Genomic DNA, 72,089 nt, shown 5'->3' on the forward strand with positions numbered 1-72,089 from the left:
TTTACTATGTCTTATCGCTCAGCAAACATATTTTCTAAAAAGAGCAAATAGAAGTGTAAGTGCTCCCACCCGCTAAGTTATAGCACACCCTCTTCCTGCACCCACCCTGGAGGCTGTCTGTGTTCCTATGTTCACCTCCTGACCTTTGCACTGGCCGTACCCTTCCTCTGGGTTGCTCTCTCCACAAACGCATGCATCCAGGAAGTGACAAACCCAATGCTTTCCCCAGATTTTCCTTGAAGCACATCTGTCACAGGTGCTTTAAAGGATGAAACCCTGATGGTGCAGTGGTTAAGAGTTCAACTGCTAACCAAAAGGTCAGCAGTTCAAATCTACCAGGTGCTCTTTGGAAACCCTATGGGCCAGTTCTACTCTGTCCTGTAGGGTTGCTAGGAGTCAGAATAGACTCAATGGCAACGGATTTGTTTTTTTTTTGTACTCTGGAATACATGGGGTCACCACAAGTTAGAATCAACTTGATGGCAGTGGGGTTTTTGGTTTTGCTCTCCTTGATGCTTTTTCCAGCCACTGGAGGCCATTGACTCCACATTCTTCAGGGAGAGGCTGTCTGGGCAGCCTGGAAGGGAGCCCTAAGCACCAAGAATTATAGAGTCAATGCCAGGACCAGCCTCTAGGCCCCAACTCAGCTACCTTCTCCACAAGAGCAGAAGAGCAGAAAGCCAGGAACCAGGCACGGGAAGCGTGGAGGGAGACTGACAGCCTCTCAGGTAAATAACCATCCCACATAAGAAAATTCACTTCCATGACAGGCTTTGCTTCCCAGTTAATTGCACTTGACCTGAGAGCTCTGAAATGTCCCTCCAAGGACAAACGCAAGGGCTCAGACAAAGAACTCAGCTCACATTCTTTAAATACCCCCACCTTCCAGCAGCAACATTTGCACAGCCTTGCAAAAAGGCAATCCTTGAAAACTTAATCACTAGGGCAAACACTTTTCTTCTCCCTTTAAAAGAAATTGTGAATTATGAAAAGACAGCATGCTGTGCTTTAATTTTAAATGGAGCCATCCTGTGGTGGAAACGCAACCAGCTTTAACTTGCTGTTTCGTTTTGGGGCCGGGAGGTCTGGGGCTGTGAGAGTGGGCACGTTGCCATCGCCCTGGCAAAACCTCGCAGTCTTTGAGTGGAGAGAAGTGGGAAGCTGAAGAGCTCTGAGAACAGCGGGCAGATTCCCAGTGCAGGCAGAACTGTTGGGGCTCAGCCCCCAGCCCACCCCACATACCCTCCAAGGAGGTAGAAGAGAAATCTCAGCATTTTCACAGGAAGATATGGGAGCAGTGAGTGGAAAGCGCTCTTAGCGTTTTCTGGCTCCAGGACGGAAATGTGTGCCCTGGCATCAGGTCTTATCTTTGAATGCCTTTGGGCAAGATGCTGAGCTCTGCTTTCCTCATCTGCAAATCAAGAATAATACTAATAATAAGGGTTTCATTCACCCTACAGTGTGCTAACTGAAATGTTGGCGGTTTGAACTTACCAGCAGCTCCCTCCCGTAAAGATTACAGCCTAGAAAACTCTATGGCGCAGTTCTACTCTGCCACACAGGGTAGCTATGAATCAACTCAAAGGCACCCAACAACAATGGAGGCAGTGGTGGGTGAGTGGTAGAACTCCCGCCTTCCGTGCCGAGACCTGTCCTCAATTGCTGGCTAATGCAACCTCATGCGCAGCCACCACCAGGCTGTCAGCAGAAGCTTGTGTGTTGCTATGGTGCTTAACAGGTTTCAGAGGAGCTTCCAGACTGCGACAGACTAGGAGGAAAGGCCTGGTGATCTACTTCCAAAAGCCAGCCAATGAAAAACCTATGGATCACAGCCTATGGATCGATCCCCACCGGTCTTGGGGATGGCTCAGGACCAGACAGTAAGCGTTTATTCCGTTGTGGATGTGGTTGCCAATGAGTCAGGGCTGACTCCACAGCAGCTAACCTGTACAGTATTTTGCAAACAGAAAGTGATATTAAAAAAAAAAAAAAGAAAGAAAGCAGTTGTGGTTGAGTCAACTCCCACTCATTTTGTAGTAGATGCATCACAAAGTTTAGTAAAGCAAAAAGAAAGTTTTATTCAGTACATATTCAAAAAGACAAAAGCTGAGAAGCAGACAAGCATGCTGCCATAGCTAACGTCTGCCCAAGTCCAAGGAAATATCATGGAATAAGCAAGAATGGGAAAATGGACAAGCATGCTGCCACAGCCATGTCTGCCCGAGTCCAGAGAATATTACAGAACAGACAGAAGTGGGAAAACAGACAACCATGCTGCCACAGCCATGTCTGCCCGAGTCCAGAGAATATTACAGAACAGACAGAAGTGGGAAAACAGACAACCATGCTGCCACAGCCATGTCTCCCCGAGTGCAGAGAATATTAGAGAGTCATCAGTACATATTAACATTACAAATGGGCAAAACCATTGAAAGTTCACCTTTTCACAGATTGGCTAGAAACTGTGATCCTACATTTTGAGTTGCCTTTCTTAACAATCATTGCTACAGGTTTCAGTAACGACAGTCAGGAGAGTCTTCATTGGTCCAACAAATTTTAACAGAAAAAGAGTGGAAAGTCTTTTGTGTTCTGGCTTATATGAAAAGTTCCCTGAAAGATATTTTCCGAGATTATTCTATTGTCTTTTTACCTCAGGGCCCAGTTGATGTGTCCTTGTGTGTCCTTGTGAGCCCAGCTCCAGCTGGGTCACATTCTGTAGGCTCAAGGACAGGGAACAATGATTCCAATATTATTTCCTAAATCAACTTACTGAATTACAGTTTTTCCTCTATTTTATGTTTCCTCTGTTCTGTATATAGGGCTTATTTCTTAAGTTATAAACATAGCCTTTGTAAAATTTAGTAAGCAAGATTCCATGTTACTAGGGTACTTAGAAAATATCCCTCAGGTATCTTTTAGAAGCTGCATCCCTCCTTCCCACTAGCCCTTTCTATGACTAGAACATGGCAGCAAATATGGAGATGTGTCTTAGAAAGGAGGGCAAAGGGCCTAGGGCAAAAAGCAGAGTGACCTCATGTGGAACACTGCCCTTGATTATCCCTGTCTTAATCTCCTACTGCTGCCATAACACAAATACCACAAGCAGGTGACTTTAAAGAACAGAACTTAAATTTTCTCACTGTTCAAAAGGCTAGAAGTCTGAATTCACAGAATGGATCGTAGGTGTATCTGTCTCCATTGCCTGTCTTCCTCTTTTCCTCTGTGTGTGTGTGTGCATTCTGCTCCTTTTATAACTCAGAAGTGACTAGATTTAGAGTCCATCCTATTAGGGTACAACTTAATCAGCATAACAAAGAAAAACCTATTTCCAACAGGATCACATCCATAACTATAAAAAATTAAAAAAAATAACTATAGGGACCAAGATTTCAATACATATTTTGGGGGGCTGCAATTTAATCCATATTATAGTCCCTATCTCCCTCTCTGTTTTCCTCATGACCCACCCACCTGGAACTTCACACGAGGCCAGAAAGATAATAATTTTGGTGTGTGATAAAAGACATAGGGTGTAACCAAACGAGGGTTCTTGTCCTGTCCTATTAGCCGATTGAAATAAGATGGACATCACACCACCAGTTGTAAGGGAAACAGAAAGTGGAAATTTATTGTCTATGCAGACAAGGAGCAATGCGGGGTCTAGCGACCATTAGGCCACGTGCTCGCTGTCTGAGGGGGTTGCAGAGCTTTTTATTTCCAATGGCATCTGCGGGTTGGGTTTGATGCCCGGAACTCTCCTCTCTTAGCCCTCCCATGTCCACAATTGGAGGTTTGGATAATGAATCATGTCAGTGATATTCAGGTCCAAGGACAGACTGAGGTCACAGCTCTTCAGGTCCTGTGCATGCACCAAAATCTTGATTTGCGCATGCGCAGGATTCTGGCACCAAATTCAGACTATGGTTATGGCCTCAGCGTGGTCGGGCCAAACCGCAGTTAGAAGTCGTGGCTTGGCGGGCTGTGAGGGGGCAGGGAACCACAGCGGAGCGGGGAGAAGTCTCAGCAGAGGCTTCAAGGGGAGATGCCCCCACACAGGGGACCATGTTGGGAGGAGGAGACGTATGAACCCTTCACCTTAGACCTGAATTTAGAGTCCGGTTCTGTCGCTTTCTGGCTGCAAGGCCTTAGGCAAGCTACTGAATCTTTTTGTGCATATTTTTTCATCTTTAAAAAAGCTGTTAGAAGGAATAAATTAGGTCATATATGCCAACAGTCAATAAATGGAGGTTGAGTGGAAATGAGATCCCTGGAAAATCTCCAACTTCTCTTATTGCCAAACTGGTTCCTCTTGCTGCCATTATGACCCCAGGAAGGGAGCCAGACATGGTTTAGCACCAAATAATACTTCGCTGTTGTTCTTTGAAGATTGCGACATTTGTAATCAATATCTTTGTCGTTGCCACAGATGAACTGAGGGTTGGAGACACCCACTAACCAAAAACAGCAATGCAGTGGGCGGGCCAGAGGAGAGTGAGGCTGATAAGAAACCAGAGAAAGGGTCTTGCTGGCCGTTGCAGGAAGCTGGTGAGTGGCAAACACACTCCAGGACGCGGGTGAGCAGCAGCCTTGGCCTTCCAGGCTTCACAACCTTCAGGCAGCCCGGAGCTGGGAAGGGTGCAGATCTCCAAGGAAGGGAGGGACCACTTGTGCAGAGGGGGCTGAAAAGCAGCCATGGAGACTCTGGGAGAGCCAGATGGCATGGGTAGGGCAGGGTGGCCTAGGGCAGGGTGGCCTGGGTCAGGGAGAGGAGCCCTTCAAGGTCAGAGGGGGATGTGCCCCCTCCACTCAGGAGCCAGAGGATACCTGAAGGCCAGGAGGGGGACAGAGGATAGGTTGAGCTGTTGGAGCATCTGAAGGTCCCAGCAGGCCTTAACACTGCCAACGCAATTCTATCTCAGAGTGCTTATCTCTCATCTGGTCCTGGAGAGGCTGAGGGAGATGGCCAAGGCCCAAAAGCTGGAATCCCCAGGGGCCATGCCAAGCAAGCTGCTCTGAGACCGTTGGAGTTAGTACTAGAAAGTGACCTCTCCCAGTAGAGCCTTTTATATGCTTCGCGCTATTTGTTTTGCTTAGTGTTGTTTTTCCTCAATTTCCTAATAAAAATGGTTTCTTCTTAAGCATCCAATCTTGTCTCAACTAGGAGAAAGGAAACTTTCCTTAAGATGGGCTGTGGTTGTTGTGGGGAGGGGATCGATGCCCCTTTGGTGGCTCTGTGAGGTAAGATCCCAGGCACCCAATTAGCTCCTGAGCAGAGAGGGGCAAGTTGTAAGACATGAGTGTGGGTTGGCCAGGCTGCTCATGAAGTCTGCCAGGTAGTGTGATATTTGTATGGTTGGCTGGGTTGCTTCAAGGGCCTGTTCAGCACTTCTTAAAGGTATCAATCGGAATGCTTTTGACTGTCATTGATAGACATCTGATTCAACTCGTTTAACCGGAAGAATAGTCTTTGTCCCCTGTAACTGGGAAGCCAAAGACAAGGTGCTCTCCAGACACAGCGTGATCAAGGACGGTGCATCAAGGGCTTTGTATTTGTTTGCCTTGTCATCCTGAGTGTTGACTGGATGCTTTGGCTGAGAGTAAGATGGCAGCAGCAACGTCTGGCGTCACTTCCAGACACAGCCATGTTATTGGCATGACTGCTGAGTTGTAGCGGAAGAATAAGACCAAGGTGTAAGAGCTATTCAGGAGCCCACGACACCCACCTGTTTTTGGAATTATGGCCAGTGAAGGTCATGAAAAGAATTGAGTCAGGGAGTAAACATTTGTTAGAGAAAGTTATCTGACATATGTATTGACATATGAAGAATAACAATAAAAGTAAACGGGGCAACCATGTAAAAATTTACTTTGAAATTGGTGAATATAAGTAAAACCTGAGAAAGTCAGAACCAGTGTAAGGCAGAAACCTGTCAGAGAAGGAAAACTCAAATATTTTTCACTACCTGTAACAGAGAGTGATAGAAAAGTGGTAAGCCACTCACCACTTCGACAGGCAGAGCAGGAGAAAAATGTAGAACAAAATGTAAAACAAAAAAGACCAGACTTACTGGTCTGACGGTGACTGAAGGAACTCCCAAGATTATGGCGTCTGCTAACTTAGAATTGAAGCCACTCCTGAAGTCTACCTTCCAGCCAAAGATCAGATAGACCTACAAAACAAACAATAACACACGTGAGTAATGTGCTTCTCAGCTCAATCAAGTATATGAGACTAAATGGGCAACACCTGCCCAAAAGCAAAGATGAGAAGAGGAAAACTGGATGAATGGACACTGAGAACCCAGGGTAGAAAGGGAAAGGGGGAGAGTGCTGACACGTTGCAGGGATTGCAATAAATGTCATTAAAAAAAAAATTGTGTATAAAATTTCTGAATGAAAAGTAATTTGTTATAGACTTTCACCTAAAATATTATAAAATATAAAAAAGAAAAGTGGTAAGGCTGCACTTTGTCAAAGGCAGAAAACTTGTAAGACCGGGAAAAACAAGGCAGTCTCATCGAATAGTAAGTAATCAGTTGTTAAACGAGCTGTCCGGACTAAAATCTTTACTGTATTTTTATGCAGATAACCTGCACCTTCTACATATGTTTGCCAACTGCACCTTCCCCTTGCCAGGTATTTTTGTAATCACCCTATGCTAAATTTTCTTACAGCAATATGTTAAAAAAAATTGGCATAGCAGTACTTACGAAAATACTTTGGGGCGGGAGAGGGCATGGTTGGCAAACAACTGCAGAAGGCACAAATTATTTATGTAAAAATACGGTACATTGCTTTCTAAAATGTAGTATGACTCCTGAATACAGTACTGAAAAATTTGGTTTGCTTATTTAGCCTTTGGGAAATTACCTGTTGCTGATGAATACACCACGTGCAAAACTGAAAAGCGGCTTTCTCAGTAGCTTACAAAGGAAAAAGCTTTGGTTGATTTACGGAAATGTTCCCCTGCTGGGTCATTTTGGCAAATGGGACACCACTTGAACTTGATCCTCATTCTCTCTTTTATCAGAGTCACTTCCATAAGTCACTTCCATGAAGCATTTATCCAGGAACAGAACTACATGAACAGTTTAGATGCTTTTCAAATGTCATTTAAAAGCAGTTCATTGAGAAATATTGCCAACAGGCACATAGTTTAACACAGTGGAAGAACATAGAAAACACACACTGGCAGTAGTACCCCTGGCCTCTTCTTGGCTTTCCTCAACATAAAAGCGTATGGAAAGCCGTGTTAAAGTTTGCAAGTCCCAAATCAGATTTATCAGATTTGATGTCCAACTGTCTATGAAACATGAGGGGAGGGTTAACACAGATAATGAAAATCTAAAAAACTCTCCTAGTATTTTATCTCCTCCCCTCTGGTAAGCTCACATTGAGACTATAGACTATAAATGAACTCTCACTTTTCCTAAATGTCTTCACACTGCCCTTTCTTTTATGTTTGTTATGGATTGAATTATGTCCCTCAAAATGTGTTTAATCTGTGACCCTTGTGAGTGTGGATGTGATCCTGTTTGGAAACAGGGCTTCTCTTTTTTATGCTAATGAGGTCATAGCAGTGTAGGATGGGTCCTAAACCTAATCACTTCTGAGTTACAAAAAGAGCAAAATAGATGCAGAGAGACACACACACAGAGGGAAGACAGATGCCATGTGAGGATCCTCTACAAGCCAAGGAACAAAGCAATGCCCAGGACTACCAGCAAGGAAGGAATTGACACAACTGAGACCCTGATTTGGACTTTTAGCCTCCAGAACTGTGAGAAAATAATTTTCTGTTCTTTAAAGCCTTGTGGAATTTATGTTACAGCAGCACTAGGTAACTAAGACAATGTTCAATAAGATATTCATCAAGTCTCTTTCAAAGATATTTGGAAATGCATTTAATCTCAATGTGATTTTGAGGGCTCTTTGGACCTAAAATTGGTGATATGGAAAGATGTGGTTGGGGAAATCAGAGGGTTCATTTAAGTAGGTCTGGATCCTGGTCTTATTTCTGGAACATACTTTCATTATGATCTCAGGCAAGATAAAATTTACCGGCTTCAAGATCCTTGCATCAGTTAAGGATTGCACTCGGTTGCATGTAACAAAAAATCCAATCACAGTGGCGTATTCACAGGAGCATAATTGTCTCAAATATGCACCTCATCCTGGACTGAGGCAGCAGCCACATGAGCATCCCAGGTCCTCCTTCCTTCACTCTCTGCCATCTTTAACCAACCAGTTGCCATCGAGTCAACTGCAAGTCATGGCAACCCCGTATGTGTCACAGTAGAACTGTGCTCCATAGGGTTTTCAATGGCTCATTTTTTTGGAAGTAGATCACCAGGTCTTTCTTCCAAGGCACCTCTGGGTAGACTCAAACCACCAACTTTTTGGTTAGCAGCCAAGGGCTTAAGCATTTGCACCACCCAGGGACTCCCTTCCATCCTTAACTTGTGACTTTCATCTGCATATTTGTCATCTCTTGGTGGCAAGATGGCTGCTCTACCTCTAGACTCACAGAAAGAAAAAGGAGGAAAGAAGAAAATCGGTAAGGCTTCCTCAGAAGCTCTAAAATGATGAGATGACATTTCCACAACTAGTGACCTCAACTGGGTCATAATCACCCTCTGGCTTCAAGGGAGTCTGGGGGAATGAGTTCTTCACCAGACACATTACAGCACCCAGTAAAACAAGAGTTCAGTTGGTAAGGAAGAAGAGGGAAACACATATTGGGTTGGCAAACAGCAGTGTCTGCCACATGCTTCCTCTGAGATAAGGCCTTTCTAGGCCCCACTGTGCTATCTATTCACTCTTGGATTCAACAAGTCCATATCGAGTGTCTATCTCTAGGCAGTCTTCTAGCTACTACGGATGCAGTAGTATCTACATAGTTGGTAGAACAATACATATTAATTGCCCTGGACCACTAGACAAATAAAGTGGTCCTGGCTAAATTTAAGGTTTCACCTGCTAACTCAGTGGACTAAGCAAGAGAAAGCAGAGCTGTCTCTAGAGTCAATTGCAACCCAAATTGTAACTTCTACCTGTTAGTTTCCCATGCCTTCTCTGGCTGAGTGCTTTCAAATGCCTCAATTCTGCTCTGGTCCAGAAGCAAGGGGACTCCCTCCTGGAGGAAAGAAAGTGATATCACTATCCCAGGTCCTTTGGCGACCCAGGAGGTAGTCCTGCTTCCTCCTATCTGTTCCTATAGCAGTCTTAGGGGCAATGGCCATCAGGATACCCTTCCAAGCTGTTTGTTTCCCTACTACCATTTAAATAAAAACTCAACGGAGAGCCCTGGAATATTTAAATACTCCTGCTGCCAGTGTAAGCTGGTATAGCCCTTTCGGAAAGCAATTGGAAAGTACATATCAAGAGCATCCCGGCCTTAACATTGACCCAAGGCTCTGCTTTTACTTCTGTGAATCAAGCTTACGAAACTTACTGAAACTCTAGAAAATCTTGTGAACAAAGATGTCCACTGTGGCCTTTGATATAATAGCACACCAGGGAAACAATCTAAATATTCATCACAGGAGAATATATGAGTAATTTACAATACATACGTGGGGGCAGTGGTGGTTCAATGGTAGAATTCTTGCCTTCTGTGCCAGAGACAGGTTTGATTCCCAGACAAGGCATGTCATGCACAGCTACTGCCCCTTCTTACTGGAGCCTTGGTGTGGCTATGACACTCAGTAGGTTTTAGCAGAGCTTCCAGACTAAGACAGATTAGGAAGAAAGGCTTGACAATCTACTTCTGAAAATTAGCCAATGAAAATCCTATGATCACAGCAGGGGGTTGCCATGAGTTAGGGGCCTACTTGACAGCAGCTAACAACGTGATACATATATGCAATCAAATATTGTATATCCATTAACTATAATGATTATAAAGACTATATCTCATCAAGAAAAAATGCTTCTGTGAATGTTTAAAAAGTACTAGATACAAAATTGTATGTAATTGACAATTAGAATTTTTAAGTATACACACAAGGAAAAAATGCTAAAAGAACTGGTAATAGTGGATGAGTGATTATGCGTCCTGGGTCAGATTTAAGTGTTGTTTCTCTTTTTCTTCAGATTTTTATGGCATGTTTACATTGCCATTTAATGGAAAACTAAATATATAATTTGAAAAAGTGAATGAAGATTCAGTGCTTGGTGAAATATTTTACCTTCTCTAGTGTGATATATAAATTCATGCTGGGAAAAAATAACAACCCAGTAAGTCTTTTCACTGGTGTCTCTTAGAACAAAGATGGTAAGAAAAGGAGGTAGAAACAGAAATGGTTATGCCTGTTCTGAATATTGCCAAACTTTGTAAAAAAAAAAAAAAAAATACCCACTGTCATTCAGTTGATTCCGACTCATAGAGACCCCATAGGGTTTCCAAGGCTGTAAATCTTTATGGGAGCAGACTGCCACATCTTTCTCCCATGGAGCTGCCAGTAGGACTAATTTTTTTCTTTAACCTACTAGTAGTAATTTAACAGAATTTAAGAAAATTCTTTTTTCTGTATTTTGATTTCTAAGTTTCTAAAACCATTTTCCTGAATCATGCAAAATATTATGGCAATGGTCCAGATTTTCAGAACAATAAAACCCACTGATTTCCCCTTATTCAATTGGGCAAGCCAAGAAAAAGATTTTTTTTTTTTAATCCTGACAACAGTTTCATTTTACAACACAGAACAGGTATTACCTGTTTTGCTTTTTTCTCTTTTCACCAAAATTGCCTAAACAAAGCTAGCCAATGCTTTTGCAATCTGAGTATTTCCACATTTTATTGACCTGTCTCAACCTGCCTGGGCTATCACACTGGGGAAAGGAGGCTCTTTGTATCACCAGGGGATGGAAGGTAGTTCAATCCCAAACCGGAACTTGGGTCCAAATGTTTCAGGTCTTCCCTCAGTTCCTCTCCCAATGTTGGTTACAGAGTTGAGGCTCCTGGAGGTGACTCACTACACTGCTCTGACGAGACCAGACCTTTGGTCACCTCACAAGAATTCCCAGAGCACCTGCTTGGGTTAGAGATCTGGGCTCAGCCTCCATTGTCAGGGACACAAGAATGATTGACACCCCATAATCACTGCCTTCAAGGAGCTCACAGTCTAGTAGTTGGAAGGCAGATGGCCATGATACACCACACTTACACGAATAACTCACAGCCATGAAGGGAAGGAGGATACAGGCTTGAGATGGGGAGCTGAACATGGACTGAGAAGAGAATCAAGCTCAAGTTTCCAAGTTCAAACACAGGTGATATGGCATGGACAGGACCAATTTTAACTCCCACCCTAGAGACTGCGTCTAGGGCACCCACGAGTTCTTTACATCTAAGCATCTAAGGCAGGTTCTCAACTTTGGCAGCAAGGAGGCACAAGTTTTGGAAAATGTGCACATGATATAAACAAAATGATTTGCATGTAATTTAAAAAATATTTGTGGACTGCATCTGTGAAAAGCCATCCATGGACTCCCAGGAGTACACAGTGAGATTATAAAAATTAATGTTGAGTGTTTTCTGTATTTCAGGATCTGAATTAATCTCTGTATATATACTCTTTCCTTTAATCCTAACAAGCCTATGACACACAAAAGCATATTTCCATTGTACAGATAAGAAAACTGAAGCTCAGAGAAGTTACCAGCCCACCCCCCAAGATAAAAGCTGGATTCAAGCTAAGTCTAGCAGCAACGTCTATACTCTTTCAAGTAACAACTGGAGGAAGCAGATGTTATCATTACCCACCACCACCACCACCATCACCATTTTACAAATGAGGAAATGGAGGACTTGGGAAGCTAAATAACTTGCCCAATGCCACGTGGACCACAGATGAAGAAGCTGTAACCAAGAGGTAGGTTAGAAGATGGATGCAGAACTGCTCTGAAATGACAAATGAGGCATACCTTGGGGGAAGGTTCTTGAAGAAAGAGATAAAGCCTAGCTTGCCACAGGAGTAGTTTCTTTCTAACAGATGAAAGGGTGCTGGGGGAAGGCTGCAATACGTACCACCTTAGAGCAGCCTGAGGGATCTAGAAGGAACCCAGGTCCCCAGCCAGGGCGAGTAAGAGGAGCTGCAGGAGACACTGTGAGAACCACATGCTGACTGGAGTTCTGAAGCCAAGGCCAGAGCATGTCTCCTCCCTCCACAAGGTTAAAAGGAGATGTGAGCAGGGACTCTCGGCCTTGCAGGAGACGAAGATGTGTGGCTATGCAATTGAGTCATCAGTACACTGCGCATTAAGCCGCGGCTCAGGCCCTGCATGATGGGGTGGCCACTCTTCCCTTCAGTGCCGGGGGATGCAGAAAAAGGGAGTGAATGGCAGCAGCATCCCTGGCCAGAATGACATATTCTCTGGACCTCTTCCCAGCAGTTGCCGCAAAGACTCGACACTTCCTTCCACCATCAAATAAAACATTTCTGCACGCCTCTTTTGGAGACATTTTCAGAACCAATGACAATACTTCACAGCCCACTACACTGCAGACTATACAGGCATACTTGGATTTATCACACTTCACTTTATTGCACTCCACAGACGTTATGTTTTTTACAAATTGAAGGTTTGTGGCAACTGTGTGTCCAGCAAGTCTTTCAGCACAATTTTTCCGACAGTATGTGCTCACTTTGTGTCTCTGTGTCACATTTCGGTAATTCTCACAATATTTCAAACTTTTTCATTATTATTGTGTTTGTTACAGTGATCTGTGACCAGTGATCTTTGATGTTACTCTTGTAATTGTTTTGGGGTATCAGGAACCGTGCTTACATAAGACGGTGAACTTATTCAACAAATATTTTGTGTGTTCTCAATGGAGTATTACCCAATGATAAAGAACAATGATGAATCCACGAAGCATCTCATAGCATGGATGAATCTGGAGGGCATTATGCTGAGTGAAATAAGTCAATCAGAAAAGGACAAATGTTTTATGAGACCATTACTATAAAAACTCATGAAAAGGTTTACACACAAAAAGAAACAATCTTTGATGGTTACGAGGGAGGGGAGGGGTGGGGATGGAAAAGCACTTAATAAAAAAAAACCCTGAATAGACAATAGATAAATGGTAACTTTGGTGAAGGGTAAGAGAGTACACAATACTAGGGAAGCCAGCACAACTTGTACAAGGCAAGGTCATGGAAGCTCTGTACACACATCCATACTCCCTGAGGGACCAAATTACTGGGCTGAGAGCATAACATAGTTTATAAAGAAAATGTTCTATGTTCTCCTTTGGTGAGCAGTATCTGAGGTCTTAAAAGCCTGTGAGTGGCCATATAAGATACTGCACTGGTCTCACCCTTTCAGGAGCAAGGGAAAATGAAGAAAACTAAAGATACGATGGAAAGATTAGTCCAAAGGACTAATGGACCACATCTACCACAGCATCCACCAGACTGAGTCCAGTACAACTAGATGGTACCCAGGTACCACCACTGACTGCTCTGACAGGGATCACAATAGAGAGTCCTGGACAGAGCTGGAGAAAATGGAGAATAAAATTCTAACAACGCCAAAAGCAAAGAAGTTTCCGGGATAAAATGAATGCTTCAAAGGTCAGTGGAGCAAGGGCGGGGGTTCGGGAACCATGGTTTAAGGGGACTTCTAAGTCAATTGGCAAAATAATTCTATTATGAAAACATTCTGCATCCCACTTTGAAATGTGGCATCTGGGGTCTTAAGATGCATCAATTGGTCTCAACCCACCTGGAGCAAAGGAGAATGAAGAACACCAAGGTCACACGACAACTATGAGCCCAAGAGACAGAAAGGGCCACATGAACCAGAGACCTACATCATCCTGAGACCAGAAGAACTAGTTGGTGCCCAGCCACAATCGATGACTGCCCTGACAGGGAGCACAATAGAGAACCTCTGAGGGAGCAGGAGATCAGTGGGATGCAGACCCCAAATTCTCATAAAAAGACCATACTTAATGGTCTGACTGAGACTAGAGGAATCCCGGCGGTCATGGTCCCCAAACCTTCTGTTGGCCCAGGACAGGAACCATCCCCGAAGACAACTCATCAGACATGAAAGGGACTGGACAGTGGGTAGGTGAGAGATGCTGATGAAGAGTGAGCTAATTATATCAGGTGGTCACTTGAGACTGTGTTGGCATCTCCTGTCTGGAGGGGGGATGGGAGGATAGAGAGAGTTGGAAGCTGGCAAAATTGTCACGAAAGGAGAGACTGGAAGGGCTGACTCATTAGGGGGAGAGCAAGTGGGAGTATGGAGTAAGATGTATATAAACTTATATGTAACAGTCTGACTTGATTTGTAAACGTTCACTTGAAGCTCAATAAAAGTTAATAAAAAAAAAAAACCAAACCTGTTGCCGTCGAGTTGGTTCCGACTCATGGCGACCCTATAGGACAGAGTAGAATCGTCCCATTGAGTTTCCAAGGAGTGCCTGGTGGATTTGAACTGCTGACCTTTTGGTTAGTAGCCATAGCTCTTAACCACTATACTACCAGAGTTTCCAAATGAGCATAACATAGTTAATAAAGAATGTTCTACAACCCACTTTGGTGAATAGTGTCCGGGGTCTTAAAAGCTTGTGAGTGGCCATCTAAGACACCCCACTGTTCTCACCCCATTGGGAGCAAGGCAGAATGACAAAAACCAAAGACACAAGGGAAAGATTTGTCCAAAGGACTAATGGACCACAAGTACCACAGCCTCCACCAGACTCAGTCCAGCACAACTAGATGGTGCCTGGCTACCTCCACTGACTGCTTTGACAGGGATCACAATAGAGGGTCCCAGACAGAGCTGGAGAAAATTGTAGAACAAAATTCTAACTCACAAAGAAAGACCGGACTTACTGGCCTGACAGACTGGAGAAACCCTGAGAGTATGGCCCCTGGACATTCTTTTAGCTTAGTAATGAAGTCACTCCTGTAGTTTGCCCTTCAGCCAAGATTAGACAGGATAAAACAAAATGAGACTAAATGGCCACACCAGCCCAGGGGCAAGGACTAGAAGGCAGATGAGGACAGGAAAGCTGGTAATAGAGAACTCAAGGTTGAGAAGGGAGAGTGTTGAAATGTTGTACGGTTGGTAACCAATGTCACAAAACAATACGTGTACTAATTGTTTAAAGAGCAGCTACTTTGTTCTGTAAACCTTCAAGTAAAGTAAAATAATAAGACAGTAAAAAAAAAAAAAAATTCTAAGAACAACAACAAAAGACCAGACTTACTGGCCTGACAGAGACTGGAGAAACCCTCAGAGTATGGCCCCTAGACACACTTTTAGCTCAGTAATGAAGTCACTCCTGGGGTTCACCCTTTAGCCAAAGACTAGACAGGACCATAAAACAAAACGAGACTAAAGGGGCACGCCAGCCTAAGGGCAAGGACTAAAAGGCTGGAGGGGACAGGAAAACTGGTATTACCCAAGTTTGAGAAGGGAGAGGGTTGACCTGTCACGAGGTTGTTAACCAGTGTCATAAAACAATATGTGAACTAACTGTTTAATGAGAAATTAGTTTGATCTGTAAACCTTCCTCTAAAGTACCATTAAAAAAAAAAAAAAAATACTGTGTATATTCTGACTGCTCCACTGACCAGCCGTTCCTCTGTCTCTCTCCCTCTCCTCAGGCCTCTCCACATGCTGAGACGCAACAATATTGAAATTAGGCCTGTTAACAACCCTGCAATGGCCTCTAAGTGTTCGAATGAAAGGAAGAGTTGCACATCTCTCCCTTTAAATTAAAAGCTAGAAATGATTAAGCTTAGTGAGAAAGGCATATTGAAAGCCGAAAGCTAGGCCTCTGTGCCAAACTGTTAGCCAAGTTGTGTATGCAAGGAAAAGTCCTTGAAGGAAATTAAAAGTGCTACTCCGGCGAACACATGAATGATAAGAAAAAGAAACAGCCTTGTTGCTGATATGGAGAAAGTTTCAATGATCTGGATAGAAGATCAAACCAGCCACAACATTCCCTTAAGCCAAAGCTTAATTCAGAGCAAGGCCCTAACTCTTTAATTCTGTGAAGGCTGCAAGAGGTGAGGAAGCTACAGAAGAAAAGTTTGAAGCTAGCAGAGCTTGGTTCATGAAGTTTAAGGGAAGAAGCTACTTCCATAACATAAAAGTACAAGGTGAAGCAGCAAGTGCTGATGTAGAAACTGCAACAGTTATCCAGAAGATGTAGCTAAGATAATTGATGAAGATGACTTCACTAAGCAACAGGTTTTCAATGTAGATGGAACAGCCTTATATGGAAGAAGATGCCGTCTAGGACTTTCAAAGCTGGGGAGAAGTCAATGCTTGGCTTCAAAGGACAGACTGACTCTCTTGTTAGAGGCTGATTCAGCTGGTAACTTTAAGTTGAAGCCAATGTTCATTTATTGCTGTTGTTAGGTGCCGTCAAGTCGGTTCTGACTCATAGCGACCCTGTGCACAACAGAACGAAACACTGCCCGGTCCTGCGCCATCCTTACAATCATTGTTATGCTTGAGCTCATTGTTGCAGCCACTGTGTCAAGCCACTGTGTCAAAAAAAGAGGAAAAGGGTCTCCTTCTTTTCCACTGACCCTGCACTTTGCCGAGCACAGTGTCCTTCTCCAGGGACTGATCCCTCCTGACAACATGTCCAAAGTATGTGAGATGTAGTCTTGCCATCCTTGCTTTTAAGGAGAATTCTGGTCGTACTTCTTCTAAGACAGATTTGTTCATTCTTTTGACAGTCCATGGTATATTCAATATTCTTCACCAACACCACAATTCAAAGGCATCAATTCTTCGGTCTTTCTTATTCATCATCCAGCTTTCACATGCATATGATGCGATTGAAAATACCATGGCTTGGGTCAGGCACACCTTAGTCTTCAAGGTGACATCTTTGCTTTTCAACACTTTTAAGAGGTCCTTTGCAGCATATTTTCCCAATGCAATGTGTTGTTTGATTTCTTGACTGCTGCTTCCATGGCTGTTGATTGTGGATCCAAGTAAAATGAAATTTACCATTTGAAATGAAATGAAATGCTTATTTACCATTCCAAAAATCCTAGGGCCTTTAAGAATTATGCTAAATCTACTCTGCCTGTGCTCTATAAATGGAACAACAAAGGCTGGATGACAGCACATCTGTTTACAACATGGTTAACTGAATATTTTAAGCCCATTGTTGAGAACTACTGCTCAGAAAAAAAGAATCCTTTCAAACTATTGTTGTTCATTGACAATGTACCTGATCACCCAAGAGCACTGATGGAGATGTACAAGATCTTTTCATGGCTGCTAACAACATCCATTCTGCAGCCCATGGATAAAGGAGTAATTTTGACTTTCAAGTCTTATTATTTAAGAAATACAGTTCATAAGGCTATAGCTGCCATAGATAGTGATTCCTATGAAGGACCTGGGCAAAGTAAATTGAAAAAGTAAAAGGATTCACCATTCAAGATGCCATTAAGAACATTCATGATTCATGGGAGGAGGTCAAAATATCAACATTAACAAGAGTTTGAAAGAAGTTGATTCCAACCCTCATGGGTGACTTTGAGGGAGTCAAGACTTCAGCAGAGGAAGCAACTGCAGATGTGGTGGAAATAGCAAGAGAACTAGAATTAGAAGTGGTGCCTGAAGATGTGACTGAATTGCTGCAATCTCATAATAAAACTTTAATAGATGTGAAGTTGCTTCTTAGGGATGAGCAAAGAAAGTGTTTTCTTGAGATGGAATCAACTCCTGGTGAAGATGCTATGAACATTGTTAAAATGACAACAAAGGATTTAGAATATTACATAAACTTAGTTGACAAAGCAGCAGCAGGGTTTGGGAGGATTGACTCCAATTTTGAAAGAAGTTCTACTGTGAGTAAAATGCTATCAGACAGCAATGCATGCTACAGAGAAATCTCCTATGAAAGGAAGAGTCAATAGATGTGGCAAACTTCAACATTGTCTTATTTTAAGAAATTGCCACAGCCACCCCAACATCTAGCAATCATCAGCTTCGAGGCAAGATCCTCCACCAGCAAAAAGATCAGTCAACAGCCATTAACTTCAATACAAGACCCTCCACCAGCAAAAAGATCATGACTTGCTGAAGGCTTAGATGATGAATAGCATTTTTCAACAATAAAGACATTTAATTGCTGTATATACATTTTTTTTTTAGATATAATGTTATTTCACACCTAATAGACTACAATATAATGTAAACATAACTTTTATATGCACTGGGAAACCAAAAAATTCCTGCAACTTGCTTTATTGTGATGGTTTGGAACTGAACCCTCAGTATCTCCAAGGTATGCCTGTGAGTGGTATTAATCACTGTCTTAGTCATCTAGTACTGCTATAATAGAAATACCACAAGTGGATGGCTTTAACAAAGGGAAATTTATTTCCTCACAGTAAAGTTGGCTAAAAGTCCAAATTCAGGGCATCAGCTCTGGGAGAAGTCTTTCTCTCTTTGTTGGCCTTCTCATCAATCTTGCCCTGGACTAAGAGCTTCTTCGAGCAGGGACCTCAGGTTCAAAGGACATGCTCTGCTCCTGGCACCACTTTCTTGGTGGTATGAGATCTCCCTGTCTCTCTGCTCGTTTCTCTGTCTTATATTGTCAATAGATTGCCTCAAGACACAGCCCAGTCTTGTAGATTGAGGCCTGCCTCATTAACACAACTGCAGCCCATTCTCCCTCGTTGACATCATAGAGGCAGGATTTACAACGCAAAGGAAAATCACACAACCATGGGCCAGCCAAATTGATACACACATTTTGGGGGGGACATAATTCAATCCATGACAACCACCATTTTCCCCAGGCTCAGTGCTAAGGGCTTGGGCTGTTTTCAGAAATCCAGCCCACTCTCAGAGAATAAGGATCTGCCAGGGTCAAGGATATTCAAAAAACATGGCTCTGAGAGCAAAGTGTCACTTCTGAGCAGAGCGATGAGGAAAGGCTTCATTTTCATTTGCGTAAACCTCTGATACTAAACCTAAAAGAGCAGGGACGTTGTTGTTGTTGTTAGGTGCCATTGAGTCAATTCAGACTCATAGTGACCCTATGCACAAAAGAACAAAACACTGCCCAGTCCTGCGCCATCCTCACAATTGTTGCTATGCTTGAGCCCATTGTTGCAGCCACTGTGTCAATCCATCTTGCTGAGGGTGTTGCTCTTTTTTGCTGACTCTCTACTTTACCAAACATGATGTCCTTCTCCAGGGGGCTGATTCCTCCTGATAACATGTCCGAAGTATGTGAGATAGTCTCTCCATCCTTGCTTCTAAGGAGCATTCTGGTTGTACTTCTTCCAAGACAGATTTGTTCATTCTTTTGGCAGTTCATGGTATATATTCAGTATTCTTCACCAACATCACAATTCAAAGGCATCAGTTTTTCTTCGGTCTTCGTTATTCATTGTCCAGCATGCATATGAGACGATTGAAAACACCATGGCTTGGATCAGGCACAGCTTAGTCTTTAAGGTGACATCTTTCTTTTCAACACTTTAAAAGAGATCTTTTGCAGCAGATTTGCCCAATGTAATGCATCTTTTGATTTCTTGCTTGCTGCTTCCATGGGTGTTGATTGTGGATCCAAGTAAAATGAAATACTTGACAACCTGAATCTTTTCTCCATTTATCATGATGTTGCTTATTGGTCCAGCTGTGAGGATTTTTGCTTTCTTTATGTTGAGGTGTAATCCATACCAAAGGCTGTGGTCTTGGATCTTCATCAGCAAGTGCTTCAAGTACTCTTCACTTTCAGCAAGCAAGGTTGTGTCATCTACATAATACAGGTTGTTGATGAGTCTTCCTCCAATCCTGATGCCCCATTCTTTTTCACATAGTCCAGCTTCTCAGATTATTTGCTCAGTATACAGATTGAATAGGTATGGTAAAAGGATACAAGCCTGAAGCACACCTTTCCTGACTTTAAACCATGCAGTATCCCCTTGTTCTGTTTGAACAACTGCCTCTTGATCTATGTACAGATTCCTCATGAGCACAATTAAGAAGTGTTCTGAAATTCCCATTCTTCGCAATGTTATCCGTAATTTGTTATGATCCACACAGTCAAATGCCTATGCTAGTCAATAAAACACAGGTAAACATCTTTCTGGTGTCCTCTCCTTTCAGCCAAGATCGATCTGACATCGGCAAATGATATTCCTGGTTCTATGTCCTCTTCTAAATTTGGCTTGAATTTTTGACAGTTCCCTATAGGTATACTGCTGCAGCCGCTTTGAATGATCTTCAATTTAATCAATAGTGCAATGGTTAAACTGATAAACTTTGAAAGCAAATACCCTCACCCTGCCACTGACTAGTCATGTAACCTGGGCACAGTCCTAACTTCTCACAGTCTCAGTTCTTCATCTGTAAAATGGGAATACTAATATTGTTTATTTCAAAAGAATTGTGCAGATGATACAAATCAATGTGCACCCAGGGCCTAGCACAGGATAAGCCTTTAGAAAAATAGTGACTATTATTATTATTGTCAACTTTTAAGGACAAAGACCTTTATGTCCTTAGACTATCTGGCTTAATGTGTAGACACTCAATTTTTTTTAAAAATTGGGCTTTAGGTGAAATTTTATAGCTCAAGTTAATGTCTCATTCAAAAAAAAAATATATATATATATATATATATGGTGCAATGGTTAAGTGCTACAGCTGCTAACCAAAAGGTTGGCAGTTCAAATCCACCAGGCGGTCCTTGGAAACTCTATGGGGCGGTTCTACTCTGCCCTATAGGGTCACTATGAATCGGAATCGACTTCAAGGCAGTGTGTTTTTTATTGTTTTTTTTGACATTGGTTGCAAACCCCACAATGTGACAGCATGCTCTCCCTTTCCATCCTGGGTTCCCTGTGTCCCTTCATCCAGTTACTGTCCCTTCCTGCTTTCTTATCCTGCTTTTGGATGGGAACTGCCTATTTGATCTCGTATATTTGATTGAACTAAGAAGCAAGTTCCTCGTGTGCATTTTTTGTTTTGTTTTGTTTTGTTTTATAGGCCTGTCTAATCTTTTTCTGAAAAGTGGGGTTACGGAATGGTTTCAGTTATGGGTTAGCAAAGCATCCAAGGGCTAAAGTTCCAGGGATTCCTCCAGTCTCTGTCAGACCAGTAAGTCTGGTCTTTTTATGCAAATTTGAGTCCTGTTCTACATTTTTCTCCTGCTCTGTCCAGTACTCTTTGTTGTGATCTGTGTTAGGGTGGTCATTGGTGGTAGCTGGGCACAACTAGATCTTCTGGTCACAGGCTGGTAGAGTCTCTGGTTCATGTGGTCCTTTAGTCCTTTGGGCTAGTATTTTCCTTGTGTCTTTGGTTTTCTTCATTCTTCTTTGCTCTGGGTGGGTTGGGACCAATAGACGCATCTTAGATGCCCACTTGCAAGCTTTTAAGACCCCAGACACTACTCACCAAAGTGAAATATAGAACATTTTCTTTATAAACTTTGTTATGCCAATTCACCTAGATGTCCCCCCAAGACTACGGTCCCCAGGTCCCAGCCCCAGCTACTTGGTTCCTCAAAGTATCTGGATGTGTCTAGGAAACTTCTGTGCTTTTGCTTTGGTCCAGTTGTGCTGACTTCCCCTGTACTGTGTGCTGTCATTCCCTTCACCGAAGTTGACACTTGTCTACTCTCTAGTTAGTGATTTCCCCACCCCGACCCCCACCCTCATAACCATCTAAGAATGCTTTTTTCTGTGTGTAAATCTTTTCTTGAGTTCTTATAATAGTGGTCTCATACAACACTTGTCCTTTTGTGATTGACTTATTTCACTCACCATAATGACCTCCAGATTTATCCATTTTGTGAGATGGTTTGATATTCATCATTGTTTAGACACTCAAATATTTAACGAATGAAGGAATAATTCCGTGATAGTGCAGGACAATTTCTCCCCAAAAGGCTGCTCGGTACGCACATTTTCTTTTGTGTGTGTATGTATGTTTTAACATTTTATTGTGTTCTTGGTGAAAGTTTACACAGTAAATTAGTTTCCCATTCAACAATTCATAAGCAAATTGTTCTGTGACATTGGTTGCTACCCCCAAAATATGTCAGCACTCTCCCCATTTCTACCCTGTCTTCCTTGTTTCCACCCCTTCAGATTCCCTGCCCCTCCTTGCCTTCTCATCTTTGCTTTTGCCTATTTGGTCTTGTATAGTTGATTGCTCTAAGGAGCCTATTCCTCATGGGTGTTATTGTTTATTTTTGGGGCCAATCTATTATTTCGCTGAAAAGTGACCTCTAGGAGTGTCTTCAGTCCCAAGTTTAAAGGGAGTCTTCGGGCTGTAGCCTTGGGGATTCTTCCAGTCTCTATCAGTCCAGTAAGTCTGGACTTAGGAATCTCAGTTTGGTACTACATTTTTCTCCCATTCTAACGAGGACCTTCTATTGTGTCCTGGTCAGAGCTGTGAGTAGTGGTAACTGGGCACTGTCTAGTTCTTCTGGTGTCAAGCTAGAGGAGGCTATGGTTCCTGTGAGCCACTACTCCTGTGGACTAATTGCTTCCCTGAGTCTTTGGTTCCCAACACTCTCCTTTGCTCCAGGTAGAAGGAAACCAATAGTTGTAGCTTAGATGGCTGCTCACAAGCTTTTAAGATCCCAGGTGCTACTCATCAAACTAGATGTCCATTTTCACAACAGCCCAACATTTAACTAATCAGATTTTGTTTCAGGCCAAATAAAACTGTGTAATTGTGATAGAATTATCCCTGAGTCCGTTATTTGTGAGAGCTCTCTGTGTGACTTGGAATTTGCAACGTTGTTTTTCACTTCTACTGAAAACAGAACTAAAACAAAATTCTTTCCCTGTAGCAGAAAGAACACTCAGAGGCTACCCACTGGCTTCTCTGTCTCGTTTTGATCTTATAAAATACGCACAAAAGAAAACAAACATGCCAAATATTCGATTGCAAGGAATTCCAACTGGGCTAAAGAATCCTGTAGAATGAAAATTGTCATCCAGTTTGTCCAGGTTTCTTCACAGGGCAAATAACTGGGAAGCAGGGACCATGGCACGCAGGTGGCTTTGAATTCCTAGCACCCAGCATCCTGCCTGGCAAGTAGTTGGCCCTAATAAGTGATTGTTGGGCAAGTCTTACCATTATGTGATGGCAACTTATAAAGTAAAAAAAGTATCACCACTGTGTCCCCCAGCCCTGAGCAGACAGGTGAGCTTACTGCACCTTTTTCCTCTCTGAAGCACTCAGCAGGCAGATCGGGGGCAGCCACTAGCAGCCCTCTCAGGTGTGCTCCCTGTGAGAACTTGGCAGAATTTCCCATGTAAGTTGCTCCAGTTGTAATGGCTAGCGATCCAAGCTTACTCCACTCCCCGAATGGCAGCTGTTGACAAGGCGAAGCTATCTCATCACAAGCACTTCCATGGTCCTCCAAGAAACAGCATTTGTGTGCCGCCATGAAAGTGACAAGCCCAAGGGGGTGGTGGGTAATGATGTCCCAGTGTCGGGGTTTCTCTGTCGGGCATTGTTCCGTGTCTGTTTCGTGGGAAGGAGCAGTCGGCAACATCTCACGTTGTGCTGTGTGACATGTCCCACAGCTGCAACTGCCAAGCTATTTCAGAGGGAAGCATCTGTTTTTGTTTGTTTTTTATTGTGGTAAGATATACATATTAAAAAATTGCCATTTTAACCATTTTTACATGTATAATTCAGTGACATTAATTACATTCACCATGCTGTGCAGCCATCACCACTGTCTATTTCCATAATTTTCTATCACCCCAAACAGAAACTCAGTGTCCTTTCAGCAGTAACTCCTCATTCTTTGTCCCTTCTGCCCCGGTAACCACCAATCTACTTTCTGCCTCTATGTATTTGCTTATTCTAGATATTTCATATAAATGGGAGCATATAATATTTGTCCTTTTGTGTTCGGCTTACTTCACTCAGCATAATGTTTTCAAGGCTTGTCCATGTTGAAGCATGTATCAGAACTTCATTTCTCTTCATGGCTGAGTAATATTCCACTGTATGTATACACCGTGTTTTGTTTATTTATTCCTCCGAGGATGGGCATTTAGGGTGCTTCTACCTTTTGGCTGTTGTGAATAGTGCTGCAGTAAATGTTGGTGTACAAGTACCATCTGTTTGTGTGTGAATCACTTGATTAAAAAAAGTCACACAGTAGAACCTTCTGTAAGGTTGGCCCTAGGTGAGGGGCAAACCCTGGTCCTGTGGCTGGTACTGTCTCTGCAGGTGTGAGCTCACATGACTTGCTCACGAGTCACAGATGGGTCCTTGGTCTCAGAGCTCTCAGATCTGTCACCTGGAGGCCAATCCAAACAGAGCTGGGTTTGCTCTACCTGCAGGGTGTTGGCCCACACAGGGCCTTCCAAAGTGTTATTAGCTGCCAATACTTTCTAAAATTAGGAGATAATCCTTAAAAATCCAGATTTCTGACTTCTCTTGCAAAGCCAGGAGATGTGACAACACCCTCTTTATTCAATGGCAGCAATCTGCTGTGTCCCAACAGCTGCTGTCTCCTTGAAAGGGGGAATGAGTGCTGCAGTGCTTTCTGCACCCTATTTCACACACCTGACTATTCCACGCTGTTATATTATCTGTGCAGGCAGTGGTGGTTCAGTGTACAATGCTCGTCTTCCATGTGGGAGACCCAGGTTTGATTCCCAGCCACTTCATGCACAGCCACCACCTGTCTGTCAGTGGAGGTTTACATGTTACTATGATGCTGAACAGGTTCCAGCAGAGCTTCCGGACTAAGACAAACTGGGAAGAAAGGCCTGGTGATCTACTCCCAAAAATCAGCCAATGAAAACCCTATGGATCACAATGGTCCAATCTGCAACCGATCATGGGATGGTGCAGGACCAGGCAGCGTTTTGTTCTGTTGTGCATGGGGTCTCCAAGAATCAGGGGCTGACTTGATGGCAACTAACAATAACAACATATTACCTGCTGGGCTCTTGCACGAACACAAATGCTACCCCTGCTGTGTATGAGTCCTGATGAGGCTCACAGGTGCTGTGTTGTTGGCCAGCTCTGAGGATCAGTCCAGAAAGTGAAGGTGAAAAGCAGCTGGAATCCTACCTGGAGTGACCACACACAGCCATAAGCCTTTATCGCATTCAGTGTGCCCATTGCAGCTCTCAGCGATGACACTTGTGAGTCATCCCTTGGCACTGCCAGCTCCAGGGGTCCCCAGGACACCCCGAGAAGAAAAGTAACTAGTCCTGACATTATCAACAGTCTTAGTCTTTGGGGGCCCAGAGTGCCACTGGTGGGTAGAGATAATGATTTAGCTATGCCATGTCTTTGCCTCCATTTACCAGTCCCGGACAGGAAAGTCCTCAAAATACTCAAGACGGTCCCTTGGTAACACATTCCAATGCTTAACAACACTCCGTGTCAGGAGCTTTTTTTGGATCTAAACCAAATCCCCCTTGCAGTAGTCTGCGCACAGCTCCCCTTAGTCTTCAACAGGGATATGGAAGAACTGCTCACCACCCATGCAAACCACATCCCTTTGTGGACTGAATACTTAATACTGAATAATTAAATCACCATGCAGCCTTTTCCTTGAACCATTCATTCTTATGTCTCAACTTTCCAATCATTTCTGAGGCTCTCACCTGAAACTTCTTTGAGTTCTCCACACCTTTCTTGATTTGTATAGCTCAAAACCAGATGCAGAATCCCAGCCAGATTCTGAGCTGTGCTAAATATACTGGGCATTGCTTCATGGTTTCTAATTATGTAGATGACTTTTATACTTGGCTTCCAAACCAGCATGCTGCATTTCTGACTCATGACCAGCCCAGGGTCCACATGACTCTTACATATTCTTCAGCTCTGCCTGCTTCCACCCTATCATTGCTCACTTAGCTTTGAAAAGTTGTGGTTTTTCCTCTGCAAACACAGTCCCCTGAGCTTGTCTCTTCTGCACTTCACTTTTGGTTTCTCTCCACATCTCTAATAAGATCATTTTGAATTATGAACCCATGGCGAGATGCTGTATCCTAACATCCCCACCCCATCTTGGTGGTATCCTGTGACACACGTGAGGGATTCTTTTCTTGTCTCCCTCCCCGTACACTCCCTCTCACCTTCAACAGTGACCGTGATAGCTCTTTGCCTAAGCCTTGCCAACCTCTTACATAACTCTATCTTCTGTGCCCCTGGACCCATGCCACTCAGATTTGGTCCATAGACCAAGTGCATCAGCATCACCCGGGAGTTTGTTAGAAATGCAGAATCTCAGGCCTTACGCTAGACCTACTAAATCAGAATCTACATTTTAATATCACCAGCTGATTCACATGGAGATTAAAGTTCAAGAAGTGGGTGAAAATGGTTAAGCCTTGGACTGTTAACCAAAAGATTAGTGGTTCAGACTCACTCAGAAGCACCTCAGAAGACAGCCCTGGTGATCTGCTTCCAAAAGGTCACAACATTGAAAACCCTACGGAGTGCAGTTCCATCCTGCACACATGGGGTCGCCATGAGTCAGAATCAACTCTACAGAGATTGACAACAACAACAGTTTATATTACCCAGTTTTATTGATAAGATCATTATTAGAAAAAATTGAAAGCTTTCCCCAAATCATAGCAATTCTGCATAGATTTCTTTGTCAACCTTCTAGTCCCACCAGCCAATTCTAGGACAGTTACTAGTTTATGAGGCAAATTCTTTAGGAAGTAAAGATCATATACTTTTGATGAAAATTAATTTAATTCTACATTCATTGAGTACCTACTGTGGGCAAAGCAATGAGCTATTTGCTGTAGAAGATACAAATAGGCACAAGACGGTTCCATCTTCACATAACTTACAATCTGGTAGGGCACTACACCAAGAAATCTAACATGTATTGAGTTGAACAATGTGCTATGCCTTCAAAAAAGGTAGGTACTAGCTCCCTTGGAGATAACAATTCCCTCTTCTCTGGGAAAGTCCTCAGTAAATCATAGTTGGATCTCTAGTAGCCAGCCATACATGTGCTACATGGCCCTGCCCCCTCCATAGTTGACTAAGTTTATTGAGAAACAGAAGCGTAAGAACATCTTCCCATTTGCTCATCTACCACCCAGCCTGCTTCTGTGCCCTTCCCTTCTTTGCCAATGGATGAATTCTTTAAAAAAAAAATTTTTTTTTTTTCTCTCTAAGGCCAATCACCACACTGAAGCCCATCTCCTCTTGCCCACTCAAGGCTTTGGTCCTGCAATTATCTTCTCTCTCTCCTTCATCATCAACTTTCCCTCCTCCTAGACTAGTGGTTCTCAATCAGGGCAATTCTGTTCCCCACTTCTACCCCCTGGAGACATTAACAATGTTTGGAAACATTTTTGGTTGCTACAACATGGGGTGAGGTGGGGGAGAATACTACAATCTAGTGGGTAGAAGCCAGAGATGCTACATAACATCCTACAATGCACAGGACAGCTCCCACAACAGAGAATTATTCGATCCAAAATGCCAGTAATGCTGAGGTTGAGAAACTCTGTACTAGGCCATTCTCATTAAGCATTCAAATGTGATAAAATACCTCAATCTTAAATAATAATCTCCCACAGCCCAAATGTCCATCAGCTGGTGACAGGATACATAAAATGTAGTGTATCCATACGATAAAATACTATTCAACAATAAAAAGGAACAAAATACTGATACATGCTACAACTTAAATGAACCTAAGTAAAAGGAGCCAGACACAAAATCTGACATATTGTATGATTCCATTTATATGAAATGTCCAGAAAAGGCTAATTATAGACACAGAAAGTAAATCAGTGTTCACCTGGGGCCGGGATGGGAATGGGATTAACTGTAAATGGGCAGGAGGAATCCTACGGGGGGAAAAAATGCTTGAAAACTGGTTTATGGTGATAATTGCACAATATGGTAAATTCAGTAAAAATAATTGAATTGTATCCTTAAAATGGTTTTATTTTATGATATGTGAAGTATACTTCAAGAAAGTGTATAAAATTAAATTAAATTTAAAAGTCTGTTCAAAAAGTGTATAAAAATATTTTCTTGATCACCCATTCTCTCCAACTTCCAGCCCATGATTCAGCTCCCTCTTACAGCCAAACTCCTGCAGAGGGTTCTGTAAACATGCCAGCCCAACTTCTCACCCCCATCCTCTCCAACCAACTCCAGACAGGTTTTCACCTTCAAACACGGGTCTCATCCAATCACCAAGGACCTTCAGGATGCACATCTAAGAAGCAACTTCCAGTCTTCATCTTTCTTGTCAGCAGCACTTCACACCAGATGACTTCCATTCTTGAAACACTGTGTCTCTTGGCATTGAAGACACCATCTGCTCCTGGCTCTCTTCTACCTCAGTGGCCACTCCTTCTCAGCCTCCTTTGCTGAACCTCCCCATCTCCTATCTTCTTGGTATTTAGAGGTGGACCTGGCATCAGTCACTAGACCTCACTACTATTCTCCTTACTCCCTAAGTAATCCTATTCGGTCCCATGGCTTCAAATACCACATGTCCACTGACAACCCTCAAACTTGTATCTCCACCCTACTCTCTTTCTTGCATCCCAGGCTACCCAGGCTGAATAAGTCTCCCCTTGGGTGTCTAATAGGCATTTCAAACTTAAATTGTCCAAAGCTGAGCTCTTGATATCCCCATTCCAAACCTGTATCTTTCCCAGTTTGCCACATCTCTGTAAACAGCACCACTATGCACCCCAGTTGCTTGGGTCAAGACTTTGGAGTCATCCTTGAGTTTGCATGCCCCACTGCCATCCAGTCTACCAGCAAATCCAGTCTGATCTCTCTTCAAAATATATCCAGGCACTGTCATCCCTTCCCTATAGCACTCTTGCCGGAACTCCCACCATCTCTTGCTTAGACTGCTGCAGTAACCTACCCTGTAATCTCTCTCCTCCACCTTCCTCTCTGAAGTCTATTTCCCACACAGGAGCCAGAGAATAGCCATTAGAATGTAAGCAGGGCTCCCACCTGCTCCTAAGTGGGTGGGCCTGACCCATATGAAGGTGATGGAGCATCTGGGGGCAGGACAGTGGCCTTGTCCGGTGGGCCAGCTTGCTGTTAAGGGGAAGGGCAGAGGAGCACATGATGGCAAGAAGTTAGAGGGTGGTGGTGGGGGAAGCAAATGTAGCGAGGCAGGAGGGGAGGTTGAGGCTAAGGTGAAGACACCAAGGGAGATGAGCAGTCTCAGTCTCTCCTCTTGTTGGGACTATGGTTTGCAGACCTCCTTGAGTGGATGAAGTACCAGAGGACATTCAAATGACCACCAAACACAAGAAAAGGTACTTAGTGTCATTAGCCATCAGAGGGAGGGCTAGAATAAAAACAACAGAAAATAACAAATGTTGGCAAGGATATGGGAAAACTGGGGCCTTATCCATTGCTGGTGGGAACGCAAAATGGTAAAGCTGTTGTGGAAAACAGTGTTGCATTTCCTCAAATAACTAAAAATAGAACTACCATATGACCCAGAATGCCACTTCTAGGAATATATTCAAAAGACTTGAAAGCAGAGATGCAAAAATATTTGTATACCAATGTTCATTGCAGCACTATTGACAATCGCCAAAAGGTGGAAACAACCTAAATGCCCATCAACAGACGAACGGATAAACAAAATGTGAGACATACATGCAGTAGAACACTACTCAGCCAGTAGAAGAAATGAAGTCTTGATACATGCTACGATATGGATGGAGTTGGAAGACGTTATGCTGAGTAAAATAAATCGATCACAAAAGGACAAATATTGTATAACCTCACTTATTTAAAAAGACAATAAAAGGCAAATGTATAGGGACCAAAGTTTGTTAGTGGTTACCAGGGATGCGAGGAAGGGAAAAAGGAGGTCAACAGTGATGCAAAAGTCACATTAATTAAGGGCGTGGGTTGCATAGCCAGTTATTGTAATTGCTATCAATAAGCTGTACACCTATAAAAAGTTGAATTGGCAAAAATCATGTGATAGATACATTCACAACAGCAACGAAAACAAAAGGGTAGCTGCTGAGGCTGCCTATGTGCAACGGGATGCCTCATGGGATTTGGTTCCTCGGTTTGGAGGTTTAGGGTCTTGGTTTCATGGGACATCCCAGTTAACTGGCCTAATAAAGTGCTTAGTGCTTCTGTTCTATTTCCTTGATCATTGCTTGGTATCTGGGGTCTTAAAAGTTGGCAAGTAGCCATCCAAGGCACAACAATTGGTCTCTATTCACCCGGAATAGCAGAGAAAGAAGAGTCAGGAATAGAAGGAGGATATAGAATGTGTGGCTAATTGCCTCCTTTGCCATGACCAGAACTGGATGGTTCCCCAGCTATCATTACTGAATATTTGGATCAGAGATGCTATAGAAGAATCCTGATCAAAACAGGGAAAATATAGAAGAGTATTTCAAATTCTCTTGAACTCTAGACTTTCTGGAGCCACGGAGGGTGGATGAATCCCTGAAACTATTGCCCTGATATTATCTTTAAACCTTAAACCGAAAATATTCCCTGAAGTCTTCCTAAAACCAAATAGTAGTCTAGCTTAACTAGTGAAGAATGTCTGCCTTGAGCATTATGCTCTTTTAAGAACTATCTATATGGGATCAAACTGACAACAGCAACTCAAAACATAAGGGGCAGAGACTTATGTTAATGAGGAAGGAAACAACTCAGAAAAGGAGGGTGAGAATTGTTGCACAACTCACAGAATGTAATCAACGTCACTAAATTGTACATATAGAAACTGTTGAATCGTATGCTTTGCTGTGTATAGTCTCAACAATAACAACAAAATAAATAAAATTTAGAAGAAAAAAAAAGCAGTGAATCTGTGTTGCTGCACAATACAGCCCATGGTGAATGTGCAGTGGGCATGTTCAACACCCCTGTGGGGGACCTGCAGTGACACCCATACAGGGGAGAGTACTGTTATGGATTGAATTGTATTGAAAAGATATGTTCAAGCCCTAATCCCCAGTGCCTGTGACCAGGACCTTGTTTGGAAATAGGATTTTGAAGACCTGACCAATTAAGTTAACATATGGTCATACTAGGGTAAAAACAAAACCAAACCCATTGCTGAGTCGATTCCGACCTACAGTAACCCTAGAAAAAAGAGTAGAACTGCCCCATAGGGTTTTCAAGGAGTGGTTGACGGATTTGAACTGCCAACCTTTTGGTTAGCAGCTGTATGACTTAACCACTGTGCCACCAGGGGTAGGGTGGCTTTTAATTCAATCTGAGTGGTATTCTTATAAACGAGGAAAAAAGACACAGACAGACAGAGGAAGGACGGCCATGTGAAGGTGCATCTACAAGCCTAGGCTTACTAGAAGCTGGGAGAGACAAGGAAGGACCTGTCCCTAGAGATTTTGGGGACTGCACAGCTGTGCTGACGCCCTGAATTCAGATTTCTGGCCTCCAGTACAGTGAAACAATAAGTGTCTGTTCTTATAAGCTGCCCCATTTGTGGTATTATGTTACAGTGGCCCGAGGAAACGAAGACAAGTACACACCAATATTGGAGAGCCACTTTATCCAGGCTAGTAAACGAAAGGTGAGTGAAGTACACAATCACGGCCAAATGTGGCCATGGCATTGCACCCACCTGCCTGTCTTCCCGTACTTGGTGTCCCGTGCTGGCTTAAACATCCTCGAGCAGTGAGAAGCTTGAGGTATGTGGCCACCCACGGGGCAAGGAGCTCCTTCCCTTGGAGTTTGTTGAGCTCTTTGTCCATGGTTATAAGAAACAGCGGCTACACCTGAAGCTTGCCATTGGCTGTACCTTTTACCTTCAGCTGTGTCCTTTGAAGGCATCTGGGAAAACTGCTTTGCCTATTATGAAAAACCAGCTTATTTCCTGAGACCACCAGTGGAGCTGCAGCTGTACGCAGGCCCCCAGCTGGGGACACAACGGGTGTGCTGAGACCATGGTCAATGCTGGAAGGGAGCAGCAGCCACAGAGCTCTGTGAAGAGGGTCAGGATCAGGTCAGCATGAGGAGGTGGTCCCTGAGGGCCTGGGGCCATCTTTTCTGAAGACACTGGGGGATAGAATCCAGCATGCCCACCATCTATCCTCTGGTCATGGAATGCCCAGTGTATCCACCCCAGGCCATTGATGTCTGAAGTCACAAAATGTACAGGACCTGCCAAAGAGGCCACACAAGGGTGGCACAAGAGTGGCAGCATAGGGGCAACATCAGGTGCTGTGAGCGCAGCAGTGACCAAATCTGCAAACCTAGGACAGGCAAATGCAGCAATGACAGGAGTAGCCGCCCACTGTCCACGGAGACAAACAGCATGGCCATGGTAGAGCTGCCAACAGGTGATCAGCTGTGGTCCTAAGGTGGCTGGGTGGAGTTCCAGCACATTCTCACATGTGGTTCTGACATGGCCATGGTGGAGCTGCCAGCACGTCCTCACAGGGAACTTCCCTCATGCTGGCAGGTGACACAAGACTCTCATTTGCAGGTGGCCTGAGTGTGGCAGTTGCAAGAGTAGAGATAATCAGTCAGCCCCTGTGGAAATGGTTAAAGGCCTGGTAGCGGGGCCCCATCTCAACCTTGCACATTGAAAACCACGCTAGCAAACAAGATGGAAGCCTGAGAGCCTCCCAGCCCAGTGCTGAAACCAGAAAGGAAGGATGGGAAGGAGGAAGGTACTCCAGTAGGAGGAATCCCCTTCGTCACTGCATAGGAAAGCAGCTGCAGGCCAGGAGGGATGAACACTTGTCACCGTGGAGTCGATTCCTACTCATAGCAACCCTACAGGACAGAGTAGAACTGCCCCATAGGGTTTCTAAGGAGTGGATAGTGGATTCAAACTGCCAACCACTCTTAACCACTGTGCCACCAGAAGGGACGAGTAACTTGGAAATCATCCTCCTGCAGGTCCCTAGCCAGCTGTGGACCCCTGAGAATGACAAAAATAAGGCACGGCCCTTCCCCTCACAAGAGTGTCACCTGCAGCCCTACTCCAAGGCACCCAGGACATCTCATAGACAGGGAGGGCTAATCCACAGCTGGTTCAGGCCCTGCCAGTAAGAGACTTATAGGGTCCTTGCTTTCTTGAGCAGTTTCAACACCAGCTGACCTCAAACACTGCCTTCCTCGCATGGTTGGAGGAGGGTGTGTGTCTAAGACTGTGGAAAGGGGCACCGAGGGTCATCTTGGGGACAGCAGAGGGTGGCCAGGGCCAAGACCACTGCAACCACAATATCTGAGACCAAGGAGGCAGTCACCTTGGAATCTACTAAACAGGAGCTAGATCGGGAGGCTGTTGTGGGGCTAGGGCTCAGGGAAGTGTCCCCAGAGAGCCACTCCAGTGTTTACATAGCGAAACCACATATCTCCGAGTGGAAGGCTTTCTTCCTTCAGTGAGATTTCATGTCCTCAGCCCAGTTCTGGCCTCACAGTGGGTTCTGGGATGTCGCCTGTGCTACTGATGCAACCTCGCTCTTCACGGAGGGAAGCCCACCTGACCCATGTGCTTCAGAACCAGGAGGAGGGTTCCACCTGGACTCCACCCATCCTGGCTTTGGTTCTCCAAGGCTATGGCAAAAACTCACTCCACCACCCTTTCCTGTTCCTATTCTTCCTCCTCTTCTCCAGAAGGGGGCAAACAGAATACTCACCACCCACTTCCGTCAAGTCGATTCCAACTCATAGAGACCCTATAAGACAAAGTAGAACTGCCCCATAGAGTTTCGAAGGAGCACCTGGTGGGTTTGAACTGCTGACCTCTTGGTTAGCAGCCCTAACACTTAACCACTACGCCACCAGGGTTTGCGGCAAACAGAACAGGAAAGTCTATTATCTAGGTATGTCCTCTGGAGGAAGTGTTCCAGAAGGCGAGTGTGAGAAGGTTCACAGCAAAGCACTAACAAACACTGGAAACAGCCAAACGTCCGTGAGCAGGAGAGCCGATAAGGGTGGCTGGTGCATACCCTTTGGGTGGTGCAAATGACTAAGCACTCGGCTGGTGACTGAAAAGTTGGCAGTTTGAGCCCACCCAGAGGCTTCTTGGAAGAAAGGCCTTGCAATATACTTCCAAAAAATCAGCCGGTGAAAACCTTATGGAGCACAGTTCTACTCTGACACACGTGAGGTCGCCAAGAGTCAGAGTCCAGCAACTGGTTTGGTTATGCACACGGTAGGCATACATGGCCGAAAAATGAGCAGCAGCTGTACACAGCAGCATGGAGGCAGCTCACACACTACTGAGTAAAAACATAAAATAGTACAAAAGAAGACCAAACAATGGATTGTTGAGGATACCAGAGGAATATGGAATAGCACAGAAAAACAAGAAGGCAAGGGGTGGTGGTCTGTAGGGTGGGAGGGAGGGAAAGGTGACCAGAGAAACTTCAACACAAGTGGCTTCAGGAGTTGGAAATCATTCTATTTCTTAACCAAAGCACTGGGTGCACAAGTGTTTACTCTTGAACCTTTTCACATCTTGTTGCTGTTAGTCGCCCTAAAGCCTGCTCCAACTCATGAAGAGCCCACGTACAACAAAACGAAATGTTGCCTAGTCCTGCATCTTCATGATCGCTCGTATACTTGAGTCTATTCTTGCAGACACTGTGTGTTTTGAGTGCCTTTCAATTTAGGAGGCTTCTCCTCCAGCACTATATCAGACAATATTCTGCTGGGATCCATAAGGTTTTCTTTGGTTGATTTCAGAAGTAGATTTCCAGGCCTTTCTTCCTACTCTGCTTTAATCTGGAAGTGCTACTTAAACCTGTCCACCATGGATGACCCTGCTGGTATTTGAAATGGCAATGGCATAGTTTCTAGTATCACAGCAACACACAGGTATGGATTACCCAGCAAGGATGGTAAGAAAGGCACTATGCATGGGCTTAACTGTACTTGCTTACTAATCTGTAGTGCACAGTTTCACATGGGTATGCACAATTAAGCCCGTGTGTACCTCGCTTAAGGAGCCCAAGTGGTGCAGTGGTTAAAGTGCTCAGCTGCTACCAAAAGATCAGCAGTTTCGAACCCACCGGCTGTTCCACAGGGGCAAGATATGTAGTCTGCTTCCATAAAGACTTACAGCTTTGGAAACCCTGTGGGGCTATTCTACTCTGTTCTATAGGGTCACTCATCAGCAGGGGGTCAGGTTTGGTATCTTGCTTATTGGGTAATCCGTCCCTGGCAATAAGCAAGCCACCACAGTACCGCAAACTGACAGATGGGTGCTGGTTTCACATCTTAACATTCCTGAAATGAGGAAGGGTTTAAAGTCGTGGCCAGCCAGGGGCAGTTGTGATTTAGTTACCTTGCCTTAGAAATACCTTAAACAATTTCTTTCACTTGTGTTTTTCTGTTGTGTACGCACGACAGGAATATATGACAAAAATCTGTTCAGCTCCGAAAAAATCGTTTTCAATAAGTACAAAAAATTCTAAGTGACAAGAAAAATAAATGTAAGTCAGATCATGCCACTCTCACTCAGAGCCTGCAATGACACATCCCCTGCCCTCACCCGTGTGGCTGCTCTGCCTGCTTGCTGCCTCAAGCCTGCCGATCGCAGTCCCACTTCAGGGCCTTTGCAGGTGCCATTTGTTCCCTGCTGGTAATTCCCTTCCTCCTGGATCTCCTCATGACTGAGCCCCTCAGTTCCAGTTAGTAAGATACACACTTAATGCCAGAGCCTCTTGGCTTTGAGGTCAACTCTCCAATGTAAAAGATCTTAGAAAAAGGAAGATTAATTTCAACTGAAAATCTCATGATCTGCTTATCTATGACCCAAACTGATTTTCAAAATTGATTTCTTAAACTTAGCATCTCCAAAAAGAAGGCAGCTTCATTCGGACTTCCTGGTGTGGCACCATAGGAAGTTTCACAGCATCACCTCTGTGCTATTCTGGCTGAAAATGTTTCACCTGATTCCATTCACAAGGAAGCCATCACATAAATCCAGATTGTGGGGCATTTCACAAAACAACAGGTCTACACTCATCAAAAATGTCAATATTGTGAATAACCACCACATAACAAAAGGTGAGCGGACTGTACTAGATCAAAGAAAAAAGGAAGACATGTAATAACCAAATGCAATGTATGAAACTTGAATGATATCTGGGAAAAATCCATAGAGGATAATTTGGGGGACACTGGAAAAAATTTGAATACGGACTGTACACTAGATTATATTAAACTGATAAATGTCTTGGGTGATTGAAGAGCATGGAGGACATGTTCTCAGCATATACATGATGAATATGTAGGGGAACCCTCAGGACATCAGCAACTTTCAAATGGTTCACAGAAAAAATATGTTTGAGGACAGGAGAGAAGCGAATATGGCAAGATGCTAACAACTGGTGAATCTGGGTAAAAAAGATATATGATGTTCTCTTTATTGTTCTTTTGACTTTTCTACAAGTTTGAAATTTCAAAGTAAAAAGGTAAAAGTATTAATATCTTCTATATTAGAAATCACAGTGGTTAAGTGCTACACCTTGTTAACCTAAAGGTCAGCCGTTCGAATCCACCCGCTGCTCCTCGAAAACCGTATAGGGCAGTTCTACTCTGTCCTATAGGGTTGCTATGAGTCAGAATCAATTTGATGGCAACAGGTTTTTTTGTTTGTTTGTTTTATATTAGAAACAAAATATCATATTTTAAAAAAGTTTATAAAACCAAAAGAATATTATGACCTTTTCAACGTTTAAAATAACATATTATTTGAAGAATAACAATATAAATGAATGTGAAAATACTTGAAAATTTGCCACTGAAATTGACTAATAAATGTAACGGGGATAGGACCTTGATGGGGCTTTGACGGATGCCACCTGACCTGAAGTCCTTGCCTTGTCTTCTAAAATCTAATAGGACACTTGTTGAAGTGCCTCAATTCATTTCCAGCAATAGCCAGCTGGATGCATTTAGGAAAGCTGTGCACCTATCCCGGTGTACTTAATTTTGCCAGTGTATGTCACCAGGGGAGAACAAAACTTTTCAACATTAAAATTTGTTTCATAGCTACTTGTGTTAGTTTCCTAAAAAAAAAGGCTGCTGTAAAAACAAAAACAAAAACTGGGTGCTATACAGGAACAGAAATTTATTGCCTCACAGTTCTAGGGGCTGGAAGGCTAAATCAGCCAATCTGTTGGCCAGGCCATGCTTTCTCTCCCTCTCTCTCTGTAAGCTTAGGGGGAAGATCCATTGTCTATCCCAGCTTCTGGTAGCTCCAGGCATTCCTTGTAGATGCATCTTCACATGGCTATCTCCTCTCTGTGTGTTTGTGTCTTTTCTGTTTTATGAGGATACCATTCAGATTGGAGTGGGACCCAACCTGCTCCAGTATGACCAATGTTAACTGATACCATCAGCAAAGACCCTATTTCCAAACAAGATCACATTCACAGGTATGGTGGTACTACTACTACGGTTACCCATCACCGCCCAATTGATTCCAACTCATAGCAACCGTATAGGACAGAGTAGAACTGCCCCCAGAGAGTTTCCAAGGAGCAGCTGGAGGATCTGAACTGCTGACCTTTTGGTTACCAGCCGTAGCTCTTAACCACTACGCCACCAGGTACAGTGGCAAGGACTTCAATATACCTTTTGGGGACTTGGACATATCTTATTCAATCCATAACACTACTTAAGGTCTACAGTATTATAAAAAGACTCAAAGATGGCAATCATTTCTACCAAAATCAAAATAATGGTATTAGTTAACATTGAAAATGTTCTTCAAAAAATAGTTCCTATGAAAGCAAGACATGCAACTGTTCTATAATAAAATATTCAACTCAATGACTCAAGAGTTCCTAATTATATGATTTAAATTCGAGCTATCATTCTAAATTCAATAATTTGACTTGTAGAATTCATTTAGTATGACTTGGTTGTAATTATTATTATTGAGAAATGTGTAATATACTACTCTGTTTTCTCAAGGAAGGCTCCCTGTTTTCTTATTTACACAAAGGCATCAAATTGTCATGAACACTGGCTGGGTTAGGTGATTAAAGGAACTACAGTAAGGATAATGACCAGAACAAAATATAGGATTAAAAAATACAGACAATGAAGTAGCAAGTTTAAATTCATCTTATTAGCACATTGGTAGCCATTTTAAATCAAGTACTAATTAGCTTTGTAATCACTGAATGCTTGCGTGCTTGTCTCCTTTTTAAATCATTTAAAACAACCAAGAGCACCTAAATTAAATTTGCAATCAATATTTAAATTTTGGAGAAATCAAATTTGTTAAATTAAAAGTTCTTTTTTTATTTACTCGTGTAATTGATGTCTGAATATTTAGATGAATGCTGATTTTTGAAGATTAATAAATTGGACATTTGACAAAGTAGAAATTTATTGACTATTTCTGTTCATGAACAGAAACCATGAGAAATTCAGGATCCTACTAAGATTAACCTCACTACATCCAGGATTTGGTGCCCGAACGATTTATAAAGTGCTAGTGGTCTGGGGGGCAGTGGTGATTCAGTGGTAGAATTCTTGCCTTCCATGCAGGAGGCTGGGTGGAATTCCCAACCAATGCACCTTATATGCAGCCACTACCCATTCATCAACAGAAGCTTGAGTGTTGCTATGATGCTGAACAAGGTTTAGCAGAGCTTCCATACTAGGATGGACTAGGAAGAAAGGCCTGCCCATCTACTTCCATAGGGCCAAAAAAAAAAAAAAAAAAAACCAAACCCACTGCCGTCTAGTCAATTCCAACTCATAGCAGCCGTATTGGACAGAGTAGAACTGCCCTATAGAGTTTCCAAGGAGTGCCTGGCGGATTCAAACTGCCGACCTTTTGGCTAGCAGCGGTAGCACTTAACTACTACGCCACCAGGGTTTCCATCCATAGGGCAGCCAATGAAAATCCTATAGATCACAACAGTCTGATCCAATCATGGTGATTGTTCAGGACTGAGGCAGCGTTTCGTTTCGTTGTGTATGGGGTTGAGGAGCCCTGGTGGCATAGTGGTTAAGCACTCAGTTGCTAACCAAAAGGTCAGCAGTTCAAACACACCAGCTGCCCCTCTGGAGAAAGATGTGACAGACTGCTTCCATAAAGATTTATAGCCTTGGAAACCCTATGGGGCAGTTTTACCATGAATTGGAATTTGATTCCACGGCACTGAGTCTGGTTTTTTGGTTGGGCCTGGGGTTGTCAAGGTCGCCATGAGTCAGAGAACAGTAGTCGAGGACGGGGTCTGGCATGAGAACACTGGATAGTGATCAGCCAAGATAATCAGATCCTCTTTCCTACAATAAACTACCAACGCTATGGAGTCGATTCTGACTCACGGTGACCCATGTGTGTGTCAGAGTAGAACTGTTCTCCCTAGGGTTCCCCCCCACCCCATGGCTGATTTTTGGTTAGCAGCTGAGCACATTAACTGTTTACACCTGTTAAGGTGAGAGTGTTAAGATAAAGAGAGGTATCCTTCTGCGGCCTAAAAGCGGACAGAAACAGAACAGCAGAGAGATTGCCTGTTTGTAACAAACAACAGTGGAGTCACTGCAGTAAAGAAAATATAGTCAAGCTCCTTATTCATGGATTCCATGTTTGCAAATTCACCTACTCTCTAAAATTTATTTGTAACCCAACACCAAACTCATGGTGCTTCCGCCGTCACTCATGGACATGCAGAGAGTGGCGAAAAATCTGAGTAGCCCAATATGCGTGTTCCCAGCTGAGGTGAACAGGGCCACGCTCTGCCTCTCGTTTCAGCTCTCATACTGTAAACATGTGTTCTTTTTGCTATCTATTTAGTGCCAATTTTTTTGCATTTTTGTGCTTTTTTTTTTTTTTACTGTTTAAAATGGGCCCCAAATGCAGTACTAAAGTACTGGCTACTGTTCTTTACTATGAGAAAGCTGTGCTGTGCCTTACAGAGAAAATGTGTGTTAGATGAGCTTCGTTCAAGGATGAATTATAGCGCTGTTGGCCGTGAATTCAATGTTAATGAATCAACAAAGAGAAAGGAAATTCATGATCCGTACGTGAGGCTGCTCCAGAAAGTGCTAAAGAAACACCTATAGCATGTGATGTTGTTGCTGTGAGATTCTGTCAAGTCAGTTCCCACTCATAGCGACCCTATGTACAACAGAACAAAATACTGCCCAGTTCTGTGTCACCCTCATTATTGTTGTTATGCTTGAGCCCATTGTTGCAGCCACTGTGACAGTCCATCTTGTTGAGGATCTTCCTCTTTTGCACTGACCTTCTACTTTACAAGCATGATGTCCTCCAGGAACTGGTCCCCTAAATATCATGTGCAAAGTACATGAGACAAAAGAGCACCACCCTTGCTTCTAAGGAGCATTCTGGCTGTACTTCTTCCAAGACAGATTTGTTCATTCTTTTGGCAGTCCATAGTATATTCAATAGTCTTCACCAACACCATAATTCAAAAGACATCAATTCTACTTCAGTCTTCCTTAATCATTGCCCAGTTTTCACATGCATATGAGGTGATCGAAAACACCATGATTTCAGTCAGGTGCACCTTAGTCTTCAAGGTAACATCTTTGTTTTTTAACACTTTAAAAAGGTCTTTTGCAGCAGATCTGCCCAATGCAATGTGTCTTTTGATTTCTTGACTGCTGCTTTGTGGGCATTGATTGTGGATCCAAGTAAAATGAAATCCTTGACAATTTCAATCTTTTCTCTGTTTATCATGATGTTGCTTATTGGTCCAGTTGTGAGGATTTTTATTTTTTTATGTTGAAGTGTAATTCCTACGGAAGGCTTTAGTCTTTGATCTTCATCAGTAAGTGCTTCAAGTCCTCTTCACTTTTAACAAGCAAGGTTGTGTCATCTGCATAACACAGGTTGTTAATGAGTCTTCCTCCAATCCTGATGCCTTGTTCTTCATATAGTCTAGTTTCTTGGATTATTTGCTCAGCCTAAAGATTGAATAAATATGGTGAAAAGATATAACCCTGATGCACACCTTTCCTGACGTTATACCATGAAATATCCCCTTGTTCTGTTCCAACGACTGCCTCTTGATCTATGTAGAGGTTCCTCATGAGCACAATTAAGTGTTCTGGAATTCTGTTCTTCACAATGTTATCCATAATTTGTTTTGATCCACACAGTCAAGTGTTCTGCTAGTCAATAAAACACAGGTAGGTAAACATCTTTCTGGTATTCTCTGCTTTCAGCCAGGATCCCTCTGACATCAGCAATGATATCCCTCATTCCAAGTCCTCTTCAGAATGCAGCTTGAATTTCTAGCAGTTCCCTTTTGATGTACTGCTGCAGCCACTTTTGAATAATTTTCAGGAAAATTTTGCTTGTGTATGATATTTTTTTTATGATATTAGTGATATTATTCAATAATTTCTGCATTCTGTTGGATCACCTTTCTTTGGAATAGGCATAAATATGGATCTCTCCCAGTAGGTTGACCAGGCAGCTGTCTTCCAAATTTCTTGGCACAGGCAAGTGAGCACTCTAGCATTGAATCTGTTTGTTACAACATCTTAATTGGTATTCTGTCAATTCCCAGAGCCTTGTTTTTCACCAATGTCTTCGGTGCAGCTTTGACTTCTTCCTTCAGTACCATCAGTTCTTGATCATATGCTACCTCCTGAAATGGTTGAATATTGACCAATTATTTTTGGTATAATGACTGTGTATTCCTCCCATCGTCTTTTGATACTTCCTGCGTTGTTCAGTATTTTGCCCATAGAATCCTTCACTATTGCAACTCGAAGCTTGAATTTTTTCTTCAGTTCTTTCAGCTTTAGAAATGCTAAGCATGTTTTCTAACTTCAGTTCTTTGTACATTTCATTTTAATACTTTTTCTTCTCGAGCTGCCCTTTGAAATCTTCTGTTCTGCTCTTTTACTTCATCATTTCTTCCTTTCCTTTAGCTACTTGACGTTCTAGAGCAAGTTTCAGAGTCTCTTCTGACATTCACATTGGTCTATTCTTTCTTTCCTGTCTTTTTAATGACCTCTTGCTTTCTTCATGTGTGATATCCTTGATGTCATTCCACAACTCATCTGGTCTTCAGTCATTAGTGTTCAAGGCATCAAACTTATTCTTGAGATGGTCTCTAAATTCGGGTAGGATATACTTAAGGTCGTACTTTGGATCTCGTGGACTTGCTCTGATTTTCTTCAGTTTCAACTTGAACTTACATATGAGCAATTGATGGTCTGTTCCACAGGCAGCCCCTGGTGTTGTTCCGACTGATGATATTGAGCTTTTCCGTCATCTCTTTCCACAGATGTAGTTGATTTGATTCCATCTGGTGAGGTCCATGTGTATAGTCACTGTTTACATTGTTGAAAAAAAGCATTTGCAGTGAAGAAATTGTTGGTCTTGCAAAATTCCATCATGTGATCTCTGCCGTTGTCTGTATCACCAAGGCCATATTTTCCAACTACTGATCCTTCTTCTTTGTTTCCAACTTTCACATTCCAATCACCAGTAACTATTAGTGCATCCTGATTGCATGTTTGATCAATTTCAGGTTGTGATGAAGCTACAGAAAAGGGGCTAATTTTGTGGATTCATGATGAAGACTGATTGAAAAAAAAAAAAGCATAGTGGACAGCACTGTTGTGTGACTAAAAGTCAAAGAAACTTATGGTCATATTACTTAGGGTAAGGAAAATGACCCTTTACAACTGGTGTTTTATTATATATAAATACTGCATATAATTTTTTGTAAGAAATATGCATTAAATAAGATATCCTTAAACAGAAGGAGCTCTGATGGCCCAGTGGTTAATTGTTCACCTGCTAACCAAAAGGTTTGCAGTTCAAATCCACCAGCAGCTCCTTAGAAACCCTATAGGGCAGTTCTACTCTGTCCTAAAGGGTCACTATGAGCTGGAATCGACTCAACGGCAATGGATTTGATTTTTTTTTTTTTTTAACAGAAACTCACATAAAGCTAGGTTAGGTATTCATTGATGCAAATGTGACCAGAGGCTCACAGGAACCTAGCTCTGTATTTCTCCTGGAAGTAAAGTCTACAAACCCAAACTCACTGCTGTCAACTCAATTCTGACTCACAGTGACTCCATAGGGTTTCCAAGGCTGTAAAACTTCATGCAAGCAGACTGTCACATATTTCTCCCACAGTGTAGCTGATGGGTTCAAATTACTGACCTTTTGTTTCGCAGCTGAGGGCTTTTAACCATTGCACCACCAGAGCTCCTTAGAAGGAAAGGTTTAGTATTCACTAATTCAGAGTTGGTGTGACTGAATAGAACATAACTACTGTGAATAATGAGAATTGGCTGTCCTGCTTCAAGAGCAACAGTACCTGGTCACCATAGGGGCCTCCAACCTGCCCTGGGTCTAGTGCTCCATGAGGTCTACAGAGGTGATTGCCTATACGGTCCACTGCCCTCCACAGCCTGCAGTGCATGGGGTACCCAGCAGGGCTGGAATGAGGTGGAGTCTAGTCAGCTTGTCTACCCCACCACATTGTGTCCCCTAAAAAGATATGACGAAGTCCTAAGCCCTGTACCTGTGAATGTGACCTTATTTGGAAGTGTGGTCTTTGGATATGTTAGCAGTTAAGTTAACCAGAGATCATACTGGAGTAGGGTGGGTCCTAATCCAATCTGAGTGGTGTTTTTATAAAACAGAAGAGACTCAGCCAGGAGCAACAAAGAAGAATACTCCTCTAGAGCATTTGGAGAGACCACGACACTACCCACACTCTGAATTTGAACTCCCAGCCTCCAGAACTGTGAGACAATAAATGTCTGTGCTTATAAGCCACCTACTTTGTGGTACCTTGTTACGACAACCCTAGGAAAATAACACAGTTATTAGTTAGAGGCTCAAAACCAAAAACCAAACCCGTTGTTGTCAAGTTGATTCCGAGTAATAACAACCTCATGTGTTACAGATTAGAACTACTCCATAGGGTTTTTTTTTTGGCTGTGATCTTTATCGAAGCAAATCTCCAGATCTTTCTTTCACGGTACCACTGGGTGGGTTTGAACAGCAGGATGCTTGTAATCTAGCAATTGAAATATAAGTCCTAAATGCACCAATAGGTGTGTATGAGCCAAATTTCATGGGGACGCCAGGATGGGAATAATTATTATCTCAGAAGCCAGAGGTAGGAGGAAATGAGGAATGGTAAAGACCCCATGGAGAATGGATCAGGTGGGTTGGCCTTGAAAATTGTTCACAGGGACTTTACCAGAATGCAAAAAGGTGGAATAGTAGTATAAACAAACAGTACAGAGAACCACAGCCTAGCAGCAAAGAAGACACACTTGTGCCCAATTCCCTATGTTTAAATCCTGACCCCACCGCTAACTAACCAAATGATCTTAAGCAACCTACATGGCCTCTCTATCCCTCAGTTTTCTCATCTGCAAAATGGGGATAATAACAGTTCTTAGTTACAAGATTGGAGTCCCTGGACGGTGCAAACAGTAACACATTCAGCTACTAACCTAAAGGTTAGAGGTTTGAGTCCACCCAGAAGCACCTTGGAAGAAAGGCCTGGTGATCTACTTCTGAAAAATCAGCCACTGAAAACTGTGCAGCACAGTTATATTCTAACACACGTGGGGTCACCATGAGTTGGGGTCCACTTGACTCAAATGGCCATGCTCATAAGGTTATCATGAGGATTTAGTGAGTTAGAACATGTAGTTTCTCAAATTAGTGGTTCATCTGTGGTTAACACCCAGTAATGTCAGCTATTCTTGCCATAAATGCTAATATAACAACCCCCAACTCTCCCCTCTTCCTTCTGCTTTTGGTAATTTGGGGGAAATTTCATTCTTTGCATTCTATCTTCCTAGGTTTCAGTATTTTGGCTGGTTGCGTTCAGGCCACCCTCCTGGCCAGTAAAACAGCACAGATGTGTTCTTATGCTACTTGTGTTGCTGGCAGTACCTTCCCCTGTGTTAGAGAGGCACTTCCCAAGACATAGCTTCGGTCAACCGCAGTGGTCAAAGAGGCACCTTAGAATGTTGTTGTAAGGTGCCACCCAATCGGTTCCAACTCATAGCAACCCTACATACAAAAGAACAAAACACTGCCCAGTCCTGCACCATCATCACAATCATTGTTATGTTTGAGCCCATTGTTGCAGCCACTGTGTCAATCCATCTCCTTGAGGGTCTTCCTCTTTTTCACTGACTCTCTACTTTACCAAGCATGATGTCCTTCTTCAGGGTCTGGTCCTTATCAATAACATGTCCAAAGTACGTGAGACCAAGTTTCTCCATCCTCACTTCAAAGGAGCATTTTGGCAAGACAAATTTGTTTATTCTTCTGCCAGTCCATGGTATATTCAATACTCTTTGCCAACACCATAATTCAAAGGTATCAATCCTTCTTTGGTCATCCTTATTCATAGTCCAGGTTTAGCATGCATATGAGGCAATCAAAAATATCATAGCTTGGGTCAGGCCCACCTTAGTCTTCAAGGTGACGTCTTTGCTTTTCAACACTTTAAAGAGGTCTTTTGCAGCAGATTTGCCCAATGCAATGTGTCTTTTGATTTCTTGACTGCTGCTTCCATGGGTGCTGATTGTGGATCCAAATAAAATAAATCCTTGACAACTTCAATCTTTTCTTCATTTGTCATGCTGTTGCTTACTGGTCCAGTTGTGAGGATTTTTGTTTTCTTTATGTTGAGGTGTAATCCACACTGAAGGCTAAACTCTTTGATCTTCCTCAGTAAGTGCTTCAAGTCCTCTTTACTTTCAGCAAGCAAGATTGTGTCACCTGCATAATGCAGGTTATTAATGAATCTTCCTCCAATTCTGATGCCCTGTTCTTCTTCATATAGTCCATTTCTTGGATTATTTGCTCAGCATACAGATTGAATAACTATGGTGAAAGGATACAACCCTAACACACACCTTTTCTGATTTTAAAGCATGCACTATCCCCTTGTTCATTTCAAACGAATACCTCTTGGTCTATATACAGGTTCCTCATCAACACAATTAAGTGTTCTGGAACTCCCATTCTTCAAAAAGTTGTACATAATTTGTTATGATCCACACAGTCAAATGCTTTGCAGAGTCAATAAAACACAGGTAAACATCCTTCTGGTATTCTCTGCTTTCAGTCAAGATCCATCTGACATCAGAAATGATATACCTTAGAATAAACCAAAAAACCCCTTGCCATCGAATTGATCCCAACTTATAGAGACCTTACAGGACAGAGTAAAACTTTCCCATAGGGTTTCCAAGGCTGTAAATATTTACGGGAGCAGATTGCCACATCTTTCTCCCTCAGAACAGCTGGTGAGTCCAAATTGTCACCCTTTCGACAAGCAGCCAAGTGCTTAACCACTGTGTCAGAGGAGCTCTTGATCCTGAGACAGGCCAAAATCTTCCCTGGTCCTCTGCTATCCCGTACACATTAAACTTTCTGAGCCTTGGCTTTTTTTTTTTTTTAAATCTGCAAAATGAAGGGAACAACGCCTACCTCACAGGGCTATTGTAAGGCTGAAATAAAAATAAAAGTAGGCTGAGCTTCATTGCAGCCCTATTCATAATGCCCAAAAGGTGAATACAGCCTAAATATCCATCAGCAGATGAAAGGATAAACAAAATGGGATATTTACATACAATAGACTACTACTCAACCATAAAGAGAAATAAAGTCCTGATACAGGCTACCACATGGATGAACCTTGAAAACATCATGTTGCATGAAATAAGGTAGACACAAAAGGCCAAATGCTATATGATCCCACTCACATGAAACAAGCAAAAAAAAAAAAAAAAAAAACTTATCAGTGATTACCAGAGGTGGGAGGGAGGGGAAAGGGAAGTTACTGCTGTGGGCACAGAGTTTATGTTAATGGTGGTGGAATCATTCTGAAAAGGAAGGTGATCATGGCTGCACAGCCTGAATGCAATTAATGTCACTGAATTGCATATGTAAAAACTGTTCAATCGGCAAATGTTTTGTTATGTATATTTGAACCACAATTTAAAAAAAAATCAGAGATGTTTAACCCCGTGTCCAACACATAGTGAGTGCTCAATAAATGTACACGAACACCTTGCAGTGGTGTACAGACTTTATGCATTTGTGCATTTTTCTAGAAGGAGAGCCACAGCTTTCAGCAAATTATCAAAAGAAATCTTTGCTCCTGTTTTGGTATTTTCCCAGGTAGATGGGAAAGTATATCCTCTTCTCCTCTGCTAGGTGTCCCCTAAATGTATAAACTCTTCGAAATTAAAAAAAAAAAAAAAATAGAAAAGCCTCTGCAGACCTTGTCTTTCCTTCCTGGTGTCACACACACACCAGGAGGGGACTCAGGGCAGATGGGCTGGATGTGACTCTGGAAAAAGGCTGAAGAGTCAGCTGGGTAGGGGTCCCAACTAACCCTCTTTTCCCTCCTGCCAGCCTCTCCTCCATTTCCCAGGGCCCCCAGTTTGGGTGTCTTTCTATTCCAGCTAAATCTATTCTCAGAAAAAGGATCTGAGAAATTCACTGGTACTACGAGAGAAATGAAAAATAACACAAGATTACCAGGAATATTTGCATATGAGTAGCTAGGCAAAACTGAAATCAAAGGGATGATGGTCTAATTACAGAATTACAGGCCTCAGGTATGCCAGGAAGGAAAAGTGTGTGTTGCTGGGAGGTGTTCCCGGGGCCACTGTAATTAAACCACATAAGGCCTGTCCCAGGTGCTGCAAGTGTGGCTTTCCAGAGCAGAAGGGGAAAATGAAAATGAACTCTTATTATTCTTAAATTAAATTAAAATGTCAAAGACAGGACTACCAACCTTGAAAAAGAATAAAGTGGACATATGTGAGCTGATATGGAAAGAGGAAAAAGCAAGAAGACAAAGGTTGGTGCACATAGAATATATGTATATACATATACACATATATATGTGGAAAATTCCAGAAAGATACAAAGCAAACTGGTGACAATGGCTATCTCCAGTGAGGGAGCCTTGGGGGATTGGAAGTCTCAAGGGAAAGAAAGATTTGTTTCTGCTTTTTCTCTCATGTTCTTTTACATTACTCATTTTTTTTTTATCCTATGTATGTATCACTTTTTCAATTTAAAAAAAATTGGTTTGAAAAGACAGCACAAGTAAATTCAGTGAGCTATGAAATCTTCTGATAAAAATAACAGCATGAAATATTACTTTTAAAAGACTAATGAGAGGTCACAGTTAACAACAAAACAGAACACCATGAATCAAACCCACAGTCAGAGCGTTCCATAAGGATTCAGAACTCAAGATAAATTCTGTGACACGAAGTGTTATTAGAGGTGACTGAAGTGCCAGGGAAAACGAAAGAAAATAAAACCCCAGTGCTTGAGCTGGCATTCTTAATGATGCAGGTTTTTATCTCAGAAAGAACATCCACTACTCTTCCACACCTATTTTTGAACAAAGAGAAAGGGTTTTAGGAAGCGGTGTTCCTCATTAGTCAAATCCGCCATTCCCGCTCTTCACAGCCTGCCTTTGCTTCTGAGCCTGAGAATGAGTTCTGCACACACCAGACACTTTACTCCTGGTGAATGGAATTTTTTTTTTTTAGTATGGTGGCAAGTATTAAGGTGGGCCAGTATCAAAATCTCGAGCATGTGGGTGTTTCCGTGTGGTTATGTGTACACTCACATACTTGCCCATCACACCCTTGACCTCAGAGCCCACAGTGACATTTATGCTCACTTTCTCATGTTTCTGCTTTGGGGATTTGGTGGTTACATTTGTCGATGAAGAAAAACAAAACAAAAGCCCCAAAAGTCCTGAAAATTAGAAAATTTCCCAGTGGAACATTCTAGTAAGAAGGAAGGAGGTGGAACATCACATCTCCAGCAGCCAGACACTACCACCAATTCCCAAAGGTGTTAGAACAACAAGAGAAAATGATCCTGGAGAAATTACTTAGCAAGAGTCTACTTCGCCAAATACTACACAATTAATTTTTTTTAGTTGGATTTGAAAAGACACACTATTAACATCCAAAATACCTCCATCCTCTAGGCATCACAAAAGTAGTAAGTAAACTTGTGAACTAAAAAGGCAACGAGAAACATAGAAAGGCAGATGGCTGTACAAAATCAGACAGTAGGTTTCACATTACAGGCAGTTTCCCAGTGATTTTCTTTAAGACATGTTGACCCAAACATGGCATTTGCTAAGATCTAGATCCAGAGAACCAAATTACTCCATCAGTACTTTTGAGAGCCTACTGCATGTGGCACTGTGAGACACAGCAGACAAGGCCCTTTTCCTCAAGGAATTGGTCTTTTTAGAGAGACACGATATAAATGCATTGCAACAATTAGATTAACATCTTATAGTGAACACAGCCATAATGAAAGCCTCTCCATTCTTGCTCAAATTAACATTCATAGAGTTTACAATATGCGCCTGGCCCTATGCTTAATGCTTTAACTGCATTATCCTTGTTAATTCTCATCCCATCGCCATGAGGTAGATGCTATTGCTGTTTCTATTTTACAAATGAGAAAACTGAGACTCAGAAAGATTGGGTAACTTGGGTAAACCAGAACTGGGAAAGGCAAATCCAGTTCACAAGTCCAGAGCGCAGGCTCTTGACGACGAGGCTGTATTTCCTTTGAGCATTTAATCACATACAAGCAACAGTCAGAGCTGTTGGGTACCCAGGCTCAACATCAAATCAACATCTACATCAGAAACAAATAACTACCTACATTTAGTGAGCTTCTCTGTAATCTTTCAGATGGGTCTCCATGTTCATGTGCCAGTACTGGGGCGAAAATGTCATTTCAGTTATTTGAGCCCACCTCGTATAAACAGTCCTTCTTTGTCAGTTTTGACAGAGTAAACACAAGACTCACCAGATTTATGCCCAAAAATGAAGGGGACACAAGTTGCTCTAATATATTATATAACCCATGGATTATTAACATAAGAATAGATAGCTGCCATCGAATCATGTCTGACTCATAACGACCTTAAGTACAACAGAAGGAAATGTTGCCCAGTCCTGCATCATCCTCACAATTGTAAGCATGTTTGAGTCCGTTGCTTCAGTCACTGTGCCAATCCATCTCAGTGAGGGTCTCCCTCACCCCCACTGGATAGCTACTTCACCAAAATAACGTCCTTCTCCAGTGACTGATCCCTCCTGATAATGTGTCCAAAGCAAATCAGTGAAACAATATTCTGTTGTGATCCATACGATTTTCACTGGCTGATTTTCAAAAGTAGATCCCCAGATCTTTCTTCCTAGTTTGTCTTAGTCTGGAAGTTCTACTGAAACCTGTCCACCATAGGTGGCCCTGCTGTTATTTGAAATACCAGTGGCATAGCTTCCAGCATCACAGCAACACACAAGCCACCACAGTACAACAAACTGACAGACAGGTGGTGGTAGTATAAGAAAGGTTATATAAAGTTTTATTTGCTCCTTCTTGCCCTAAAATTTTCAGTTACTTATAAAATCAAGTCAAAGTATGTATTTATTCCATATAATAAATATGTTCTAAGAAAGTGATGTGTAAACAGAATAATATATTAAATACCCTAGGAGAAACAAGTTATTTGAAAGCAGGTTGTAATGAATCATTTTGTAATGTAAAAATTTCTTTTGTATGTATTTATTTATAACCCACCCTGTACCAAAAACATTTTTCAGACATCTTAGAAGGATACATGCAACCCCAGATAAAATAAAACTCAAAAACACATAAAGGATTCAAGGCAAATGGAAACAAATGGTAGAAAAGGAGGAGAAATTCAGGAGCTAACCGAATACCCCAGATCCGTGGAGATCTCATGCCGGTCACAGAGGGACTAAGAACTGAGCTCTCCACCAAATGGCAGCCAACATGGAGAACAAAACATGACCCAGCACACAGTTTTAAGTGTCCGTGCGGTTTTACAGAACCAAACCCAAAAGCCTGGTTGATACTTTCTCAATGTTTTCTGCATCTGCTGACTTTAGTATTACCAGTTACTGTTGAGTCAGCTTCGAGTCATGGCAACCCATGTGTGTCAGAGTAGGACTGTGTCTCTTAGGGTTTTCAATGGCTGATTTTTCGGAAGTAGATCTTCAGGCCATTCTTCAAGGCACCTCTGGGTGCTCTTGAACTGCCAGCCTTTCATTTAGGGGCCGAGCCCTTTAACTGTTTGCACCACCCAAAGAGACCTCCCAGCCTTAACTAGATCCTAGATTGCTCTGAGATGTGTTTCCCCTGCAGTCATCACAGGAAAAGGCAGCTCTTCGCCCACACCCATTTGCCCAGGATTTATAGGAGTAAATGCCCTCCTCCATCTTTTCTGCTGTTTCCAGACCATTTTCTCCCCACATTTTTGGAAAAACTTCTATTCCTCTTGTCATCCTCCAACCTCCAGCCACTTCTCCTCACTCATCAATGGCTCCAGCATCTAGTGCTCCTTCTTCCTTCCCACTCACACCTACATTCATCCTGGGTGACTCTGGGTGAATGGACGACCCTCCAACACCTCAGCCTCTTGGTGCCTTGTCCTTGATGTTCTTCTCCATTCTACATTCCACCATCTCTACAACCCTGCATTCTTCACATTGTGCTTCTGAAATCACCAGGCCTTCTAATGCAGGATCCTCAGCCCCGGATGCACCTGAGAACCATCTGGTCACCAAATATCAGAGCCAGTCTGCACTTTCAGAGATGTCTGGACATTTTTAAAGCTCTCAGGTGTTTCTAATATGCAACCAGGATTGGAAACTACTATTCTAATTCCTGAGTATTTAAATTTTAAACAATGAAAAAGAATGAGGACTGTGAGATGTAATTTTTTTGTTGTTTGATGAATATAAATTTTAGTTATTATATAAAACATTTTACAAAATTTTATTCATATCTTCCAGGTTGAAATTTATTCTTTTAAAATTACGAATTGTCTTAAGCTAAAGAATGAAATGATTAAATAATGAAAACCCCACATATCTGCCAGTTTGCTGTACTGTGGTAGATTTCATGTTGCTGTGATACTGGAAGCTAAATACCAGGAAGGTCACCCAAGGTGGTTAAGTTTCAGGAGAGGTTCCAGACTAAGACACTGTAGGAAGAAGAACCTGCTGGTCGACTTCTGAAAAAACTGGCTAGTGAAAACCTTATAAATAGCAGTAGAACATTGTCTGATATACTGCCAAAAGCAGAGCCCCTCAGGTTGTAAGGCAATCAAAATACAACTGGAGAAGAGCTGCCTCATCAAAGTAGTCGACCTTAATGACACGGATGGAATCAAGGTTTCAGGACCTTCATTTGCTGATGTGGCATGACACAAAAAGAGAAGAAACAGCTGCAAACATCCATTAATAATTGTAACACTGAATGGATGAAGTATAAATCTAGGAAAACTGGAAGTCATCAAAAATGAAATGGAACATGTAAATATCTATATTCTAAGCCTTAGTAAACTGAAATGGACTGGTATTGGTCATTCTGAATCAGCTAATCATATGGCCTACTATGCCAGGAATGACAGATTGAAGAGGAATGGCTTCACATTCACTGTCAAAAAGAACATTTCAAGATCTATCCTGAAGTACAACACTGTCAATGACAGGATAATATCCATACACCTACAAGCAAGACCAGTTAGTACAACTCTTATTCAAATTCACACACCATCCACTAATGCCAAAAATGAGGGAATTGAAGATTTTTACCAACTTCTACAGTCTGAAATTGATCAAATATGCAATCAAGATGCACTGATAATTAATGGTGTTTGGAAACAAGGAGGATAGGGAGTTAGAATATATGACCTTGGTGATAGAAATGATGCTGCGGATCCCAGGATAGAATTTTGCAAGACCAACAACTTCTTCGTTGTAAATACCCTTTTTCAACAACTTAAACAGCAAATATACACATGGACCTCACCAGATAGAATACACAGGAATCAAATCAACTATATCTGTGGGAAGACAAGATGCAGAAGCTCAATATCATCAGTCAGAACAAGGCCCAGGACCAATTGCCAAACATACCACCAATTGCTCATATGTAGGCTCAACTTAAAGCTGAAGAAAATCGGAGCAAGTCCACAAAAGCCAAAATACCACCTCGAGTACATCCATCTGAATTTAGAGACCATTTCAAGAATAAATTAAAGGCACTGAACACTTATGACCAAAGACCAGGGGAGTTGTGGTATGACATCAAGACTATCATACATGAAGAAAGTAAGAGGTTATTAAAAGACAAGAAAGAAAAGACCAAAATGGATGTCAGAAGAGGCTCTGAAAGTTGCTCTTGAACGTCAAGTACAAAGAGAAGAAATGATGAAGTAAAAGAGCTGAAACAGAAGATTTCCGAGAGTGGCTCGAGAAGACAAAGAAAAGTATTATAATAACATGTGCAAAGACCTGAAGTTAGACAACTAAAAGGGAAGAACACACTCCACATTTCTCAAGCTGAAAGAACTGAAGAAAAATTTAAGCCTCGAGTTGCAATATTGAAAGATTCTACATGGAAAATATTCAACGACACAGGAAGCATCAAAAGAAGATGGAAGATATACATAGATCACTATACCAAAAAGATTTGGTCCGTGGTCAATCATTTCAGGAGGTAGCATATGATCAAGAACCAATGGTACTGCAGAAAGAAGCCTAAGCTGCACTGAAGGGAAAGGAGAAAAACAAGGCTCCAGGAATTGGCAGAACACAAATTGAAATGTTTCAACAGAAGGATGTAGCATTGAAGGTGCTCACTTGTCTATGCCAAGAAACTCAGAAAACAGCCACCTGGCCAACCAACTGGAAAAGATTCATATTTATGCCCATTCCAAAGGTGATCCAACAGAATGTGGAAATTATCAAACAATATCATTAATATCACACACAACTAAAATTTTGCTAAAGATCATTCAAAAGTGGTTGTAGCAGTACATCAACACGAAACTGCCAGAAATTCAAGCAGGATTCAGAAGAGGATGTGGAACAAGAGGTATCATTGCTGGTGTCAGATGGATCTTGGTTGAAAGCAGAGAATACCAGAAAGATGTTTGCCTGTGTTTTATTGTTTATCCAAAGGCATTTGACTGTGTGGATCATAACAAAGTATGCATAACATTGCGAAGAATGGGAATTCCAGAATACCTAATCGTGTTCATGAAGAACCTCTACACAGATCAAGAGGCAGTCATTCGAACAGAACAAGGGGATACTGTGTGGTTTAAAGTCAAGAAAGGCATGTGTCAGGGTTGTATCCTTGCACCATACTTATTCAATCTGTATGCTGAGCAAATAATCCAAGAAGGTGGACTATATAAAGAAGAAAGAGGCATCAGGATTGGAGAAAGACTCATTAACAACCTGCATTATGCAGATGACACAACCTTGCTTGCTGAAAGTGAAGAGAACTTGAAGCACTTACTGATCAAGATCAAAGACTTCAGCCTTCAGTATGGATTACATCTCAACATAACGAAAGCAAAAATCCTCACAACCGGACCAATAAGATACATCGTAATAAACAGAGAAAACATTGATATTGTTAAGGCTTTCTTTTTACTTGGATCCACAATCAACAACCTTGGAAGTAGCAGTCAAGAAATCAAACAACATATTGCATTGGGAAAATGTCACAAAAGATTTCTTTAAAGTGTTCAAAAGCAAAGATGTCACTTTGAGGACTAAGGTGTGCCTGATGGAAGCCATGGTATTTTCAATTGCCTTATATGCATGCAAAAGATGGACAATGAAAAAGGAAGATCAAAAAAAAAGAATTAATGCATTTGAATTACAGTGTTAGTGAAGAATATTGAATACACCAGAAGGAAAAACAAATCTGTTTTGGAAGAAGTATAGCCAGAATGCTTCTTAGAAGCAAGGGTGATCAGACTTCATCTCACATGCTTTGGACATGTTATCAGGAGGGACTGTCCCTAGAGAATGACATTATGCTTGGTAAAGTAGAGGGTCAGTGAAAAAGAGGAAGACCCTCAATGAAATGAATTGACCCAGTGAATGCAACAAAGGGCTCAAGTGTAAAAATGACTGTGAGGATGGTGCAGGACTGAACAGTGTTTCGTTCTGTTATACATAGGGTCACTATGAGTTGAATCCAACTCAATGGCACCTAAGAACAACAAAAGAATGAAATAAGAGAATACAATACTAAATCAGTAGTGTTTTAAAGGATTTCCATAGCTATTTGCATACCTAGTGTGTCATGTTAAAGAAAACTTTGAAATTAATAAAAATATTCCTCAATTAACTATAAGACAAGATAGATTTAAAAATCAAATTACATAGATAGTAGACAAGTTTCATTTTAGGTGAAGGGAAAGATGATACAATAAAGGAGAGGTCAACCCAAACGGACTAAACCAAAAACGAAGAAGTTTTCTTAAAAAACTGAGCACTTCAAAGGCCAGCATAGCAGGGGCCAGGGTTTGAGGACCATGGTTTCAAGGGGCATCTAAGTCAATTGGCATAAGAAAATCTATTAAGAAAACATTCTGCATCCCACTTTGGAGAGTGGTGTCTGCGGTCTTAAATGCTAACAAGCGGCCATCTAAGATGCATCAATGGGTCTCAACCCACCTGGAACAAGGAAGAATGAAGAACACCAAAGGCACAAAATGATTATGAGCCTAAGAGACAAAAAGGACCACATAAACCAGAGACTACATCAGCCTGATACCAGAAGAGCTAGATGGTACCTGGCCACAACCAATGACTGCTCTGACAGGGAACTCAACAGAGAAACCCTGAGGTAGCAGGAGAGCAGTGGGATGCAGACCCTAAATTCTCATAAAAAGACCAGACTTAATGGTCAGACTGGGACTGAAGGAACCCTGGAGGCCATGTACCCCAGACCTTCTGTTACCCCAGGGCAGGAACCATTCCCAAAGCCAACTCTTCAGGCAGGGATTGGAGTGGAATAGGGGATGGAAAATGAGACTGTTGAAGAACAAGCTTCTTGGATCAAGTTGACACATGAGACTAGGTTGGCATCTCCTGTCGGGAGAGGAGATAAGAGGGCAGAGGTGTCCAGAAGTTACCCAAATGTACACGAGGAGAGAGAGGGGAGGGAAGTACTGTGCTAGCTCATCAGAGGGAGAGCAATTAGGAGTGTATAGCAAGGTGTATGTAAATTTTTGTATGAGAGACTGACCTGATTTGTAAACTTTCACTTAAAACACAATAAAAAATTTTTTTTAAAAATCAAATTACATACTCTATTTAACATGAATATATGAAGAAGACCAATTTTGATAGCCATTGACATATTTGCAGAAGCAAGTTTTGAAAACTGGAACTATAATGTTGTTATTTATAATTGCAACTGACCTTTTCTGTACTGTAATTTTTAAAAATTTGTTACTGGCATAGTTATATATATGTGAAGTTTAATAAAAGAAGTTTCTCACTGTCTGACTTTCTTTTCTGGTCATTATCATTATTTGTTTCATGAAAAATAATTTTGTCATGTGGAGGAGGGGTGTTAAAAAAAATTGTCCTCTCCAGGTGTCCACAAGGCTACCTATGCTACTACTGTAGTGAAAGAAGAGAACATTTTCCTTAATTGTTTGACTCAGTTTAGCAAGATGACAATTTTTCTCAAACTATTCTATAGATTTGATATAATTATGATTAAAATCCCGTGGGCACTTTTATGGACATTGACAAACTTATCGTAAAATTTATTAGGACAAGAAAAGACTGAAGAATAGCCAAGATACACTTAAAGAAGAAAAGCAGTTAGGATCACTCACTCTGGATATCAAGACATCATAAAATTACAGAAATAGAGTGTGTTATTGGCACAAACATGGACAAACAGATCAATGGAATAGAATAGTCATCTAGAAATACATCCATAGCTTAAGATGATTTGATTTGCGACAAAGTTATCCCTGAAGAGCAGCAGAGGAAAGACCATCTTCTCAATAAATGATGCTAAGTTAATTGGATACCCATTTAGAAAAAAGAAAGAAACTTTACTCCTAATCACACCATACCAAAAGTCATTTTCAGGTAGACTGAGAGCTAAGTATAGCAATACAGATTTTGGAAAATAATATAGGAGACTATCTTCACAACCTTGGGTTATTGTTCTTGTTATCTGCCATCGAGTCGGCCTTCAGCTCATGGTGACCCCATGCACAATGAAATAAAATGCTTCCTGGTCCTGTGCCATCCCCATGATCAATTGTGGATCAGATCATTGTGATCCATAAGGTTTTCATTGGCTCATATTCAGAAGGTGATCGCCAGGCCTTTCTTCCCAGACCTTGTGTTAAGAAGTCATTAAATGCAAAGGAAAAGATCAATTCATTTCCTTCATTAAAATGAAATTTGTTCATCTAAAGATACCATACAGTGAGGGAAAAGGCAAACCATAGAGTAGGAGACAGTCTTTGCAACACACAAACCTGTTAAAGAATATGCAGAATATGTACAGAACTCCCTTAAAATAATTTTTTAAAAACACAGATGATCCTGTAGAAAAATGAGAATAAGACCTTTACAGGTACTTCACACAGGAAGAAATGTAAATGGACAATCACACAACCCATTGCCCTCAAGTTGATTATGACTCATAGTGAGCCTATAGAACAGAGTAGAGCTGCCCCAGGAGGTATCCAAGGAGCACCTGGTGGATTTGAACTGCCAACCTTTTGGTTAGCAGGTGAGCTCTTAATCACTGTGCTACCAGGGCTCCTAGTAGAGCAAAGAGATCAGTAAATCCGCTCTCTAGAAAACAAGTATAAACTAGACAAAATTGTTTAAAAAACGACAATTTCATGGCTCTGGAAATGACCGAAGGCAAACAACAAATGGAGTGGTATTCAGCCACAGAAAGCTGATAGAACTTGGGGGAAAAACAGTAGGATCTGCAGACCTCTTGCTAGGAGTAGCTTCCATCTATGCAAGCTTGGTCAGCAAGATAGTTTTCTTAAGTAATGAAAATCAGTAACTTTGCTGCTGACTAATGATGGATTTAAAACACACGTCGATATCTATAGCAATAAAAGCACAAAGGAGTAAAGAGGAAATGGACTTAACTGGAACAAAATATTGGAATTAAGTCAATATTAACCTTAAGTAGGACAGTGACAAGTTGAGATGCATATTGTAATGACTAATTACTAAGAAAATAAATAAAAATATATAGGTAAAAGGTCAGCAGAGGTGACATTAATGGGAATGGCAGAATAAGAACTTCTAAAAAGTTTCTCCCCCAAAAAAGCCACAAAAAGACTGGAAAAATGGTCAAAATAAACTTTTTCCAAACTCTGGAAATTAGCTAAAAGCTTGAAACAAATCAGACAAAGACATCACAAGGGAAGAAAACAAAACTCCAGGTTAATATCCCTCATGAATATAGATGCAAAATTCCTCAGGAAAATACTAGCAAACTGAACCCAGTAACACATAAAAATGATTATACACCATGACCAGGTGGGATTTACCCCAAGAATGCAAGAGTATTTCAATATAAAAAGTCAATCAATGCAATACATCATATTAACAATATAAAGAACAAATCCATGAGATCATTTCAAAAGATGTAAAAACAAAAACAAGAAATGTGACAAAATCCAAAACCCTTTAATTATTAAAAAATAAAAAGGAGAGGAGGCCAAGATGGCTGACTAGGTAGACGCTACCTCGGATCCCTCTTGCAACAAAGACTTGGAAAAACAAGTGAATCGATCACATACATGACAATCTATGAACCCTGACCAACAAACACAGATTTAAAGAGATGGCCTGAGTGACAGAGACTGAGAACGAACAACTACGGGGAAGCAGCGCCTGTTTTCGGGGCCTGGAGCCAGGAAACCTTGGCACTCGCTTTGAACTGGGTGCAGGGGAGCTGAGCATGGCATCTTGTGACGGTGCAAACACAGGGCGCAGCCCTACCCCCCTGAACTGACCTCGGGAGGGGGCCCAGCTGGTCTGTGCAGGCGGCGCGGTGGCGCGGCTGGTGGGAGGAGAAGTCACCGGGAGGCAGCGACTGGTTTTAGAGCCAGGAGTGCAGCGTCCCAGCCGGGGAACCTTGGCGCGGGGCTTTGGACTGGGCGCAGGGGAGCTGAGCACGACATCCTGTGACGGTGCAAACACGGGGTGCAGCCCCAGCCCCCTGAACTGACCTGGGGGGGCCCAACCGGTCCGCGCCAGTGGGGCGGCAACGCGGCTGCCAGGAGAAGTCACCGGGAGGCAGCGACTGTTTTTGGATCCGGGAGTGCAGTGTCCCAGCCGGGGAACCTTGACGTTGGGCTTTGGACTGGCAGCGGAGGAACTGACCGCGGCTTCTAAGACAGCGCAAGCATGGGACATGGGCCTGACCCTCGGGGGCAATCTCTACCCAGCCAGTGCACACAGGCGACGCACCCCTCGGGAATCTCAGATAAAACAGTCAACCCAAGCAAGAGAAGTAACTTTGTCTATATTCCGGGGTGCTACTCTCTCCTGTTTTTCTGAACCCTCCCCTCCCCTTCCCAGGTGGCTTCATTAACATTGGAATTTCCTGAGCCAGAGGGAGAACTGCTCCAAGGTTTTTCTTTACCTTTTTTTTTTTTTTTTTTGATCTTTTCCTAACCCATTCTTCTGGCCTGAGAGAAGCAACCACAAAAAACCCAGGGACCAAAAATCCTTTCCTAATTGGACTAAAAACACAGAACCAGCTCCAGCCAAGCATATGTGATCCACAGTCTTGGGCTTTCATCCCTACAGGGAACAAGGTGGCTATTATACTGCAAAGGCATTTCTGATAGGGATCTGACTGCATTTGTTTTAGCAGATTACTGGAAAGACAAGTTTCCCAGGTCTGATATCTCTGTGTATTCAACAGAGGCCTCACTGACCCACAACAGGGAACTGAGGGCTGAAGCTCCCTCCAGACCACCTAGCCTCCTACCTTAGGGGTCTAAGGAGGGTGACACATACCAATCTGTAGAGGTACTCGCATTGGGGGCCTAAGGTACAGCTGCAGAGCTCACCCACCAAGGTGCTTTAGGAATAAAGACACACCTACCTCACTGATACTTGGGGGAAGCCTGTCAGTATCCTGTTCCCCTGGAGTGTGAACCCCAGCTGCTAGTAGAATCTAGTGCACACAACTATCACCACTACTTCTCAAGGTGGATAGGTGACAGTGTGCATCACACACTTGATGACCCAAAATCAGATTTCACTCAAGAATAGTGAATGGACTCAGGCATATATATCTTGTAACAGCCCAAACCAGCTGGTAATAGGTCATAAGTGAGTCAAGGGCTATAACAATCAAGACAGTGCAATCTAGTAGCCCATCCACGTATATTGAAAGAAAACAAAACAAGATAAGACTCAGTGAGCAAATATAGAACAAATCACGACAATATCTTAGTGATGGCTCGGAGACAGCAGTCGATATCAAGCCACATAAAGAAACAGACCATGACAGCTTCTACAACCCCCCAAATTAATGAATCAAAATCTTTCCCAAATGAAGATACAATCCTGGAATTACCAGATACAGAATATAAAAAACAAATTTACAGAATGCTTCAAGACATCAGGGATGACCTCAGAAATGAAATAAGGCAAGCTACAGAAAAAGCCAAGGAACATACTGATAAAGCAGTTGAAGAACTAAAAAAGATTATTCAAGAACATAGTGGAAAAATTAATAAGTTGCAAGAATCCATAGAGAGACAGTATGCAGAAATCCAAAAGATTAACAATAAAATTACAGAATTAGACAACGCAATAGGAAGTCAGAGAAGGAGACTCGAGCAATTAGAATGCAGACTGGGAAATCTGGAGGACCAGGGAATTAACACCAAATCAGATAAAAGAATTAAAAAAAAATGAAGAAACCCTAAGAATCAAGTAGAACTCTATCAAGAAGGATAACTTGCGTGTGATTGGAGTCTCAAAACAGGGAGGGATAATGGAAAACACAGAGAGAATAGTTGAAGATCTGATGGCAGAAAACTTCCCTGACATCATGAAAGACGAAAGGATATCTATCCAAGATGCTCATAAAACCCCATTTAAGATTGATCTAAAAAGAAAAACACCAAGACATATTATCATCAAACTTGCCAAAACCAAAGATAAAGAGAAAATTTTAAAAGCAGCTAGGGATAAAAGAAAGGTCTCCTGCAAGGGAGAATCAATAAGAATAAGTTCAGACTACTCAGCAGAAACCACATGGAGTAAGGTGTATATAAGCTTATATGTGACCGACTGACTTGATTTGTAAACGTTCACTTGAAGCTCAATAAAAATTAAAAAAAAAAAACACTTAACAAATTACAAATAGAAGGTAACTTCCTCTACCTGATAAGCAACATCTACAAAAGTCCTACAGTTAACATCATACTTAACGGTGAAAAACTAAAAGCCTTCATTCTAAGACAGAAACCAGACAAGGATGTCTGCTCTTATAGCTTTCATTTAACATTATACTGGAGCATTTCTATTCAACTGTAATACCAATTAGGCAAGAAGATGAAATAAAAGACATCAACAGTTAAAAGAAGCTATGAAACTAACTCTATTCACAGGTGACCTGATCTTTTGTATAGAAAAACCTACAAATACACAAAATAATTTCTTAGAGCTAATAAAGTAGTTCAGTAAGGTTGCAGGATAGAATATCAATATACACAAATTAATTGTATTTTTATACACTAGCAATAGACAATACAAAAATGAAATTAAGAAAACAATTCCATTAACAATAGCATCAAAAAAATAAAATACATGAGGATAAATTTAACAAAAGAAGTACAAGATGTGTACACTAAAAATTACAACACAACATTAGAGAAATTAAAGAAGACTTAAATAAATGGAGGCACATCCCATGTTCATGGATTAAAAGACTTAATATTGTTAAAATGACCATACTTTCTCAAATGGTCTACAGATTCAATGAAATCCCAATTCAATCAAAATTTCAACTACTTTTTTTTTTTTCATCATAAATTGCCAAACTAATCCTAAAGTTCACATGGAGATACAAGGAACCCAGAACAGTCGAAACAATTCTTAAAAAAATAACAAAGTTTGATGACTCATAATTCCCAATGTTAAAACTTACTGCAAAGCTACAATAATCACAACTGTGTGGTACTGGCATAAGGGCAGACATATAGATCAGTGGAATAGAATAGACATTCCATAATCAGCCTTTACATTTATAGTCAACTGATTTTCAACAAGGGTACCAAGACCATTCAAAGGTGAAAGAATTGTTTTTTTTAATAAATGGTGCTTGGACAACTCGATATACACAAGAAAAAGAATGAACTTAGACCTCTGCTTGACACCATATACAAAAATTAACTTAAAAAGGATCAAAGACCTAAATTTAAGAACTAAAACTATAAACAGAAGAAAATATAGGGGTAAATTTTTATGACCTTGGATTAGGCAATGGTTTCTTAGACATGAAACCAAAAGCACAAGCAACTGAAGAAAAAATAGGACAATAGGACTTCATCAAAATTAAAGGCTTTTGTATTGCAAAGAACACTATCAACAAGGTGAAAAAACAATTCACAAAATGGGTGAAAGTATTTGGAAATTCTTTTCTGATGTGTCATTGCATTGTTAGTCGCCATCGAGTCGACTCCAACTCATGGCAACCTTATGTATAACAGAATGAAACATTGCCCAGTTCTGAGCCATTCTCACATTATTGGTATGTTTGACCCCATCGTTGCAGCTATTGTGTCAATCTGTCTCATTGAGGGCTTCCCTCGTTTTCTTTGACCCTCTACCAAAAATGATGCCCGTTTCTAGTGATTGGCTTCTCCTGGTGACATGTCCAAAGTAAGGAAGACAAAGTCCTCACTTCTAAGAAGCATTCTGGTTGTACTTGAAGATCAATTTGTCCATTCTTCTGACAGTCTGTGGTGTATTCAACATTTTTTGCCAACACCGCAATTCAAACGTATCAGTTCTTTGATCTTCCTTCTTCATTTTCCAGCTTTCATATGCATATGAGGCAATTGAAAAGACCACCGGTTGTGTCAGACAAACCTTAGTCATCAAAGTGACATCTTTGCTTTTTAACACTCTATAGAAGTCTTTTTTGCAGCAGATTTTCCCAATGTAATACATCATGTGATTTCTTGACTACAGCTTCTATGGGCATTAATTATTGATTCGAGTAGAGTGAAATCCTTAACAACTTCAATTTCTTTGCCATTTATCATGATCGTTGTTTATCAGCCCAGTTGTGAGGATTTTCATTTTCTTTATGTTCAGGTATAGTCCATATTGAAGGCTGTGTAGTCTTTGACCTTCATCAGGAAGTGCTTCAAGTCATCTTCATTTTTGGCAAGCAAGGTTGTGTTATCTGCATATTGCAGGTTGTTAATGAGTCTTCTTCCAATCCTATGTCTGCTGCTTTCTTCTTCATATGCTCCATTTTTTTTTTTTCCACAGAAAATAAAGGGTCCTTCATTTTGGGGGAATATATTCCAACTTGGGGTAAGGGGAGGAAGATGTAGGCTTTTTAGCTGTGAAGCTCAATCCAGCTTCTCAGATTATTTGTTCATTATAAAAATTGAATAACTAAGGTGAAAGGATACACCCTGGATGCACGCCTTTTCTGATTTTAAACCATGGAGTATCTCCTTGTTCTGTTCAAACCCCTGCCTCTTATTCTATGTACAGGCTCCACAAAAGCAAAATTAAGTGTTCTGGAATTTCCATTCTTTGTAATGTTATTCATGATTTGTTTTGATCCGTAGAGTCACATGCCTTTGTGCAGTTGATAAAACACCAGTAAACATCTGTATTAATAAAAATTGACATAAGGCCAATTCCCAAAATGCAAAGATAACTCGCATCGCTGTTTTCCCACTTCTCCATCTCTGACAACAGCCACACACTTCTCTCTGAGCCTAACTACCCAGAGTTAGGTCAGACCTCATGATCAGCCACCCTAAGCCAGGTCAATACACTTAAGTTAGGGGGACTCTATCCTTCTTCATTGTCCCCTATGTAGCCTTCCTCTGTTACTCAGTCACCCAGAGCTAGATCTTCACAAATTGACTACCTACAAAGCCTTTTTCTGAATTAGCCACCCCGAGCTAAGTCAGAGTCTCATTGCCTTTTGTGTATTCACTGACTAGAACAGCTGACAAAATTCATAGAGACTACCATGCTTTTGAGTCAGAACACCCTGGCTTCCTCCTCTACAGTGTTGTGTTACAAAATCGTTTCTTTTGCTGGGCTCCCTCCGCCCCCTCAGCTTTGCATTTGAATCCTGCTTTTGCTTGGAGGTTATATGTAAACCCCATTGCCCCTGCATAATATGATTAAGAATGTTGCTGACATAACCCCTTTAAAAGTAACCTGCCTGCCCACCCCTGGCAAGCAATCTTGGCAGCAGTAAGCACTGACTGACTCCATTTCATTGTACAACGAAATAAAGGTGGCTTTCTTGTCCTCCTACCTCGGTCTCTAGTTTATTGGCCAATACGAGTCATGCCAAGTAAGAGCCTGGAGTTTCCCCCCATAACACTAACAGTTACCCCTATGTTATTACCAGAATGGATACAAATGAAGACACAGGTCTCACTCTGCAGAGGTCTGGCCATGAGAATTCTCTTGTCCCCAGGGATGCACCACACCTCTCACCAATCCAGAAGCCCAATTGCTTCCATGTTCAGGACCCCTTATAACAATGCATAGTCATGATTCAGGCCTCATTGCGTATGCATGATTGATTAAATCAATGAATATGCATGATTGATTGCATCATGCCGCCCTCCCTTCTAGAAGTTAGTTGCCTTGTGTGGTCTTGGGGAATCCCAATTCATTTGCACATGTTTAAGTGTTGTCTGGCTATTTTGGAAAACAAAGGGACCTTGATCTCTGGCTAATTCCAAAGGTTATTTTCAAGGAGGAGAGACAAAAGCCAAATCAAGTTCTCTACTCCACAACACCTTTTTAATTTCTCTGCTTTTCACCAAGATTCATCTGACATCAGCAATAATATGCCTTGGTCCATGGCCTCTTCTGTATCCAACTCAAACTTCCAGCAGTTTTCTGTCGATTTTTGAATTATCTTCAACAAAATTTCACTAACATGATATTAATGATATTGTTTCATAATTTCTGTATTCTATTTGATCATATTTCTGATATTTCTGACAAGGGACTAATATCCAGGGAATGTAAAGAACTTTTACAATTCAACAGTAAAAACATATATAACCCAATTAAAAATGGACAAAGGATTTAAATAGACATTTCTCCAAAAATATATATATGAATGGTCAATAAACAGACGAAAAGATGCTCAACAACATTAGGCATTAGGGAGATAAAACCACAATGAGATATCATTTCACTCCCACTTATGATAAAAAAAAAGATGGACAATAGCAAGTGTTGGAGAAAATGTGGAGAAATTGGAATCCTTATATATTGCTGGTGGTAATATAACATGGTATAACTGCTTTGGAAAATAATTTGGCAGTTTCTTAAAAAGCTAAACATAGAGTTACCATATGACCCAGAAATTCCACCACTAGGTGATAAAAAAAAAAAATTTTTTTTTTCAGGGTATAAAATCAAGAGACATCTGACCTAAAGTAAAATAGCTATAACCTTTCACACAGATTCAAACCTTGTTGCTTAGGAACTAACCCTATCATTAAGGAAATGATTTTCTTTGTGGTCAGGCTAAAAATGTGGACACTACCTGTTCTGGCGTCTGTAACCAAACCTTATAGAAACTCTTTGTGTTAGATCTCCTTAGGGGATCTTATGCTCTGGGTGAGGCAATGTTTAACAACCTGTTTTTTTTTTGGTTGTTTTTTTTTTTCCCCAACAGTATTTGTCATGTCATCATCATTCCATGGTTTTGTGATGGTCATAGATTCTCTCTATGACCACATACCCTGCAATTATGTCTTTTAGCCAGTCAATGTATTCCAGCTGTATTAATGTAACCAATATTGTTAAAAATCACACTTTGCTTTGTCCTGCCTTTGACTGACCTCAATCGCTATAAGCCAGTCAGAATATTGTGTTCTGTAGTTCCTACCATGGTACTATAGCTATGTGTGATTTGCACTCCTCCCTTGGATCTGTGAGCTTCAGACTCTGAGGTTTTCATGATCTCTATTTGAATGTTATATTGGCTATCTCTTTCATTTTACTTTAATAGAGTTGAAGAGTCTGCTCTTTACAGCATAGATACACACTGAACATATTTGAAAACGTGTCCACACAAAAACTAGTTTATAGCAACATTATCCATATTAGCAAAAAGTGGAAAGAACTCAAACATCCATCAACTATCAAAAGAATAAACAAAATGTGACACAGTCATACATGGAATATTACCAGAAAGAGTGAAGTCCTAATACATGCTATGACATGGATGAACCTTGAAAACATTATGCTGAGTGAAATAAGCCAGACCCAAGAGGCCAAATATTGTATGATTTCACTTATGTGAAATGGCCAATGTAAACAAATCCATAGAGACAGGAAGTAGATTAGTGGTTGCAAGGGGCCGGGAAGGGAGAAATAGGGAGTGACAGCTGATGAATACAGAGTTTCATCGTGGAATGATGAAGATGCTCTGGAATTAGATAGTAGTGGTAGTTGTACAACTTTGTGAATATACTGAAAACCATTGAATTGTACAGTTTAAAAGCGTGAATTTTCTGATATGTGAATAATGTCTCAATTTAAAAAAGAAAAGAATCGATAGAAAATTAAAATGATACACTAAAAAATATTTGCTAGAGTGATCAAGAAAACAGGAGAGAAGACATAAATTGCTAATATCAGGAATGAAAGCGGGAACATCACTAAAAGCCATAGAGAAATTAAATTTTTTTAAAGTTATAAACAACTTTATGTCAACAATTAGACAATTATATGAAATGAACAAATTCCTAGAAAGACTCGGGTTACCAAAACTGACTCATGAAATAAAATGTCTAAATAGACCTATAAAAAGTAAAGAAATTGAATTAGTAATTAAAAATCTTCTCACTAAGAAAAGTGCAGTCCTAGACAAGGCAGATAAATTAAATATTTATCACATATTTAAACAAGAAATAATAACAACCATATACAAACTCTTCCGGAAAATAGAGAAAGAAACCCTACCAACTCATTCTATGAGGCCAACATTAATCTGATACAAAATCAGACAAAGAAATCACAAGAAAAGAAAATTATAGGCCAACATCGCTCATAAATACCAAAAACCAAATCCACTGCCATTGAGTCCATTCTGACTCTATAGGCACAAAAATTTTTAACCAAATATTAGCAAACCAAATTTATAAACATCTGAAAAAATGTATGCACCATGGCCAACTGGGATTTACCTCAGGAATGCATGGCTGGTTTAAAGTCCGTAGTCAATTAATGTGATATACTACTTTAATAGAATAAAGAACAAAAACAACATGATCTTAACAACAGATATAAATAAAGAAATTGACGAAAATCGAACATCCAATGCAGAGCAACGGGCTGACCAAGATCGAGGGTCTGCATAGCCTGGCGAACCTGCAGGGGCTCTACGTCAGCCATCGAGGTCATCGAGGGCCTAGAGAACAATAACAAACTCACGATGTTGGATCTTGCATCAAATAGAATAAAAAAGATTGAAAATATCAGCCATCTAACACAGCTGCAGGAATTCTGGATGAACAACAATCTCATTGAGCTAGAGTGACCTGGATGAGTTGAAGGGCACCAGGAGCCTAGAGACGGTGTATCTGGAGCGGTGTACCTGCAGAAGGACCCCCAGTACAGGCGGAGTATCATGCTGGCCCTGTCCACTGTGCGGCAGATTGATGCCACGTTTGTTAGGTTCTGAGTCCCTGCTCCTCATCCTCCAGGAACTTCCCAGCCACGGTTTTTTAATCTACCTGTTGCTCCTGAAATCGTCCTCTGCCAACAGTCACAAGTCCAATGGCAATAAAAGGAGCTGAGTGGTAAAAAGAAAAAAAAAATCCAACATCAATTGACAACTCATAAGAAACTAGAAATAGATGAGAATTTCCTCAACCACACAAAGTGCATCTGTGGGAAATCCTACAGTTAACCTTATGCTTAATGATGAAAGACGGAATGTTATACCCATTAGATCTGACACAGGAGAAAATGTTGTAGTTAACATTTTACTGGAGGTTCTGTTCAGTACAATAAGGCAAGAAAGAAATTAAAGTCATACAGATTAGAAAGGAAGAAGTAAAACTCTATGCACAGGTGACATAAAAACCCTGAAGAACCTAAAATAAACAAATAAATAAATAAAGCAATAAACAGAAAAACTACTGGAACTAATAAATGAGTTTAGCAAGTGATAATATGAAAAACCAAAAAAAAAAAAAAAAGTCAACTGTTCTCCGTACCCTGACAAAAAATCATAGAAAAATGAAACTAAAAAAAGCAATTCCATTTAAAATAGCATCAAGAAGAATAAAATATTTAGGGAGTACATTTAACAAGAGAAGTGTAAGACCTGTATAATGAGAACTACAAAAAATTACTGAAAGAAATGCAAAAGGATCAAAATAAATGGGGAGACATTTCTGAGTGTCAACAAATGGGTTGAAAGACTCAATCTTAATAAAATACACCCCAAATTGATCTAGAGAGTTAATGCAATCCTTATCAAAACTCCGGCTAGTTTATTTTTGCAGAAATGGAGAGGCTGATCCTAAAATTCATATGGAAATTCAAACAACACAGACTGATTAAAACAGTTTTCAAAGAAAAAAGATGTAGTACTTACACATGGTTGATTAAAAAATTAACTATAAAACTAAATCAAGACAGTGTGGTATTGGTATAGGACAGAGATACAGAATGGGCAGTCCAGAAATAAACTCTGAAAATTTATGGTCAATTGATTTTTTACAAAGTTGAAAAGAAAATTCAATGGGAAAAATATAGTTTTTTTTTTTTTTTTTCCTCAACAAATGCTACTAAGACAATTGGATATCCATATGTCAAAATTGAACTCAGGTCCTTATCTCACGTGATACACAGAAAATAACTCAAAATGGATCATAGACATAAATTTAAAAGCTAAAACCAAAACTTCTCGAAGATAACATAGAAGAAAATCTTTGTGTGACACTGAGTTAGGCAAAGATATCTTAGCTATGATAAGAAAGTCAACATTCCTAAAGAAAAATTTGATAAATCATGCTTCATCACAATTAAAATTTTTTGTGCTTCAAAGACACCACCAAGAAAATGAAAAGATAAGCTATAGGTGGGGAGAGAATATTATAAATCATAAATCTGACAAAGGACTTGTACCCAGAATATATAAAAAACTCCATTGTTTTTGTTAGGTGGCATCAAGTTGTTTCCCACTCATAACGATCCTAAGCACAACAGAACAAAACATTGCCCAGTCCTGCACCATCCTCACAATTGTTGCTATGCTTGAGCCCACTGTCGCAGCCACTGCGTCAATCCATCTCGTTGAAGGTCTTTTGCTGACCCTTGATTTTACCAAGCATGATGTCCTTCTCCAGGAACTGATCCCTCCTGATAATATATGTCCAGTGTGAGATGTAGTCTCACCATCCTTGCTTCTGAGGAGCACTCTGGCTGCACTTCTCCCAAGACAGACTTGTTCATTCTTTTGGCAATCCACACCAAAATTCGAAGGTGTCAATTCTTCTTCTGTCTTCCTTATTCATTGTCCAGATTTCGAATGCATATGAAGCAAGTAAAAACACCATGGCTTGGGTGAGGCCCACCTTAGTCCTCAAGGTGACATCTTTGCTTTTCTACACTTTAGAGGCCTTTTGCAGCAGATTTGCCCAATAGGGCTCTACTTCTAGCACTATATCAGACAATGTTCCGCTGCTATTCAGAAGGTTTTCACTGGCTAATTCTTTTCAGAAGTAGATCGCTAGGTCCTTCTTCCTAGTCTGTCTTAGCCTGGAAGCTCGGCTGATACCTGTCCTCCATGGGTGAGCCTGCTGGTATTTGAATACCGGCGGGATAGCTTCCAGCATCACAGCAACACACAAGTGCCCACAGTATGACAACCTGAGAGACGTGGGAGAACGACTTCCTACAATTCAAAAATAAGAAGATAGAACAACCCAATTTAAAAAAAAAAAAAAAAGATCTAAACAGCCCTTCATCAAAAAAGATGGCAAATAAGCATATGCAATGATGTTCAACATCATTAGTCATTAGGGAAATGCAGATTAAAATCTCAAGGAGATGCCATTACACACCAATTACAACGGCTGAAATAAAAATAATGACAATATCAAGCACTGATGAGGATGTGAAACACCTAAATCTCTTATACACTGCTAGTGGAGAAGTAAAATGTTGCAGCCATTCTGGAAAACTAGTCTGGCAGTATCCATTAAAGTTAAATATATATACAACACGTGACCCAACAATTCCACTCCTAGATATTTACCTAAGAGAAATGAAAACACGTGTTCACACAAAAACGTGGGTCTTAGTCTGGGTTCTCTAGAGAAGCAAACAAGTGAAGCCTACATAAAAATATATATAGACAGATTTAGTTAAGGAGATGGCTCACGCAATTGTGGGGGATGGCAAGTCCCAAATCCGTGGGTCAGGCAGCAAGCTGAACACCTCTACTGGCTCAGATGGTAGCAGGGACAGACAAACCCAAAATCTGCAGGTCAGGTGGCAGGCTGGAGGCCTCTGCTGGCTTACAGGGTTGCAGGGGCTGACAAATCCAAAATCTACATGTCAGGCATCAGGCTGAAGACTTCTGTAGGCTTATGACCCAAGAACTGGAGATCAGGTGATGAGAAGAGTGCAGGGTTGAGAGAGAGAGCGACTTTTGTCAGAACATCCATTTATATACTGGAGGCAGGTCACACAGCCTAGGAAACTCCCCTTTCAACTGATTGGCTGCTCACATCAGATTACAAAATGGAAGGTGATACATAGTGTCTGCCAAACCACTGAGGATCATAGCCTAGGAAAGTTGACGCATAGCATTAACCATCACAATCCACCTTATCAAATTGGCACCTACAGGAGGCAGAACAAAGATGATGGAATAGACAGATGCTTCCGGCAAGACCTCTTTACAAGAAAGACCTGAAAAAACAAGTGAAACAAGTATATTTATGACAAGCTAGGAGCCCCGAACATCAAAGGCAAGCCTAGAAAATAAACTGAGGGTCAGGGGGAGGAAGAAATGGTTCAGAAGTAGAGAGGAGTTACCAGACTTGAATTGCAGGGAGCCCTTAGGCACCACTCCTGGGAGTGGTGGCAGCAGGCTGGTGCTAGTGTTAGGCCAGAGTTTCCTCAGGGAGAAGCAACCAGCCACATAGCCTACTCACACCTCCAGAATCCGTGAAGAATGGTGGTCTTGGCAAAAGCAAAGTACTTGCATATGTTTTATCGTGCCCCAACCCCCTGCTTCCAAGCCAGCTTCAGTGGTTGACTTCCCTGGGCCTGAGATAGGCCCTGTTGAGCACCTACAGCCATCCTCCTGGCCTTGGAAAAGGAATAAATTTGCAAATGGGGGAAAAGATAATTTGACAGCTCCCCAAACCAGGGGAGCTCAGGACAGAAGCGGCTCCTGTCCAGGCATGAACAGTCCATGGATGTTGAGTACCTTTCCCCTTTGCACAGAACTGTGTGGGCCTATTTCAGGAGAATGGCCCCTTGTTCACAAACTCTAACAATTTCAGCTGTGCAGCGGAGAGGCAGGTGTTTGATGTTTGACGTTGCTTTGCCTATTAAACAGGGTCCTCAGGTACCCACATCAGGGGCCTAAGGACTAGCAGCTCCACTCAGGTCACCAAGCCACCCGTGCCAGGGGTCCAAGGATAACTGGTAACTCCCACTCCTTACAACCAAAAACATTGGGTGACCATGGTCCGTCTGCAGAACCCATCTACTTGTACACTTTAAGGAACAGGGACACACTTTTTTCAGAGACACTTGGGGGGCGATTCTCAGGCCCCTGCATTGTTCAGAGTGGGACCCCCTGGCTGCAACCAGATACCGGTACCTACACCAGTGAAACCTGCCACTCTAAGACTGTAGGACAGAGCCTGTACCACACGCTTGATGATCAGCTACCTGGACACCTGAGCTGAATTCATACAAGAAAACTGAAGGGACTCCTAGACTGATAAGCCAGATAACAGCTCTAGCCATCTGGGGACAGG

The sequence above is a fragment of the Loxodonta africana genome, chromosome 1 (assembly GCF_030014295.1).
Source record: "Loxodonta africana isolate mLoxAfr1 chromosome 1, mLoxAfr1.hap2, whole genome shotgun sequence".
In the NCBI taxonomy this organism is placed as follows: Eukaryota; Metazoa; Chordata; class Mammalia; order Proboscidea; family Elephantidae; genus Loxodonta; species Loxodonta africana.